This window comes from Lactuca serriola, chromosome 6 (assembly GCF_051521515.1).
Source record: "Lactuca serriola cultivar US96UC23 chromosome 6, Lser_US96UC23_V15, whole genome shotgun sequence".
Classification (NCBI taxonomy): Eukaryota; Viridiplantae; Streptophyta; class Magnoliopsida; order Asterales; family Asteraceae; genus Lactuca; species Lactuca serriola.
Genome location: NC_136413.1, coordinates 180,845,189 through 180,917,277, shown reverse-complemented (window position 1 = coordinate 180,917,277; position 72,089 = coordinate 180,845,189). Strand labels below are relative to the sequence as shown.

The window sequence follows — 72,089 nt, the reverse complement described above, 5'->3', positions numbered from 1 at the left end:
GCGACCAAGAATTTTCTCAAGTTTCTTAACCAAGAAATATCACCAGTTACATGGTGAGTTACTCCTGAGTCGATTATCCACAGTCATTTACGAAACTCACCGTTTAATCGTTGATCTGGAAATTTTGCATTACCCATTAAGCTTGCCCGTGCCTTTTACTGCTCTGCTGTGAACAACATAGGTGTTGGTTCACTACTGTTTCCTTGATTACCAGAAACAACATTAACACGACCTCCCCTGCCACATTCGATGGTCTTTCCTCCGCGGCTTCCACCTTCTTTCTTGCCTCGTTCTTCCCACCATTCGGGATACCCCACAAGTTTGAAGCAACTAGTTGTCTCGTGTCCAATTTTCTTGCAATGACCGCAATCAAGATTTGACTTATTTGGTCGATCTCAGCATCTTCCTTTCCTGAACTTGCACTTGCCCAAACAGAGAAACCAAGCACTTATGAGGGTTTATCTTCGGTCGCACCTTTTGCAAGGCACACTCGCTCATCTTGCACCACAAGTTGAAATGATTTATCCAATGTTGGAAGCGGGTCTTGGGACAAGATACTGGTACGAAGAGCAACGAATAGATCGGAGTTCAACCCCATGAGAAACTTGTGAAGCATATCGTTGTCTCTCCTTGTCTCATGTTTATTTCCGACTGTACAACTGGAGCAGAAAGAACATTTAATAATCGGTTCATGGTTATGCAATTCTTCCCACAAACCAATGAATTTTCCAAAGTATTGGTGATGTCATGTTCGAGGCTCGTTCACATTTGGCAGTGGCGGATTTTAGTTGTTGTATTCTTGGTCCGTTCACCAGAACATAGCGAGATTTCAACGTATTCCACAGCCTCTTCGCATCCCTATATTTGGACAAGTAACATTTTACTTCTGCATCAATCATGTTCTTGATCCAAGAAACCAACATAGCGTTGATTGTATCCTAGTCCTGTGTGCATGGTGATTCGGGTTTGGAGATCGTTCCATCCATAAACACTTTCCGGCGAGCCTTTAATACAGTTCTGATGTCGTCAGCCCAGTCGTCATAGTTATGTCCACGCAGTCTTGTTGGAGTAATGAAATTTTCTGGTCGATCTTGAGGACCAATGAAGAATGGTGAATTTGGCTCTATTTTTTAACCAATGGCGGCATTTACAACCATGTTTTTCTATGGTTTTTAGTCCTTCTCTGATACCATGAAGTAATTTGATTCGGTAAAAGCTTTGTTTCTCATTCAATTAAGAACGGAATAAATAGAGTACAATTGATGTAAACATAGAAACTAAATAAGCATCACAAATAGATAAAATCAAGCTGATAAACACGAATAGATATGAAAGGTAAAGATATGTGTGGATCGTCTAACATATATTCATGTATTTGATAGTTTTGATTCTATGTGTGAGTGGGTTGATTGACATCATATTTCTTTCTTCCAAAAACTGATAACATATATTGTTTGTTTGACGTTGATATGAGTGTTGTAGACTTATTTGAATGTGCATGAATTCGGAAAGAGTTCGTTATTTGATTCTATTGTTTCTTTGTTTTTTAATTGGTTTAGTTGTAGAAACAATAAGTTTAAAATGAACGTCTAAAATGAACCGGATAGAATGAATAAAAAAGCATGATTGTTTTCTTTTCACTGGCTTCTAACTGGCTTTGTCTTTTATATATAAACTACAGCCATTAAAAAAAACATTTTAGTTGGTTTAACAAATATAACCTTAATCAAAGCTACTCTATTTTGTTTAACCCAATTGCTATTTTTTTATTTGAAGAAAACGCAACACTAACACGTGTAGTATTTTATTATCAAATGATATGATTACATCATATGAAACTATAACCCATAAGATTTGGATAGCGTTGTTTACTTTTTCATTTATAAATATTTTATTACTAGTCAATTATTTTGGTGTCCTTCTTAATATGTATAATTATGCTAATAGAGACTAAAATGAAAATATATGTAAAACATAGTCAAAGTCAATTTGCCTTTAAAGTAGTTACAAAAGGCAAAAGGTGTCTGATTTGGTCATTTGACCCTCTATCATGGAGAAGTGAAAAATAGTGTAAATACCACCACATCTTGGCTGAGGTGTTTTTTAATAGGGGTTAAATGCAAATGACTACAATTAACATTTTTTTTCAATTCTAATATGCAAGTTGCATAACCATCTGTTATTAATTATCACTTTTTCAGATATAGTACAAAGTCAATGATATAAATTAATAATCAAATTGAACTGAATACTTAAATCACGCACGACTTATTGTATTGAACCCCTAATTTAGAATTAAGTTTCTTCTTTGATTATAAATTTATAATACATCTATTTTATGTGTAATTTGTTTGAGTTAAGCCGATTATCTAAGATACGTCGAACTCATGAAAGATTTCATACATAATAATATATAAACCAAATAGATTTTTTTTTTTTTTTAATTTTTTAGTTAAGACCAAAATGATAATTAGAAGTCTCGATCATTCAATATTACCATAATTTTTTTTAACGCCAATCTGACCAATCAGATATTAGTGTTAATACTCCAATTTTTGTTAGCACCAAGGATCCATCATTGGCCTCCCCGTCCTCGAAACAAAGGCTATTATGCCTCTACCATAATATAGTTTTCTTTGCAAAAATCCAAGCGTTTTCTTTGTAATATTCGCATCAAATTAAAAATTAATACAAAAATTAAATTGATTTATGAGAGGGTGTGTATATTGAACACACTAATAGTTATATATATATATATATATATATATATATATATATATATATATATATATATATATTTATGGATTTGAACAAACATCTTGGAAGTAAAATCTAAATTATAACATGATAATCCAGAAATTCATTTTTCTCAAGAAGGTAGACGAGCCTTTTGTTTGCAAGAATGTGAGTAAGAATGCATAGTGTTTATATTATTATATGTTGATGACATATTGATCATTGGAAAAATGTATCCAAACCTTTGTAGAGTGTCAAATCTTACATGCAAAAATATTTTAAGATGAAAGATCTAAGAGAAGTTGTCTTTATCTTAAGAGTAAATATCTATACAGATAGATCCTCATAACCTATCGGTCTAAAAAAGTACATATGTAGTCAAACTTAGCATGGACTTAATCTAATGTCACATGTCAAGTCATTAAGCAAAGCTCAATCGTCAGGTTCACAAGGTGAATGAGGTCACATAAGCAGGATTACATACGCCTTATAAAATGGATTTATCATGTATACATGTACCCCATGTGTATATGTGTTATATATGGATCATGAAAAGTAGATATCAAGTAAGTACAAATGAAGCTCGGTGAAGTGTTCTTATAACCATATGCAAGCACTTAAGAAGAATTAAGGATGTGTTCCCGGTATATGGTGGTAATAAGGATAAACTGATAATGATAGGTTACATAGATGAGTGGTCAAGATGATTTCAAGTCTAAGTTATGGTTCATTTTTTCAGGAATGACATACATCTCATCTTAAAAAATTCAAAGAAGGACACCATCGCTAATATGATTACAAAAGTTGGATACATAGTGGCATCTGATGTAGCTACTGAAGCTGATTGGATTAGAAAAATCATTATAAGACCCATAAATCCATAATACTTGCTACTGCTTCAATTTTGGTTGAAATTTTTGTATGGTAACATTAGCACCATGGCTTGTAGAAAGAGTATATTTATTGATTACTAAATTTGACATTATGGACAACACTATGGATCCATTTACCAAGCCTCTCCCATAGATGATCCATAGGTTATAAGACTCAAGTTCATAGACACGTGAAATTAGTAATGATAAATAAAACCTTGATATAATATAGTTTTAATTATAACAATATGTTTTGTTATTGGATAGTTATGCATTGGGTGGTTCAAAAAAACACATCCAAGATCAGGAGTTTCTTGGGATTAGCGGGGTATTATCGGAGATCCATCCATGTTTTCTCCATAATTGTTGTACCTTTGGCCTGTTTGACCAAGAAGAGTGTGAGCTTTCGGTGGGGTCCAGATCAACAGTCGACTTTCAAGACATTGAGGCAGAAATTATGTGAGGCCTTGATTCTAGCTCTACCCGAGGGATTGGATGATTTTGTAGTGTATTGCGATGCTTCTATTTCAGGGTTAGGAGTTGTGTTGATGCAGAGGGGGCATGTGATTGCTTATGTCTCGAGGCAGCTGAAGCCTCATGGGGCGAATTACCATACTCATGATTTGGAATTAGGGAAAGTGGTATTTGTTCTCAAGATTTGGAGGTATTATCTATATGGGGTACGATGTACCATCTTCACCGACCACAAGAGTTTGAAGTATTTGATGGATCAACAGAATTTGAATATGCATCAGAGGAGGTGGTTAGATGTGGTGAAAGATTATAACTGTGAGATCTTGTACCATCCGGGGAAGGCTAATGTGGTAGTCGATGCTTTGAACCGTAAGACGGCAAGTGCTCCGATTCGAGATGTTTACTTGAGGATGACAATGATTTCACCTTTATTGGATATGATGAAAGGAGACATGGGTGGAGGGTTTAAAAAAGGAGAACTGGAAGATCGATCGGATTCGGGGGTAAATTCCATTGTTTGTTCGAGATAGTCGGGGGTAATTGACTCATTGTGGTAGAGTTTGGGTTCCGGCATCCGGGGGTGTGAGGCAAAGAATCTTGGAGGAGGCGCACAAGTCCAAATTTTCTATTCATCCGGGGGCCACCAAGATGTACCGAGACCTGATATTGAGCTATTGGTGGCCCTGCATGAAGCGAGAGGTTGTGTGGTTTGTCGAGCGGTGTTTGACCTACATGAAGGTCAAAGTCGAACATTAGAGGCCTCATGGAAAGATGAAGCCTCTACCTATTCCCATGTGGAAATGGGAAGAGATCACTATGGATTTTATCACGAAGCTATCTAAGAGGGCGCGGGGCATGGATTCCATTTAGGTTATTTTGGACAGGTTGACCAAGAGTATGCATTTTATTCTGATTTCCGAGAGTATCTCCACCGAGAAATTAGTAGACATTTATGTGCGAGAGGTGGTGGTCAGGCACAGGTGTCGATATCTGTTGTCTCGGACAGCGATGTAAGTTTCACCTCCAGAATCTGGAGGAAGTTTCACGAGGAGTTGGGTACTCAGTTGCATTCCAACACTGCTTACCACCCCCAGACCTCTGGACAGAGCGAGCGAACGATCCAGACGCGCGAGGATATGCTTCGGGCATGTACATTGGATTTAGGGGGAGTTGGGATACTTACCTCCCTCTAGTAGAGTTCTCATATAACAACAGTTATCATGCTAGTATTAACCGACACCCATTTGAGATTTTGTATGGTCGGAGGTGTAGGACTCAAGTTTGTTGGGGGGAGGTTAGGAATCGAGTTATGCGAAGCATTGAGGTGGTGCGTAAGACCACCAATTTGATTCAACATGTGCGCGACAGGTTGCAAGTCGTACATAGCTGTCAGAAAAGTTATGCTGACCGGCGTCGTTTGGATCTCGAGTTTCAGGTGGGAGATTTTGTTTTGCTGAAGGTGTCGCCTTGGAAGGTTGTCATTCGGTTCCGGAAAAGGGGAAAGCTGGGAACCCGATTTATTGGTCCGTTTAGGATTGACGCCCGCATCGACAGGGTTGCTTATCGACTGGACCTTCTGAATGAGCTCGGTCATATCCATAACACCTTCCATGTGTCTCAGCTTTGGAAGTGGGTATCGGATGAGTCTGTAGTTATTTCATTGGATGATATTCAGGTAGATGAAAGCCTGAATTATGTTGAGAAACCCATCGAAGTGTTGGATAGGAAGACTAATGCTCTTCGTAAAAAAGAGGTGAAGCTAGTGAAGGTGCAATAGCAGCATCGGAGATGCTCTGAATGGACCTGGGATCCGGAGGACGAGATGAGAAAGAATTATTCGGATCTTTTCACATCAGCAAACTTCAAGGACGAAGTCTACTTCAAGGACTTGATCCGCTTGGCTGCCGGCTGAGACTGAGCCGGCCGCCGGTCTGTCTGCTGAGACTCGGCCTCCTCCCTGGCCTGAGTCTCTAACTCGATCTCACGCTTCCTGGCATTCGCCTGAAGCTCAGTAAAAGTATGGTAAGTGGAGTTTGACACAAACTCCCGGATCTTCCTCCTCAGAACACCCAAGTACCGGCTCATCCGAGCCTGCTCTGTGGCCACCAGCTCGGGGCAAAACATCGCCCTCTCATGAAACTTCTGCGTGATCGCCGCCACCGAGTCAGTACCCTGCTTGAGGGTTAAGAACTCCTGAACCAGTCGTTCCCGCTCCACCGGGGGAACGTACTCATCCCTGAACATGGTAGTGAACCCCTCCCATGTCACTGCCGTAGTTTCTGCCAAAGTGAAGTTCGCCGTCACGAACTTCCACCAGTCCTTCGCTCCCAGACGGAGCTGGTTCAAAGCGAACCGTATCCTCAGGTGCTCCGGGCATGAACAAGTGTAGAAGCACCCCTCTATATCTGCGATCCATCTCATCGCAACAATCGGATCCTGCGTCCCATCGAACTCTGGTGGCTTCGTGTTGCTGAACTCTCGGAACAGCAACGAGTCACCCCCCTGTGGCCTAGCAGCGGCCACAGCTGCGGTAGCTGCAGCGGTTGCAGCCTCAGTCAATGCGGCGTACCGCTCATCGAACGTCTCCATCAGAGTGGTCTTAATAGACCCAAACATCTCCGGGATCTCAGCCCGGATTGCCGCCGCTACCTCCTCGTGAATCATTTGACGAATCTCCTCGTCACTCACACCGCTCGAACTCGCTCCGTGGCGTGGTCTAACCATGATGTCTCTGAAATACAACATAAAACTATCAGAGACTCCAGCGAGTGTAATCGCACTCGATAACGCAACCCTACTCAGTCTCCGATCTCCAGGGATTCTTACTTGGGCCTCCCCCTGACCCGGTGTCCTCGGTAGTACGGGCCCAATACTACCGACCACACTGCATCAGTGTTCATCACAAGTCTTCCTCCCCGAACTCCGGATAGTGAGTACTCTACTTCTGATATGCACTATCTACCCGCATACTAGCAAAGCATCTCATATAGGCAAACCCCCCCCTAGACTAAGGCATCACAAATCAGGCCACTCTAGTCCTATCCTGATTACCTAGTCTTCTAGCATGCATAACAATTCATATTATATAATATTGTAAGGTATTTTGGGGATCTTTACCGTTCGGGCGCTGACTGATCGTACACACTGCTTCTTTCTTGCTTACCACAAAACCATTTACAATGTTTATGCCTTTATTTAAAAAGTTTCCTCAAATCCTCGGTTTGAGTTCAGTTACTCCCGAAGGTGCACCCGAATCCCTCAAACCAAGGCTCTGATACCAATTGTAACAACGCAAATTTTCAAACAAAATTTTCATTTCTAAAATATAATTATTTCCATTTAAAACAAGGCATAAATAGTTTAAGTATTCTGTCAAATACAAATATTCAAAATCCCAAGATCATAGAAGCATTCTTCAGTGTGTATCGATCACGCCGGCGCCTTCCCACGGTCCTCGCTAGTACCTGAAACACATACACAACAACTGTAAGCATAAATGCTTAGTGAGTTCCCCAAAATACAACTTACGTACATACGTCTTTCCAGGCCCTGACCTCCCGGTCATCAACACCACGCCTTCCGGCCCATAACATATTCGCCTTCCGGCCCATAACATATTGCCTTCCGGCCCACATAACATACATAGCACATATAACAAATATCTTACCACATATAGCATACATATCACATATCGTATCTGACCTTCCGGTCACACAGTCAAAACCCTTCCGGGTTCAGTATAGTGAGAAGACTCACCTCGTGAATGCTGAAAGCTAGCAAATCCTGAACTCACTCGTGCACAATCCGACGAGCTACAACCTTCCTATAACATCACATATCTCATTAACACATATATCTTCTAAGTGTGACTATCCCTAAGAAGTCAGAATTAGGTCAACTCTGGTCAACGGTCAACGGTCAGCTCGACCGGACTCGGCGAGTACCATGGCGACTCGGCGAGTCTAGACGTCCTCCAACTCTCTGGGATTCCCTATCTACTCGTCGAGTATCCCCCTTGACTCGACGAGATCCACGTGGAAGAATCGCGGGGCCACCCCGACTCCACTCGCCGAGTCTGAAGAACAACTCGGCGAGTCCTAGTGAATCTTCAAGCTACTCGCCGAGTCTGAAGAACAACTCGGCGAGTCCCAGTAAATCTTCAAGCTACTCGCCGAGTCTGATCATTGGACTCGGCGAGTCCATGCCATGCAGACAAGCAACTGCTTCCTGAAATACGTATGGTCCCGAGATATACAATCATGGGGCTTTCTGGACTTCTAAACATCTTATTACTGGGGTATAAACGTCTGGGTAATAACATAATAACCCACCTAATCACTAAATGGGTTTCATAAACCCTAGATTCGTATACACATCAAAATAACAGAAATGGTCCGAGTATTACCTGAAAACGCACTCTCTGTGTCCCCCCAAACCTCAGGACTCGATCCTCCTTGATATTCCTTTGGCCAAACTCTTCTTCTTCTTGCCTAACAAGTTCCTCCAAGTTCCAATAGCTTTCTCTCCTGCTCTAGACGTCCACAACAATTAGGGTTCTTCTCAATCGACCAAAAGACGGACAATGACGGCCTAAGAGGCGTTATATACGATCCAAAACCAAACGGCTAGGGTTTCTGCTGAACAGCGTCGACTCGCCGAGTCCATATCTGGACTCGTCGAGTCCAGTCGCGAACCTGCGACCAAGTCTGCGGTCCTACTCGGCGAGTCTGGCTCCAACTCGCCGAGTCCCTTCCTAAAATGCCCCCAAAAATAGTTTTAAAGCAATACCTGAAATTCCGGGCTGTTACATGAGCATCTCCAGAGATTAAGATTTCTAGATCCAATCTATTTGAGCATGTTTGATGCATAAAGGTGCCATCTTGGAGGTTGTTTTGATCCCATGCATAAGTTAAAGGTCTTAAATGAGGTCTTAATGAGAAGCATGAAGTATAGGGGTCACTCTCGACATGCAAGGGCTTAAAGTTGTCAACTTTATGCCTTAGAACATCTTAATGGACTCATATCTAAAGTTTAATGTTGAAATCCCAAGTATTAAGTACTTAATGGTCGATTTTGCATGTATGGCTTGGACTCTGGCTCCCAAGTCTACTCGGATCCTTTCCAATGCTGCCATTGGTCTCCCTACATAGTCCATGTGCTCTCTGACCTGAACATCACCCATCGATACAACCACCTACTCATCCAATATACGCCTTTTGCAGCTGCCACACATGAAAAGCAATGTGAATCCAATCGAACCTTTTCAAAAGGTCTAATCTACATGCCACTTTGCCAACCTGACAAAAATCTTGATGATTCAAAGTATCGGAAACCCAACTTTTCCCCCTTCCTGAAGCGGACCCTTTTTTGTGCTGACGGGATAATGCGTCCTTCAGCTCCCAAAATATCATACGTAATCAACCCACTAATAAACATGAACACTCATGCCTGGCCCAATCAGCCTCGGGCTGGAATACCAGGCACGCCTACGATGGGTCTAGTCATCCCTAGGATGGAATACCCTCGTATCCCACACATGTTTGGCCCAATCAACCCTTGGGTTGGAATACCAAACATATCAGGTCCAATCAATCATAGGGTCCGATCATCCTCAGGATGGAATACCCTATATTGGAATACCACTAAATACATAACCCATGTCTAAACCCATAAATTGAGATCCAAGGATATATCCTTGTATCTCCTCCAAAATCCCCTGATTCGACACAACCGAGTACAACTCACCCGAACCCCAACAATACATCCATTCCGAACGCACTCCAACAAGAGGCCTAACATCACAATCTCTATTTCACAGCCTATGACTGGAATACCCTTACATGGTCCTCAGTATAGGTCTGGATTGCCTCTGAGCCCACATCATGAGTCTGGTATGCCCTCTCCAGCCCTCAGCTTATGACTGGAATGCTCTCGATAACCTATCGACACCGCTGTCGTCACTTCAGTTGCCCGAACACTCCATCCTGGAGATTCTCACCTCCTCCATTACCCAAGAAAGCCTAATCAATGTCCTTCATAACACCAACAGGTGTCACAGTACTGAAACCTCACCCTACACTATCTACTTATAGAACAAGTTGCTACCCAATAACATATACTCAGTACCCGATCAAATAACTAAAAAAATCCATACAAAGTCTTTAGCATGACTGGACCGCCTCACCAGGCCTTCAGCTTATCTGGATCGTTCTCCGAGCCTTTGGCCTGACTGGTACGCCCCACTGGCCTTCAGTCTATCTGGACCGCTCTAAACTATTGAGCATCACCCTCTCGAGAAACCGTGGTCTAATCCCTGACCTGTGTATCTACCACATACGCTAAATAATCCGCACACCCATGCTGAATGTACTGACGAGCCCTAACAGCTAACAAAACCCTCAATCTATCAATCCAAAAACCCTCAGAGTCGAGCACACCCTCAACCGAACACTCGAACTAAACTCAACTCATGACTAGAACCCCAACTTGGTTCCCCAAGTTCTGCTATCAAGCACCAAGAATACGTGTTTCTTATGCTGGGGAGTTTTACCGAACCCCCAACCAACACAACCCTCAAACCAAACAGCCATTGGGGCCTCCATTCTCCCTGTCGGGTTGTGAAACTTATCCTCGTTTCAAAACCTCTCCCGCTTCTGCATCCCGGGGTAACTCTCCCCCACTTAGATTCGACTAAGCCTTCACAATACATGAAAGTTGGAGGATTCCCAATCCTTCTCACTTCCCAACGATCGATCCAATGAAAACCGAATCTTTCCAACTAGTGCTCCATTACTAGCCAATACCAATTGATCACACACTTCTAAGAACCAAAAGAACACTTCCTGAATCCCAGTGAAACCGATAGTCACTAATGCTTGAATGATTCCACACTCAAGCCCTGAAGACCAAAAGATAGATGCTCCAACTAATACCTCAACGACGAGCTACTTACCTTGGTGCTTTCGTCCGTCAATCATGAACGGTTTCTAAAACCAATGAATCCTGATAATGCTGAATAACCCTTCTGTGGGACCCTATCCGCAGACCTCCCATATAATACCCCTTTTTCCAAAGGTGCTCTAAACAAGTATCCCACTCTCGGGCTCTAGAAATCATTCCATTTAGGGTTCGCACCCTAACTCACTCATTCGCTCAAACGTCCACAGCTGAACTGCAGTAGCTAAAGCAACCTCTGTCCTAAACCGGGCTACAAACTACTCCCCAGACATAGTCTACAATCCCAAAAGTGCAATAGGTTGCACAATCAATCCTTACCACCCGATACAAGAGATCTAAGGCAAACCGGACCTCACAAAATACTTATGCCACATCGACCCACCTGCGCTCACCAGCGCTGAAATAATGTCGCAATCCCTACAACCAACTGAACCTGAGCTGGAATACAACCTGATCCTGGGGTCACAAGCCTGCTCACTCCTTTGAGTTCGAAAAAACTGAAAGGTCACAATCCTTTCCCTATAAAACGACAATCCAATCCATCAATTAACCATGGAGGTCTTAATAGACCCAAACATCTTCGACACTTGTCCCCGGACAATATCGATCACCTCCTCCCGGATGATCTCACTGACACGATCCTATGACGATACCGGCCTATCCTGGTTACCAACTTCCGATCCTAACCCGGATCCGGTCTCAAAACATCTTCGATAATCCATACAATAAAAGGGACCAACTGCCAACTAAACCCCAGGGGTTGTGACTTCCTTGCTACGCGTATGGGTCCTGTGCTTTCAGTAGTACGGGCCCATACTACCTTCCACACCTACCCATATTTGTCTCAAGTATCACCACAACACCCTAACAATATACATAAACATAGCGAGCGCTCAATCCTCACTCCTAGAGGAATGCTAAATATCTCATAACTGACCTACCGGCCTCACACTACCCACCCATCCACCAACTGCCACACGACCTTCGATTGGTTCCAGTTAACTATTGCATGAATACAATCACATACCGCACGACTTAAACAATCTTAGACTAAAAGATTTAATCCCACAACGGTTGGACTCATACAAGAGTTGCGCAGCAGGACCAAATCCCTTACCCTAAGACTATTTAACCCATGTAGCACGTGACTTGGAGTATTCATCCAATAGTTAATTCACACACGAAAGAGTCACACAACAATCAATGAGGTACTCTACATAAGGTAAGGCATCAAAGATCAGGCGATTCTATCATATGGTTCCCGAGGATCCATATCTTATCACTAGCATGTTGTTCTAACATATCACATAATCAAATAACTGCATGGTATTTTGGGGTCTACTTACTGCCTCCGGCTGATCGTACACTTCGTATCCTCTTTTACTTATTTTGAAAACCATTAAAAAATCATTTTGAAAATCTTTTCTTGATTTGAGACTGGATTCACACGAGTGTTCCTCCAATTCACTCAAAGCAAGGCTCCGATACCAACTTGTAACATCCATAAAAATCAAGCCAATTTAGAACTTTTTAAATATCCAAAATACCATTTATTATTACAAAACAAAATAGTTTAAGCATCAGAGTTCCCAGAAATTATAATCATAAATCCAGGAAGTGTACGGTCACGCCTTCGCCTTCTCGCGGTCATCCGCTACACCTGAAACAATGATTGATAAATGTAAGCTCGAAGGCTTAGTGAGTTACCCCCAAAATACCCATACACACAACGATACACATACAACAACAAAAAACATACTATGGGTCCAATCATCCATCGAGATGGAATGCCCCATGCCCTCAACCATCGGGTTAGAATGCCCACATACTACGAGTCCAATCATCCCCGGGATGGAATACTCTCGGCCCACAACCATCGGGTTGGAATGCCTACACACAATACATATATAACAGATACTATGGGTCCAATCATTCATTGGGATGGAATACCCCATGCCCCTCAACCAGTGGGTTGGAATGCCAACATACTATGGGTCCAATCAACCATCGGGTTGGAATACCCCAGACCCTCAAACATCTGGTTGGAATGCCCACATACTACGAGTCCAATCATCCTCGGGATGGAATACTCTCGGCCCACGACCATCGGGTTGGAATGCCCCCATAACCAATCAAACATGTGCACCTATATCAGATAATCATATAATAGTCTATAAAGACAACATACTAGGTTCCTATCATCCTCGGGATGGAATACCCTCAACTACCAATCAATCATGTGCACATATAACAAGTAATCTCCTACAACATACAGACAGTCAAACCAAACTATAGGTCACTAAGCATAACCACATTCGATCTACCAAATACCAATCTAACAGATCATACTAGCATATAACCATCCAATCTACCAGGATACCGAGCTAACTTATCACAACAGTAACAATCCCAAGTAACAAATCAAAGGGCCGACCTTGGTGCCTTAGACCCTTGAGTTCAGTGAGGATAACTCACCTCGCAAGGAGTGCCGAAGTATCGAAAACCTCTGATATTTGTCTCACCGGAAATCCTGAACTATCACATAATAAATACCAAGTCCTTACACAACATAAAAATCTTGACTAAGGGGTCCACACAATCCATCATGTCCATTCTTTTATTGGGCCAAGGCCCAATGCTAATTCCATAACCTTGAAAGTCCTTATGAAGCCCATTATTGGCCCAATTTACCAAATTGGGCCTAATTCCAAGATCCAATATCAAAACTTGGCCCAAAACATAATATTCATAAAGTCCAGCAAAGGCCCAAATCCAACTAGTCCATAAACAACCCAAAACCCGAAGCCTAATTGCCAAAGGCTCAACAGAGGACGTAGACGGGGAGTACTCCTCTGGTACGCGAGGCGTACTCGTCCTGATGTTGACTACCATCGGGGTGGTTGACCCAGTATGCTGGGCCTACTGGATTTACGTTGGGCGTACGTAGTGGTTTGCCAAAATCTGAATAAGTGCTTAATGACTTAAGCACTTAAGCCCAAACTTTAGATCCAGTGACCAAATGTGCCTAGGACCCATAAAGTCATGAAGTTTATCACTTTGGACGTCCAGAAAGCTCTTAATACTTGGTCATAATCCATTAAGACCTTCCTAATCCATGCATGGGACATCTTAAGCCATTGGGACCTCATTTTTATCACTCAAAACCCCTTCAAGAGTCTGAAAGGACAACTCATTTCGTCCCAATCACATCATGCATCATCTTAGGACTTTCTGGGACAAGAAATGGCTCTTTAAATAAAAAAATAGCAAGATCTATACATATATGCATACAGTTTGAAGCTTTTCACCTTCTGGAGCTTCTAGGGCACAAACCAACTTCAGATCTACAAGCTTGATCTTCTTCTCCAACTCCTTGATGCAACACCTTCTTCTTAAAACACTCAAGAAACAATCAATAAGCTCAAACACTCAAGGAAATGGCTAGGGTTTGGGGAAAACGACTCTAAGCAGTGGAGGCTGGGGTAAGGGAGAGTTTTGTGCTCAGAATGTTGCTCATATAGCCCCCAAACCCTAAATATTAGGGTTTCCTTCTGTCATGAGTACGTCCAGCATACACAAGTGTACGCCCAGCATACTAGGGCACGCCCAGTACGCTTAGCATACCCTTATGTACGTGCAACGTACTCCTCCTGATCCCAAAATTGCAATTTAGCCCTTAGACCTTTCATGGCTCCACCCTTCCACCCCCAGGGACTATAAATCGCAAATCTTGGGATGTTACACTTTATTCCCAAATCTCACTCAAAACTCATTAAATGGACCAAAACACCAAATACACTTAGATCCAAAGATGAAATGCAATAAAGCTTGAAACTATATATAACTCACAAAGGTTTAGATGGTAGATGAAAGTTAGGATCTTTAATTGTCAAGCTTCAAGGATCAATATTGCATGAAAACATTTCTCCAAAACCACCAAAAACTCCAAAAATAGATGAGAGATGAGAGGAGAGGAGAGGCTCAAATCTTGAAAATTGAGGCTAGAGTTTCTCCCAAGAGGTTCTAGATATGCTGGAGGCTAAGAAAATACCCTAAAACATGAGTCCTTACCTTTAAATACCTTGAAACCCCTAAAAATTTTGTGGGCTTTGGGCTGCATAGTTCTCACTTCATGAGAATATATTCTCATGTCGTGAGAATTACTTCTTACCATTTGAGAACGGGTTTTCACCAAATTTCACTCCACCTTCAAACAATCATAACTTCTTCGTTTCAACTTTGTTTTCGACGTTCTTTATATGCACGGAAAGGTACTGACGAGCCCCACAACCCTATCAAATTACTTTTGACTTAATACATGTCGAAATAAAACCATAATCCATGCAAGACACCTGGAATATTACTATTCATATTTTACTCCTTTTTCTTCCAAACACAAATCGAAGGCTTTAATAACTTATCCAACATTATCATCATCCAATAAGGTCTAAACCCCATTCCCTTGAAGCCCAAAGCTTTTTCTTGATCCATTTATTGTCCACAATCCGAAAATAAGAAACTTCTCGAAACAGGATGTTACATGTCATTTCCCACCGGTTTGCTAACAAGTGTTTTCTTGAGATAAAAATTAAAAAAAAAAACCTCGGTAACTAAGGTGTTGTTTGTTTTTTTGAAGCAAAAATCCATAAAGTCTGATGACCACCTTTGCAACCCTCTGCAGTAGAAAATGTGGACCAAACAACTGCAGACTGTAATAAGAAGCGTGTTTATTTTTTAACATATGCATTCTACTGCAGATATTAAAAAATTAAAATAAACTAACTTTATAATCCGAAAATAGTTTTTTAATATCGAAAATTTAATAATGTATGACATTTCGGCAAAAATTTATGATATTTCATCAAAAAAGAATGATATTTTAACAAAAAATAAAGATATTTTAACATAAACTAATGATATTTCATCAACAAATTATTATTATTCAATATAAAAAAAGAATTCAACAAGAATAAACGAAAAAAAAAAATGAAATAAGATTTCAACAATATATAATCAATATTTTAGCAAAAAAAAAAAGAAGAAGAGGTTGGAAGAGTTAGAAAGAGGCAAAACAAGTGTTGTGCCAAGAAGAACACACGCAGAGGTTTTTTAATCCGACGACTTCTGAAAAACAAACAGCTGCAAGATGAAAAGTGTTGTGCGTGTGCTGCGCTGCGCAGCAATAAAAGGTCTGAAGAGGTTTTTTCCAAAAAAACAAACAACACCTAAATGGTTTTCAAAACCATGCTTATACTGCATCAGTTGAACATGGTTAGTAAAACACGTGAATTTCTATTCTATACTTGCCACTAGTTTTTGGCAACAAATTGTCAATTTTTCCTAATGAAATACCGCAAAAACCATATAAAAATGTATATTTTTATTGCAACCCAATAAATTAACTATTATAAGTTATTAATCTATTATAAACCAGATCTAGATATACATGCATTGATATTAATAATAAAAGTATTATACTTAACTAGTTGCAAATTTCAACAATACAAATGGTGTTTAGTATGTATACCAGTAAGAAATTCAAGTTATTTCTACATAAATTGATGTATACCAATAACCTCCAAAATCATTATAGAAGTTAACAAAAAAATTTATTATGTTAAATATTTTATTTAAGTATACAAATTTATTACATGAGCCTAGAGGGATACTCATTGAGGCTCATATGGACATAGTTTAACGTCATAGTAACAGCATGAACACCATCTCTTATAACGCCGAGTTATCTCTTGTGGTTGCAACGCATTGTAAAGGAGGTGGAATACACACTTAAAGAAAAGAAAGGATGGCCTATTGGCCTGCTCTTGGGCTTATATTCATTTTAATTCGTCAGATTCTTCATTATTATAAAGTAGGATTTTTGTTTAAAAAAGCATTTATTCATAAAAGTTTATTTAAACATGATACTTCAATAAAAGAAAAAAGCGAAAAAATATATTTCGAGGTGATATTTTTGAACAATAAAAAATCTCAGGCATAAAAAAATCATAGATTTATTCTTTGAAAATTTTGTTAATTTTTTCTTTTTGTATTGTAATGTTTTTCCTTTTCAATTTAAATGTTATAATGTTTTATTTATATAATTTGTTTTATAAAATTATATTTATTCTAAAATTATTCAAAAAAGAAACTCGAAAAAGATGATGACATAAAAATTTAATGGATGTTATAACATGCTGTCAATTTCTTTAATTAGTGTTATAATATTATGGATGACATGACATGTGAGATGATAATTTTTATGTGATAATATTTACTATAATAAATGAAGATTAATTTTGACATATGTCAATCTTTCATAAATTTTGACACTTGTCATTTTCTAATATTTTTAAAATAAAATAATATCTACATGTTAATTTTTAGATTTTTTCAATTTTTAAAATTAACGCCACATAAGACATATATTTATATATGTAAAGTATTAAATTTAATAAATATGATAATAAATTGCAATTAATATATTTTTCATTCATTATTTTAAAATTTATTTTAATAAACATTTATTGTTTACACTTTGATATATAATTTTTTAAGGGATTTTCTAATATGTGTCCTAAGGGCACATATAAAAAGTATTAATTAAACACAATTATTACCATAATTAAATGTTAAACACATTAATTATAAAAAATATTATCATAATTAAATATAAAATTCATTAATAATCTCCATAATTAATGCATTTCAAATTTAATTATGGTAATAATTGTGTTTAATTAATACTTTTTATATGTGCTCTTAGACATATGTTAGAAAATCCCATTTTTTAATCAACCCATATATTACACAGGTTTTACGTCTTAAAATATTAACATAGATTATAAATAATTAAACTTAACAACAATAAAAAGCCACGTCATTATTATATGTTTTCCTTGCCATGTGACTATAACCAAAAAAAACACACATTTGACTTTTGGTGGTGGTTGACTTTTAATCTTTATTTTGAATTTCATTTTCTATTACAAAACATAAATAAATAAACATAAACTACTGTTTGTAAGTTGTAACTTTTATAGAGTTTGTTGCTCATTCACAAGGAATACATTATACATCTGGACAATAAGCTTGCTTAGAAGTTATATCGATGATCAGAATCTGGGAAATCTCTGCATGATGGTGAAACTAGCTTTTAAATAAATAATAATTTATTAGAAACAAATTTTATATAACAATATGTATGAATCTTGTATTGAAATTTCAAACATGTTGATCCACGACAAATTTCAAACATGCTAACTCTTACTTGACTTTATCAAGGTCGACTATGTGTTTTCTTCCAAGTTTGCATTGTTAAACTCAGATTTATCGGTTTGGTTATGATCTCTTTATAATAACCTAAATAAATTTAAATCTTATTTTTAAGGGAAACTGAGTAATCTGACCACTCCATTTATGTTGGTTCATCGTAAAATTTTGCACACCCTCGTGTGCAAACGTGTAATTAGTAAATCTTATTATTTGAATAAGAAATTGATTTTCTATCTTTGTGTCCAAATTACGTATTTTACTAAAGTGGAACATATTTCTGTATTTTATTCCAATATTGCGTCCGAACCAAGTCAAATTCAACGAAGGAGAATTCTCTTTCGCCCAGAAACAACCTGTCTCAGACAAAATTAGGGCTCCAGTTGGTTCGCTTTTTTTCGCCAATCTCCTCCCACAAACGCGTATTCACCTTCTTCCACCCACTCGCCTAAACCCACCTATAAATTTCACTCCCCAACCCCACAATTTTCATCCAACTCAATCGCACTTTTATGTCTCACAGGTCTATCGTTCCTCATTCTTCCTCCATAGCTTTTCAGCTTCATTCCCATCTCCTTGTTTCCAGTGATTTGAAACCCAATTGGTGTTGTTAGTTTCTCGTACCCAGATCCTAACTCGATTCTTTGATTCAGATTTGTATTGTTAGTAGTTAACTTTTAGATTTGTTGAAATGGGTGCTAAGGGTTTTGTTGAAGGCGGGATTGCTTCCATTGTTGCAGGGTGTTCTACTCACCCTTTGGATCTGATTAAAGTTCGCATGCAGTTACAGGGGGAATCGGCTCCTGCTCCTGTTAGTAACCCTAATCTTCGCCCTGCTTTTGCTTATAACGGTGGCGGCGTCACCACTGTTGAAATGCCGCATCCGCCGCCGCCGGTTGTTAGATCTGGACCGGTTTCGGTGGGTGTGAAGATTTTTCAAACAGAAGGTGTTGCCGCGTTGTTTTCCGGCATTTCTGCTACTGTTCTCCGGCAGACGTTGTACTCGACCACCAGGATGGGGCTTTACGAGATTTTCCGAGAAAAATGGACTGACCAGAATACGGGTACGTTTTCTCTGACTCGGAAAATCACTGCCGGTTTGTTGGCTGGTGGGATCGGCGCCGCCGTCGGTAACCCAGCTGATGTTGCGATGGTGAGAATGCAAGCCGATGGGAGGCTTCCGTTGGCTCAGCGGAGGAACTACAAAGGTGTTGTCGATGCAATCTCGACGATGGTGAAGCAGGAAGGAGTTACCAGTCTGTGGAGGGGATCCTCCCTGACGGTGAACCGTGCGATGATCGTCACGGCCTCGCAGCTGGCGTCGTATGATCAAATTAAGGAAACGATAATCAAACAAGGGGTTATGGCTGACGGACTGGGCACTCATGTGACGGCGAGTTTTGCAGCGGGGTTTGTGGCGTCGGTGGCTTCGAATCCGGTGGATGTGATCAAAACCCGGGTGATGAACATGAAGGTGGAGGAAGGGGTGGCGCCGCCGTATAAGGGGGCGGTTGATTGTGCCCTGAAAACGGTAAAGGCGGAGGGGCCTATGGCCCTTTACAAGGGGTTCATACCCACAATTTCAAGGCAGGGGCCTTTCACGGTGGTCCTTTTTGTGACACTTGAACAAGTGCGAAAGGTCCTCAAGGATTTTTAAAGATATTTATAAATTTAATTTTTGGAAAAATATAATTTCCCAAAGTTAAATCAATTTAAATACTTGATGATGATGAAAAATGTTGGTGATGTCATTATATTTAGTTAAATAATTATATATCATATATTAAATTGCTTAGTATTGTATGGAATCTGTTTTATTACTTTCTTAGATGAGAAATACTATTAGTCTTATTTATTAAAATAAATTTGTGTGATATGTATTTATTTGTTTTTTTGTTCTTTCAAAATCACTATCAAATACGTAAGAGCAGACGGTATGGGCATTGTGGCTGCTAGTTGTGCTGAGGTGGCACCCTCAACGGCGTCGTCATGGGGGAGAACACCGCCCTCCTTGTTGCATTTTGTTGTGGTGCTTCTTGTTGTCTCCATGACAAGAAGAAGCGAGCTTTTCTATTGGCTGCCAAATTATCTTTCTCTATCTTTCTCCTCTTAACATGGTGATATAATACCATGAACACCACCCTCTTTTTTTGTTACTTCTTGTTATAACACCACCACAACGAACCCATACCTAATGGTCCAAAAGAGTCTATATCATTGGAATTATTTTTTCTGATACGTAAAGATTTACTTTATTTAAAAAAAATACTTGAAATTTAGTAATGAATTTATTCATTTCCAAGTAAACCCGAATGTACCAAAAAAATCATGAGTTTACATAGTTATTATAAATTTTTTAAGTTCCTGACAAAAGTTACAAAAATTAGAAAAAAGGTTTTGCAAAAAATCTTTTGGGTGAGTATTTGTATCGATGGACTGGACCGGACTGGTGAATTGGACCGGACCATTTTTTGGATTTCCGGGCTGGTTCTCAGTTCTAGGAATCCATCAAAACGGTCCGGTTTTTTTCCAGTCCGATCCGGTTTTTACAGGTTTTAGAACCGGTTGGACCCGATTTAAAAAAAAATTGTAATATATGGACGGATGTGTACAGTCTAACAAGTTGAAGGGATAAATATAAACGAAAAAAAAGTTTTGTGACTAAATGTATACAAATTGAAAAATATATTATCTATTTGAGTTATAAAAATTGGGTGTAGGACTTTGTCAGCAAGATCTGATTGTGATGGCTGAATGCGAAAAAGGACTTTAAAATGATACCCATAAAAATTCAATGCCTAGCAAAGGAAAATGAAGTAATAGGAATCAAACGACATGACCTCATACTCATATCGCAACATCATTATCATTATATCATTACCAGTATGTTAGAAGTTTTTCTGTGTTTTATTTCATTACTACTATATCATTACCACTATGTTAGAAGTTTTTTTGTGTTTTATTTGCTCAAACGTTTATTATAATGATAACTCTGTTTATTATTATTATTATTATTATTATTATTATTAAAACCTCCTGCCTATGAATAGTAAAGTTTACATTTTAACCACACTAACTTATGATCAGTAAAGTTTGCATTTTTACCACACTAATTTGTACCAATTGATTCCTTTCATCATTCCACAATAATTTGTACTAAGTAACTCCTCTCGTCCTTTAGATTTCCAACACCCGTCTTCCCTAATCGTAAACTCTCACCGCTAACAGTTTCCATATGATTCTCCAAAACGTTTGAACTCCATCCTTCTTCCTTTCCGACTGCCTGCGTTTGACGCTTACGATTTCTTTTCCTCCGAGAATTTAGGGCTTCAATTCCATCTCCTCTGGTTATTATTATTTTGCATTTAAACGTAGAGATCATTAGGGTAAAATGATCATTTTTCATCGGTCAACATATTCAGTCAGATGTGTAATCACACATCATGGTTTCTTATTCAGTCATAATTTCTTACTCAGACATTTCTCAGTCAACACTTTCTCAGTCACCAACTATCAAACGGTGCCTTAGTTTATAAAGCTTTTGAATATATTTGAAAGTTGGTGACTAAAAATTAGCCAATTATTTTGTAGGGAAAACAACTTTGTGATTTAGTGGGTTCTTTTAACGACTTAAGTGTTAATTAAAAAACATGCAACCGTTGAGATATAGATTTCTATTACTCCCTCCGTCCCAAATTAATTGTCCATTTGACTTTTGAAGTCTTTTTTTTCAACTTTGATATTAAATATTTTTGTTTGTGTTATATATTACTAGATGAGACTTATAACAATGAAAATACATTCCATTTATATATTTTGCATTAAGTATTATCTATCAAAAACAAAAATATTTAAAGTCAAAGTTAAAGAAAAAAGACTTCAAAAGTCAAATGTGGACAATTAATTTGGAACGGATGTAATATATCTTTGTACGATAAGAAATAGTTAGTCGGAATCAAAATGTGAGTATTATCTAATTATATTTTTACTTTAATCTTATTATATTTTCTTTTTCTATGTAAAATAATGTTGTTATATTATTTATGTGTTATCTTATTCAAATATAAGAGTATTATCTTACTTATTCAAAATAGTTTTTAGGATAAAAATTATTTTTTTTGGTCATAAAAACTATTGAAAACTCATTTTATTTATGCTAAAGCCATTGAAAAGTCTCTCTCTCTCTCTCTCTATATATATATATATATATATATATATATATATATATATATATATATATATATGTAATTTTATGATTTGGATGCTATTAGTAACTTTCGGTTGATAGAAAACGTAATTATATTATTGTGATAGATAAAAAGATAGTAATTTTCAATAAAATTCGACCAACATAGTGCAAAATTGAACAAATTTTCCGAATGTTAGGACTGTTTGGTGTGGGGAACTAAGTGGAACATAACATAACTATTATTTTTCACAAGGTGTTTGGCGCAAGTAGAACTGGAACACATTTTTTTTTGACTAAGTCCAATGTGACTATTCATATAAAAAATAGTCCCACCCAAATAGGTGGAACACGTTTTATTTTCCATTCCTTGGACGGAAATACCCTTATTAGAACGCTTCTGCACCCTCATCTCCATCTTTCTCGTAGCCTCGTCTCGTCTTTCTCACTATACATCTGGTAGTCGATTATCTTCTCCGCATAATCAACCAAGTAATTCCGAGTCCAATCAACTTCACGATATCTCATCTGCAAGGACTTTGATTTCAAAGGTGTGATGTTTCTTTCTCTACTTACCTGTTTCTTTCTCTACTTACCTGATTGATTTCAAGTTTATTTCTTTTTTTATTCACCTGCATCGATATGTTATTATTTATCATTTGCTTTGTATATTTTTTTTTATCTAGTTTTACATACTTGTATCAACTGATTTCAAGATTTTATAGTTGTCGTTATACATACATGCGTATGATCTTTCTAAATCCAAATTTGCCTCTATTCTTTCTAAACCCAATTTTCCTGTAATGGAACGTTCCTTTTAGTCAATATATAACCTCCCGTACGTAGAATCATTTTCGTCCTAATTAACTTCATCGACCCTAAATCTTATAATCAAGGGATTTTTTGATCTTGATATACCCTTAAATCCAGTAAAGTGTTAATCGACATCCCTTTTAAAAGTTATGGATTCTGAGAAGCATCGGAATTCAGAAACTTCGAGCGATCAGAAAACTAGTGGTTGCTCGTTGTCACCTGATAGAGCCAAAGATGGTTTGGGCCGTTCTTATGAGTGTACCTATTGCAAAAGAGTGTTCACAAATGCTCAAGACTTAGGAGGTCACATAAACGTCCATAAGAAAGACTTTATTTTAATGTTATAGTGACTATTGACCATTATACCCTGTCACACCCCAAAACCAAGAATGGCGGAAACGTTCAGGGGTGGAGGACGTCATGTACAGTATCATAACAGTGTAAAGTACTAAACAAGCAACAACATCATCCATTGCATTAAAGGTAAAGTTTTAATACATGAGTGTTCTTTCATTATAATAAGACACCAAAATATGTAATCAAAATAAAAGACAAGTCCTATCTGTGCTCCGTCTTCTCAAAAACCTAGTCATCGTACCTGTCTACTGGTGACCTGAGAATACAAGTTATTTTGAAAGAGAGTAGATCAGCATAAAGTTGGTGAATTCATAAGTATTTTAGTGTCATTGATTTGGAAAGTTGTCATGAAAGTCATGCAATTATTGATGAAACATTTGATATAAGTGTGAAAACCCTAGAAAATCCCATATTTCCTACTAATATAAAAGGTAGTCTTCTAAGTTCTACCAAGACCATGATGTTTTGATGTTTGCATTTCTGTGTAAATGAATGTTTTTCCCATGTGTGACTATTATTATAAATATATAGTCTACCTCATCGTTTATGTGAATGTGTCACAAAATAAAAGTAAAAGGGAAGTTATATAAGTATTATCCTTTGGTACTAGGATAAACACACAGTCTACCTCATCGTTTATGTGAATGTGTCACAAAATAAAGGTAATGACCTAATAACTTAAGTATTATCCTTGGGTACTAGGATAAACACGGCATAGTAATTACCGAATAGTATTAACCGTAGACATCCGTAGATGTGCATTTTCCTCTGTTGCTAACAGCTGGGTGTAGGAATGGTTAGTCCCGTAAAGTATATATATAATAGTATCTATACATATAATATGTAATAGTATCTCATCATATAGTATCTATGTAATAGTATCCATGTAAAGGTATCCATGTAAAAGTATCCATGTAAGGGTATCTCTTCATATAGCATTTAGTATTGGCTCATGAATGAACTGACTCTGGTGTAATTCCTTGAAATAGGAATAATGTTTTGTATCCCCTAAACTATACCTATAATAGTTTACTGGAATGTAATTTGAGTGCTCAAGTAGGTTTATACAACCTTGCTACTCAAGAGTGTTGGAACTGAATGAAGAATGAAAGCTCTCATATCAATACATATATTTATGAAAGATAAGTGTATAGATATGGTTTTTAACAATGAGATGAAAGAGGTTTTGTAAACATTTAAGAGTTTTGAACAATAAATAACAATGACTTGGTGTCATTTCTTAAAACATTTCAAAAGCAAATCATTTGATAACAAAGTATAACAGTCAAAACCATTGTTTTTATCACATTTTGAAGTATGTGAAATCAGTTGGTGGAAAACACAGTTATAAATCACATGTGATTGATTCTATAACATGCTGTTTCTACTTGTACCCCCCCCCAATTAAAGCATTTAAACTCATTTAAAGGATTGATTAAAGGGTATGAACTCACCTGTAGTTGGTGGTTTGGATGAACGGATGATGTAGGATCCTAAGTGTCAAGTGGAGACTTGTACAAACACAATGATCCTAGTTAACATATAATAACATATGTGAATCCAATTAGTCATAAAAAAAATAATTAACCAAGTTTAAGACATCCTAAGACATGTAAAACACCTGTTTTAAGTGCTATAAGTCATAAGGATTGCATCTAAGGGTGGTAGGACCTTGCTATTGAGTTTGGGGTTCAAGGGTAAACTCCTTTGGAGTTTACGGTTTTGTGACCATAACTCCTTGAGTTTACGGTCGTAAACACATGAGTTTACGGCCATAAACTCATGTTTCTTTGACCATTTGTTGTTTTGAAGCTCTACAAGCCATTAGAAGCATTCCCACTTCAAGTATAAGACTATGGAAGTGATTAGGGCACCATTTCACTCCTAAAGGGAGTTTACGGTCCCTGGACCATTTCCTTTTGGGTTTACGACCGTAAACCCCTATGGTTAATGGTATTTTGATTTTTTTTTGAGTCCTAAGCACAATAGGGAAGGGGTCTAGACTAGTTTCCAAGGCTTGTGAAGTGACTAGGGACATTTTGGCACCCTTTATAGGGTTTACAGTCCAAGAACACCTTAGACCGTAAACACCTTGATCTTGTGTTTTCTTGGTCATTTCTTGATATATGGAAGTGTAACAAGCCTTAAGATACTCTAGGATAGAAGTACTTACAAGATAGAGGCTTGAAAAGGTACCAAAAGGCCAAGAACACTAGTGTGTGTTCTTGGTGTTCTTGGTGAAACTTGAAGATCTAACCTTTTGGAATGATTTCACGGATGGAAGTGTGTTAGATCACTAGATTAAGTAGTATATCAACTTATTAAGGCTAGAAACACTTACAAGTTGAAGATCTAGAAGGAAAAGTCGAAGATACTTGAGAGAGAATTGAGCTTTGTTCTTGAAAGGTGGAAAAAGTGGTAAAAATGACTAAGTGTCACTTATATACCCCCCTCACTTAGGGTTTACGGCCGTAAACACATTTGTTTAGGCCATAAACTCCAAATTCTTGGAGTTTTGGAAATGTTATTGTTGCACAATAAACCCTAATGCATCCTCTCTCCTGATATCTCTTGAAGTACAAATCTATAAACCCTCGAACGTATTCCTAAAAACTTGAAAGTTAGCAGAAACAGTTTCGACTTTTATTGAAGTGTAAGGTTGTACATAATAGAAATTTCGGGTTGTCACATACCCCTTGAATGAACACAATTTCAGGCGTCATTTGGTTGTAATACTTGACTCATTTTTGATAAATGACCAATACACCCATGTATATCCATGATATTGCTTGAACCCATACAAATAGTTTTTAATCTCCAAACTACAAAATGATTCATGAATAAAAAATATAGTGCCATAATATCATTTCCATCATCGTTTTTCAATGATTTAAAATAAAAATTACCTTAAATTGACAATTATATCCCTTGAGTTTACATTGATCATTATACCTCTGCATGAACACATTTGTAGGCATCATTTTTTTCATCCTCAACTCATTTATGATAAATGACCGATATACCCGTGTAGATTTATCACAATCAATGCTCAGCCTAATACATCTTGATAGCCTGTAAGCCTAATATAGTTTTGTTGCTTCCTGGCGTACATATTTACACAATAATTTTGAAATTCTTTTTTTTTATTAATAGTTATTAAATTTAGAAACATTTTGTTCTAGAAGTTTGTTCATATCGAGTTTATATTGTTTATGTCAGATGCATGTTTTAGATACTCAATTATGGACGAAAATGCCCATGAGTGATTGTAGTTGTCACTAAGTTTTTAATACCTGTTAATTGATTGTACCAACCCCCTTAAGTGTATGCTTCTCATTATAGTCAAGCATATGCTGTTTTTTTACTTGTTTTTTTTTTTTATAAACTTTGTAGATATGGATCGTAATCATTTGCTCCTATCTGTGAAATTATTGGAGAGTTATATTCAGTTGTTGATGTGCCTAGCTACAATTAGACTTTGGTTAATTGAATATGAGGAAAAAGAAGCTCAAAGGAGAGATCTAAGTGAAAGTACATTAGAAAGTAGATTAGACACAATTTCGAAAAGGTCAACAGAAATACACCGTATCACACATGAAAGTGATGAAAATTGTATAAATGAGTTGTGTATGGACAGAAATGCATTTGCACGTTTATGTGAATTACTAGAAACTCGTGGTGGATTATTAAACGACGGTTTAGTGACCATCGAGGAGCAAGTTGCTATATTCTTAAACATATTAGCACACCACAAAAAACAGATGTATTCAAGTTAGATTCTATCGGTTAGGGGAAACAGTAAGTCGTTATGTTCATCGAGTTTTAGGTGCTTTGATGCATTTGCAAGAGATATTGTTTGTTAACCCAACGCCTGTTGCAAATGATTGTATAGACAACCGATGGAAATGGTTCCAGGTAATCATTATAATATTATTATGATATATTACAAAATAATAAAAGGTTTGAACTAAGAACAAGTTAGTATTTTATTTATAGGGTTGCCTAGGAGCAATTGATGGAACGTATATTGAAGTTAATGTCCATGACTCAGATAAACCAAGGTACCGAACAAGAAAGGGTAATATAGCAATGAATGTGTTAGGTGTCTATAATCGTGACATGAATTTTGTCTACGTCTTAGCTGGTTGGGAAGGTTCGGCTACTGATTCAAGGGTTTTGCGGGATGCAATTACTAGACATAATGGGTTGAAGATTCCAATTGGTAAGCTAAAACAATAATTACTAAATATTTGAAGTAAACATAATTACATATTCATATAGATTTTTTTTATTTATTATAGGTAACTACTATTTGGCTGATGGAGGATATATCAATGGTGAAGATTTTTTGGCACCATATAGAGGTATTAGGTATCATTTACGGGAATGGGAATGTAGTACACGTGCACGTACAAATAAGGAGGAATACTTTAACATGAAACACTCTCAAGCAAGGAATGTTATTGAGAGGTGTTTTGATCTACTAAAGAGACGTTGGGCTATATTAAGAAGTCCTTCATTTTATCCGATAAGAATTCAAGGGAGAATAGTCATGGCACGTGCTTTGTTGCATAATTTTATTAGGACACACATGGATCTTGATCCGGAGGAAAACACGTCTAGCACTTTTGAAGATATGCCTATCGAGGAAGAACAACCAAATCATTTTCAAATTGTGGATGTTGTTGAATCAAGTAATGAATGGACTCAATGGAGAGATGATTTAGCACAAGAAATGTTTGAGTCTTGGATGTCAACTAGATCTTAGTAGATTGTTTATTTAATTTTAGAAAATTTATAATTGTTATTGATGTGAACAACTTTGATTTTTGTGTATGTTTTTATTAATTTTAACTTGCATAGTGGATGATTTGTGTTTATATTTTCCATTTTTATATATTTACCTGTGTTATGTATAATATGACAAAAGCATATAACAAATCATGGTAGACAGACGTCAATGGACTCAAGAAGAAGAGGATGCATTGATTACCATCCTTCAAGACATTGTTGTCATCGGTGGCAGAGGTGATAATGGAAGCTTTAGGCCTGGTACCTATGATCAAGTTGTTCTAAAGTTGCGGGAAAAAGTCGGTATTAATATAACAGCAAAGCACGTGCAAAACAAAATCAAACGCTTACAAGATAAATTTTCTGCTGCATATGATATGCAAAATACACGTGGGTTTGGTTGGGATGACGCTCGTAAATGTGTTGTAGTTGATTCTGCTGAGATATTAGAGGAATATCTAAAGGTTAGTGATTATATATATATATATATATATATATATATATATATATATATATATATATATATGGTTTTACATGTAACTTTGTTTGTTTCACTAGAAACATCCAAACAAAAAGTATGTCGCAAACAATCCATTCCTTGCATACGAGCAACTAGCAAATGTTTTTGGTAAAGATCGAGCTACACGCGCTATGGCTGAATCGACGGCTGATGTGACAGAAAATCAAAATGTTGATAACGAATAAGGAGAAAATTTTCCATCATCTAATAATAATCCTCAAAACAATGCAACTTCCTCCAATCCAAATCCCAAAGACTCGGCGCAAAATAGAAAAAGAAAAGCGGCATCTGAAGAAGTAACACATGTGATTCAAATGGGGTTAGCTACCGTATCCGAGGAAATCCAGAAAATGACTAGGGCTATTACGTCTTCAACAAATGACCTCGCAGAGTTAAAAACTATACATGAAGAGTTGAAGACCATGGAGTTGTCTTCTTCAGAAATCATGTGAGTTTGTTTGAAGTTTACAAAAAACCTGAATTTGTTACCGATGTGGAATAGCTTGGACGTAGCTACGAAACCACTTTTGCGAAGACTATATTGGAAGATGACAATTGAAGGTTTTTATTTATTTATTTTTTTTATTTTTTATTTTTTTAATTTAAAAATAAGGATTTTGGAAACCATTTTGGTTTAGAAGTTTGTTAATTTTGAAGCAAATTTGATTTATTTGGTATTAGATCTTGTTTTAATGAGAATTTTAAATAATTTTTTTACGAAAAATGTTTATTCTGAAGTTATGTATGTTAAATAGAGTTATTATTAATATTTTTTGCATAAGGGTAGTATGGTCATTTTTGCATCTTGTTCTGTCCAGTTCTATTGTTACCAAACAGTTTCAGACAACTTGTTCAGTTTTGTGTAGTCTTACCAAACGCTATACAAATTATTTGTCCTGTCCAGTTCAATCCTGTTCAGTCCAGTCCAATTCAGTTCTGTTCCTCCCACTTCCTCTGCCACACGGTACCTAAAAGATGATAATTAATATTTTCTCCTAATCTATGCAACTAAGTGGTTTCTTATAAGAAAATATAATGTTTAAAATTGGTAAAGATACAACAATGAAAAATGCAACGTTATTATACAATTATATATTTAATCTTCTATAAACAAAAAAAAGTTATTATATAAATAGAATCTAGACAACATTTGAGAAGGATGTTTTTGGATGTGGTCCCCTAAACCTAACTTGATCTTTGGTTTTTGTCATATTATATATATTCGGTTTGTATAGACGCATATGCATTTGTCCACACTAGTAACTAGACAAGCATATAGGGTTGTGATTTATGTGGATGCTATGTTGTTAAAAGTTAACTTGATAAGGGTTATGGCTATAAAAACTCCCAAATTTACATCAAATGCTTGGTTATGTATAAGTCTGTTTGTGTGTGTTAACAAATGAGAGAGGTAGTTCGAGGAAAAACATAAAAAATTGTCCTTTTTTTACAATTTGGCTGATTTAAATACCTCAAAGCATGATAAATGTATGTTTAATAAGTATGATCAGTTCCAATATTTTACTTTATCCATCAACTTACAATTTTGTTTTACTAGAACCATGTCATAAAAAAAAAAAATAAAGATACAATATGAAAGAAAAAAACAAAACACTTTTTGATTCGAAAATATAAAATATCTTTGAAGGTAAAATGACCGATTCACCCTTGCAAGATTCAAAATTTAAACATGAAAATAATAGAACTAGAAGGAAAATAAAAATGGTAAAAATTATGTGTTGCAATTGCAATTACAAAAAAGAAAATGAAAAAAATAACTAATAATTACAAGAATAGTCCTGACACCATAACTACCGAAACAAATTATAAACTTTGACCAACCATCTCTAGATGTTGGTAGTTTCTTCAAGGTAGCAGCCATAGCTTTAGGTTGAATCATGGGTTCCTTACACGAGCTATGGCGTAAACAAGTAATAGCAAAGTATAACCCAAGCATAAGCATATGGTGTAAAACTTTTTTTTTTTTTTTTTTTTTTATCTGTGTTGTTGGGCTTTCTTTCTTTAATCTTTCATCTGGTTCTAAAATAAATTCTTCCCTAATTATTATTGGTTATTATCTAGTGATGACTCGTCGTCAGATTCTTTATCTTTATCTGTAGTAGTCTCCAGCTCATTTGTTATTTGGCTGCGTTTTTCTTTCAAAAAGCTGAGCCTGTTTGTTATTTTTGACAGTGCTGAGTTTGTATTATTAGCTGCCTGCCAACCATAACCAATAATAAATACACAAGTCAATCTACTTTCTTTCATTTCTTCTTCTTTTTTTTTTTTTATTAATTTAAAAAAACAAAAAAAAAGTATATGTGTACCTCACCCCTTGATTCAGATCTTTTGACAGTGATTGAGTTTGACTTGGTCATATTGGGTTCCCGTTTGCGTGTCGATTCGTTTGGATTAAATTTACTTGAAAAAGAGTGGAAAGGAGGTTTCTCATGGCGTTCTTTGCTCGACTGTTTATCCTGTTTAATTTGTTACATTTTACAAAATGTAATTTCTCATGGTATCAACCATAATTCTAGTATTATAATTTATACCTTAATCTTACGTGAACTACTGGAAATGTCACGACCCTTTTCTTTATCTTTTCTGCACCCAAAAACACAAAACAATTCTAAAAATCGTTAATGAAAAAAGGCGTCAAGTGAAGAGAGAGAAAAAAAGGAAGTTTACGTTTTTCCTTGTCCACGATGTAACTGCATTTCAAGATCATCAAGTTTTTGTTGTAAACTGATGACTTCTGCTTCTGCTTGGGTTATATCCACAAGATCTGCCTTGGTCTTTATTAGTAAATCTACAAGTTAATACTTTACTCTCTAAAAAAAAAGATCAAAGAAAAAAAAATAAAAAGTTAATAACATGCCTTTTCATCAATGGAGCCTGGTAAGGGTAAGATCTTCTTTGACATTGTGACTCCTGCCTCAAGCACTTTCCTCAACTCTCTTTCCCTCTGCAACTGTTCCTTTAATGTTGCCACCTTCAAATTTCAAAACCACATTTTTTTTTCAATTCAATGTCAGAAGGGCATTAGTGTCTTTTTCACAGACTATCTATCATCTACATACCTCCTGTTCAAGAGCTTGATGACGATCCCCTAAAGCATCCTTTTTGCTCAACAATTCCTCTTTCAGAATTGAATTGTGTTTTGTCTGTAGTCAAAGCGGATCTATGTTTTAATGTTCAAATAATGATTTGGAAAAAGACCTACATGAATTTATTACCTCCGCTTCAACTTTATTTATCAAATCAGTTTTAAGTGCCTCAAGCCTGAAGATTTCATCCCTAACAACAAACAATTAAAGATTCATAAATGAAGTGTTTGAATTTTGAAAGATGAAGGGATCCTGGCTTTACCTTTCTTCAACTATCACATCTATGTTATCAATGGCTGTTTTCTTCTTTCCCTTTCTGTCACGTTGACAGGTGTCAGCCTCTCCAGACTCGCTACAACTACTTGATGCATGTTCAGAATCTTCATCTGTACGAGAACCTTCAGATGAATAATCACCATCACCATCACCATCATCATCTTCATCACTAAGTTCTTCACTTTCACTTCCACTCTCATCTGAGTCAGAGTATAGATCAGATAGCATGTCTCCTTCCTGCAAATACACATTAGGGTCTATTTTCTTTCTTTCTTTTTTTTTTTTTAAATAAAAATGATGGATTTTGTACCCCGAATATATTGTCATATTCTTCTAGAAGGGTGATAATGATGGCTTGAGCATGATTAGCTGCTGCAGCTGCTTGCATAAGTTGAGCAGATCCATCACCACCCATATTGAACTCATTTTCAAGCTCCACTTCACCAGCTAAAAGGGGTCTAAGAAGAAGTGGTGACATACAAGCAGCGACAGCTGGCACACTCATTCGGTTCACTTCTTTGTTTTCAGCAACAGCTTCCATTGTTATCAAGATTCTGTACAAAAAAAAAAAACATATTAAAGAACCTCCATAGAAGAAGAGTGGTGTACATAAGACTAGAGTATACATAAGGTTTGTTTCTTTTCTAGACTAAATGACCAGTTTACCCTTACAGCCCCATAGTTACCTTTGCAACAGACGGCGATTTGGTTCTGGAAAAGTGTCGCATATAGCTGCACGCATGCTAGAGACTCTTGTGGAACGATCAGTTCCTAAACAAAAGTTTGTCTCATTATTATAGAATTTTACATATTAATAAGTTATCTTTCAGATAGTGATATCATAAGTGTATTCAGTGTTGTAAAAATGCTATAAATCAAACTTACTATATGCTTGTAGCAAAGCTTTGCAGCAAGATGCTGGAACTGGAGATGATGGTAACTCCCGAAGAACATACTGAAACAGTATATTGTAAAGGAACAAGAATCAAAGTCAAGAAAAGAAGAGAAACTAAATAAAGAAAATGAATTAACAAATATAGTCAACATGACACTTTTAATGGTGGAGTGTATACCTTGATACAGTCTCCTATAACATGTCCATCCTCCTCTGCAGTGAACTCTGTTTTTCCTGTACAAAATCATATATATATATATATATATATATATATTCTCCCTTTTATAAAAACTAAAATTAGCAAAAGTATAATATGATCATAAACCAAAAAAAGTGGTAGAACTAATTGGTCACCCTGTTCATATTCTTGAATGCGGCGTTCAACAAGTTCTACATCTGCAGCCTGTCGCAAGATTCCTTCTACTTCAATTCCTGGAACATTTGATCAGTCATTAAAAATAAAAATTAAAGTGCATAAATATTATAAGCTTGTTAAAAATAAAGACTTTTTGAGAATCTTACCATGCTCTTCTACATATCTAAGGGCTTTCTCCAAGAAAGATGGAGTCCCATCTATATCTTCCAATGCAAGCAAAACTGGCCTACCAAGGACAACAGATTTTGCAGGCGAACGATCTTTTGCTGTTGGAAAACAAAAACAAGAAAAAGAAGTTGACCTGTGTTATTGAAAAAAAGAAAAAGAAAAAAAAGCATACACACACAAGAAAGGAAAGAAGGTATCTTGAATTTTAGACTTACATTGTTCATGAGAGCCATCAGCATTCTCACCCTTGTCATTTTTTGTTATCCCATTTTGTCCAATCCCTGTTCCAGCAGTAGGTGCATTTGCTAAAGCTTCCTCCAATGCAGTCTTCCACTCATGTAAATCCTCTAAAGTTTCAGCCTATAATAGCAGAAACCAGTAAGCAGGAGTAGTGTGAAACAAGGGGTAAGATGGTAAATAGAGAAAAGTACCTTAAGAGTAAATGATCTCCCATCACGGCCATCTGGGAATAGCACTGTTAAGAGTTTCTTATCTGCTTTCACAACCACACTGAAATATACAAAAAAAAAGGATCACTATTAAGGAGCGAAATATCAAATATCAAATACCAAATATGAGTATGATAAGTATCAAAGACAGATAATGTAGGATAGGATAGGACATAGAAAGCAAAAGCCAACCTGCCTGAACTGTTGAGGTCTATGCCACCAAGGGTCAGATTTGACTCACCTCCCTTTTCAGAACTAGCATTCTGTATCAAAAAGAAAACTATGAATCAATGAACCCATCAACATTTTGGAAATGCAACGATAAATAATACAAAGCCACTTACTGGATCGCTTCGGAAGAACACCAATGAGGTTTCTGTCAGAATAAACCACCTTTTCTTCCATGAGGTCCAGCCAATCCCTACATAAATCTATATTAGAGACTTAAGAGATTGCAGAAAAATGATCCATACCTTGCTATATAGTCATATAGATGCTAAATGCTCTATGATTAAAGAGTTCTTTGTGATAAAGAAGTGCCAGATTGAAGGATGTGGAAAAAACATATAGTCTCTTAAAATATTCAACGCTGAATGATTTAACAATTCTTTGTGATAAGCACTCTTGAGTGCTTCCCAAGTTTATAAGTATGCAATGATTCTCCATAGGAGAAAGAAAGACACCAGTGTAACATTTTTAAAGACCGAATGACGAAGAGAATTCACCTTTTGATGATAGAAACAGTGGTCCGCTCTTGTAAACCTGCAAATCATAGATAGTCACAACAAAACTCAAACTCAAACCAAAATAACATACCCTGGTTTTGTAACAACAAGCCCTCATTTGGGTAGTCGGCATTGTATTTTCTTCAGTTAAATTAATCTCAACAAGTTCATTTTCAATTCAAGAAATCATGATAAAGTCAACTATTCACGCACTATCTTCAGAAGGGAGACAGGTAGAGCAAAGCAAAATGCATAAATAACAAACATTAGCCTGTGGCATACTAAATTGTGAGCATCAATGCATAATAGAGTACACAACATTTCCTAATTTCCAGAGAAGAAAGAGTGGGAAGCTGCTTGCCTGCTTCATTTTTAAGATCAACCAGACGCACATTTAACTTCATAGTTATCATAAACTCCTTAGAAACATCTAGTAAGTAACATACACGTTTACAATTTGAAAAATAATTGGGCAATGTTTGTTTAAAGAATAGAATCAGATTTGAGTAAAAGAACGATGGAAGTAAATAATCAAATTACAAGAGCTTTAGAAGAAAAGGGGGGGAAAACCTTGTTGCCACTACGAGGACTTTGGTTCTCCAATGATTGAGTTGCCCCTGACGGAGGGGGGAAGTTACCACCACCACCATCTCCCTACAACAAAAAGTTCACCATATCCCCACAAACATCAATGTAAAATACAATGCCCACTGCCACTTTTTAACAAAACAGCGGCCGGGTAACTGAATCACAATCGATAATTGGATGTATGATGATGAAGAACACTTGGAATTCACCTGAAGAGGAGGGGCATCAGCGTTATTTATGGAATCGATCCTGTTTTTCCACTCGATATTATCTTTCCTGCAAGTAGAACTGCTTTTCGTCAGATCAGCGTGGTTTTTGGAAGCAGAAGTGTGATTTTTCTGATCAGCATGGTTGTTTTTCGAATCAGCGGCGTGGTTCTTCGAAGCAGAGTCGTTGCTTTTCGAATCCGCGCTGTTTTTGGGGTCAGAACTGTTGTTTTTGGAATTAGGCATCATTCAATCCGGAATTACATACGATGGAATTAACTTTGCGTCGTTTAAACAAAATCAGTAACCTGCAATCAAAACAATAATCCAATCCACATTCATCACAAGAACATATAAATGCTAACATGAAATCAGAACAATAACTCAATACACGTTCATCCTAAACTTTGAAAAATACTACAACAATCATAGCCAATAATTAACCAAAATAAAACAAACACATGCATTTAGCTTTTCATAACAATAATTCACGACCACATTGATGCGAACAACACCAAAAACAAAGTAAATCACTTACATTTGTTGACGAAATCGAAATTCTGATACATAAGAAACAGGGCGAGACAACTGAAGAAAATCGGGGAGGAGGGAAAAAAGATGTGGAATTTTTTGGGTATTTTATTTTTTGGTTTATGTTTTTTTCTAACGGAAACCCGAAGATCAAGCAAAAACGTTACCTTCTATTCGTGTGTTGCCTATTTTTTGGGTTCATTGTTCTTTTTCCATAATGGTCGCAAAAGTATTCGTTATTTGTGTATTTGTGTGGTTTTATTGCATTTAAAAATGTAATTTGTTCTTATTTTGTTTTAAGTTAGAATTGCAAATAGTTAATATTGTAAAAATCAACTAATTATATAAAAAAATTTACTTTACTTCATAACATACTATTTTAATTTTAATTAATTTTTTTTAAACTTATCTTTCAATTTTGTATATTAAAATCATACTTCCAACATGTTCCTGTGACATGATTACAGTGACAAGCATACATAGAAAACCATGTGGTTTTATAGATTCAACCGGGTATGTACAAACATGATTTTGAAAATTAGTAGGTTAATTATCGGTTTTATGAAAATTACCACATTTAGCCAATTTATAATAAAAAGACAAGACTAAAAAAATCTTACTTTATCAACGATTCATTGACAAAAATCGTTGCTACAATTGCCAAGATTTTTGCTTCTAAAGTTCTATTAAATAAGAACGTGTTTATCAAAGGACTAGTCGTTGCTAAATTAAAATAAAAACTATTCACGATAATTTAGTAACCACTTGCATATAGTTGTTAAATTTTGTTGCTATTGGTCGGTCTTTTTTAATAGTGGTTTCCGTAATTCGTTTTGTGTTAAAAGCTACACAAAATAGGTATAGATGTAGTACTTGTTTTAAGTATCGATATAAAACCTTGATCTTAGACATGTAATAATATATTGCGTATTAAATAAATTCCAATTCAGATCATTTTTTAGAATTTTAATATTGCATCTCTTTATAAAAATCCAAAAAGCTTCTTACAACTGAGAATCCTATGTCCAAATGTTTTTTTCAGGTTCATCACCCCTAACATGGACATCTTTTATTAATTAAATACCTGGAATATTTTGATACAATATATGATGGTTTTCCATAATTCCAAAACCTTATAGTAAAACAAACGTATAAATAAACACTTATTTCACCGCTAATTGATATAGTACAATCTATGTCTTAAGTGTGTAATTACTATTCTACCCTTTGTGTTTTACTTTTTTCATATATATTTTTATGCTGATATCAATATATCATTATAAACTACTATACATTTTTCATACAAATAAAAAACATTTAACTTAAATATAGTCCATAATTTTGATTGATATCCTTCGATAAATACAAAATAACTAGATCTTGTTGACCCAAAAAAATGAAACATCACAATCACTTTACTTGTAATGACAATATGGGCAAAATGTGTTTTTATATTGAAAAGTTTTTATAAAAGAAAATCTTGTAATTTCATTAAATTTTTTTAATTTATTATACTTATTTTGGCATGTTCTTATAACTATAACGTTTTTTTTTTCTTCTATATTTTAGAAACACTGTAACTATCATGTCTTCTTCAATTTTACTGTCACAAATCTAATGATTTTTTAAAACATATCCAAAAGTAGGATGATTCATTCATTATTACTTTGAATAAAGAAATAACTTTACTTTTACTTATACTTTTTTGTGTTGGTCATGTGAATGGTTTGCCTTGGTCTCTAAGTCAAAAAGCCTAGAACATGTCAAATAATTGGGATATTAATCTAATGGTTGCATGTGACATTCCCTCAAATGTATGGTTGTCTTTGAAATTTTTTCCATAACTGTACTATTTTAATTCAAGCCCCTTCAACTTAGAAAAAATGACAATTAGATGCATGTAAAACAAAATATATGAAATCATGGTGGTTAATTAAAAAGATAACTCAATCCGATAGAAACCACGAAAAAATTAAATAAAAAAGACATGAAAATGTAATGACATCTTTGTTGTATTTGACATGTTATACGTATTGTCTTTTCATGTTTGCTATAACAGCTATGAAAATAAAGATGTGAAAATTCATATCTAATCTTCAAGCTTCAACGTCACTTTCGTTAAACATTTTGAATACTTCATCCATGTTGAACGTGAGATTGGTTGTGAGAGGCGTGTTACTCTTTATCACATGTTGTTCGTATTTAAACCATCTTTAGTTCCTTTTGCAATTAACTTCTATATCCATAGATAAATATGCATAAATAATCCATCTAAATCATATTTAAAAGCATAAATAAATTCTTGTTTGTCTTACACGTAATATACACATACCAAAATATTTGAGAGCCCATTGATTTACCAATTTTTATAGAGTTGTTTGCTCTACCATGTAACACTAATGCTATGGTACAACCGATTTAACGAAGATGTTTTGGCACATATTGATTGTAGCACGGTCGATTTACATAAAAGAATAACTATCCTATGGGATAAATGAACGTAACATCATAGTTAAGGGGTGTTTATGTAAATAATGCCTTCCTATTTTAAATCAAACGGAGAAAAAATAGTTTTCACACCGATTTATATATTTAATAAATTTTATTTCTGTTTTAAGTTAACCAAATATATTTGAACATTAGACTAATAAAAAACACAAGGAAGAATTAAAAACACTTTTCTCCCATCTCACTCGCAATCATCTATTATAAATATTACAATCTTGCTCCATTCATAACATCAACAAGAACTATCACACAAAACTAAAACCATACATTCTAAATTTTTCCCATTTGGTTTTTGTAGATATTTGCTTACTTTCAGAATACTCGACTTGTATCGAATCATATATTGTGTTCATTCATTCTTCGGGATTACTTGAAAGATGGCGAAAAAAGAACAGAAGATTCAACCGAAGACACAGAAGACAATGTCATCCTTACCAGTACTGTCACCGACACTGTCACCATCACCATTGATTACCAGAGAGAGATACAAAGGAGTGCGAATGAGGAGTTGGGGTTCATGGGTTTCTGAAATAAGAGCACCAAATCAGAAATCAAGAATATGGTTAGGATCTTACTCAACTCCTGAAGCAGCAGCAAGAGCCTATGATGCAGCCCTTTTATGCGTTAAGGGCCCAACTGCAAATCTAAACTTTTCTCCCGACCAATATTATGATCATGACTCTTTCACCACCACCACCACCATCATGTCTCCAAAATCCATTAAAAAGGTGGCGGCACTAGCGGCGGCTGCCGCCAATACCGGTCCATCTCCATCTCCACCACCATCTCCATCTTATTCATCACCATTATCACCGGTTTCACCATCTCAATCAACAACTTCATCTAATGAGAAAAGCCAAAGATTGTCTTTTGAAAACGATCCACTTGATGGCACCTTGATGTCGATGGTTGCACCATGGTGCAACGTCTTTGATTCACCAAGGTACAATGATGTGATGCACAGCGAGTCTTCGTTTGATCCATCCGATGAAGAAGCTGGTGAAATTCGTCTCTGGAGCTTCTACTGAATCCATGTGCTCTTTCTTTTTCTAAATTATTTTCTGGAGTTTTCTTGACTAACATTTAACAAACAGTTTATTCTATTTTTGGAGAAATACATTTTTTATTTTTTTTATATTATTAAATTTACTTATTTTTGTCTATGTAATTAAAGGGTGTTGGTCTCTTGGAGAGTTTCCCATGTGAGCTCCTCCCCGACATTCAAATTTAATTTTCTTCATTTCTTTCTAGTAGAAAGATCTAGAGTTCATATATATATATATATATATATATATATATATATATATATATATATATATATATATATATATATATATATATATATATAGAGAGAGAGAGAGAGAGAGAGAGAGAGAGAGAGAGAGAGAGAGAGAGAACCCTTATACCATACATTAATCATCAGAAAAATATATATTTATGTTTGTGCGATTTGTTTGATATTGTTTATCTTCGCTTATTGTAGTGCTCTTTTTTTTTTTTTTTTTTGAATTTCACAAAAGAAAACAATTATAGTACTAAATAAGGAACAAATAGGATTGATCCAAAAACTTGAAAAGTCAATTGTAAACTAGCCGGATGGATGGGTTGTAAGTATGCTACATTTACCATGGAATAGAAATACCCTTTTGGCATATATATATAAGGCTATAGGGCATGGTTTGCACACACCGCATACCACCGTGATCTCCACCTCATCACCCCACACCATCATCCAATTTGGAGGCATGATGTGATCAAACATCCCCAAGCGACATAGAGAGAAAGAATAAAAGAGAGAAATCATGAGAAAAATGATAGGACTCGACCACTCTACTTTCTCTAGCTTGGGGCCTGAGCTACTGCTGGCATTGTGTGTCCGAGCTACCCTTAAGCTCCACATTAGCAGAGGAAGTTTAGTCGGATGCATTCTAGATTTCCAAAAACAATAAGAGGGTAATGTTACACTCAATTTTCATTACCAATATGTATTAGTTCAAGATGTATAAGTTCAAGATCCGTTCGGTTGCTCAAATTGAATCACACCAACTTTATGGAAGTTCATGGATCGTGTAAAATAAAAGTAGTAACAAAGGCAACACCTTTGATTTCATAATTAGAAATAGAAAATTGGATATGTAGATTCTAAGGTTGTTAAAATCACAACCCTGATCGTAAGATCTCATCTAGATAAATTGATCCTAATTTTATTTGCATCGTTTTTCGATAGGATCGCAGGAAGATTGTAGGATCGGAACGTAGGATCGTTAATATATATATTAAAAATCAAATATTTTTTGGACTTAATACGTAGAATACCATTTTGAATTGTTTATGGTTAAATAATGTATTATTTATGTTTTAAAGTATTTATTGTTAACTGAATGATTAACTAATGGATGGATATGTATTTTTTATTTTTTAGAATATTTTTGGTAGGATCTTATTCGATTCGATTTTATGATCACAATCTTTCAAAGCGGAAAACGATCTCACAATGTTGCAAAGCGGAAAACGATCTAATATAAGATACCAATCTTAACAACCTTAGTAGATTCTATGCTATTAGAAATTAATACATACACAAAGAGTGCTTCAACAGAAAATGAGTATGTTCCTAGTTTGGATATAAAAACAACAATTCTACTCGTACAAAAACACACACAAAGTCACAAACACATAAAATAAGAATTGTGTAAACATTTTACTTTTCTAATTAAAAAAGAAAAAAAAAAGAAAAAGAGTGATTATTTTAACATAGAGCGAAAAATTCATGGTTAAAATAAAGAACACAAGCACATACTGTGATGTTTTGTTAACACTATAACAACTGTTTCGTAACGACAAGATTGATAGAGTGGTTGAAGGGTACCAGATTGATCATTGGAGAAAGTTAAAAAAGAAACCTGATGGGCTTACTAAGAAAGAAAAGATAAGTACATGGGTTCAAGTTGTCGATTAATAAAAGGATTATGAAGAAAAACATTTCGTCGCCTGAGAGATTCGAACTCTCGCGGGGAAACCCCATGTACTTAGCAGGCACACGCCTTAACCACTCGGCCAAAGCGACTTTGATGTCTATAGAAGGTTTGAGAGTTTAAAATACATTTGTATTTGCGCTAATTTTTAGCTGACGCCGATAATGGTTCGACTTTTTACAAATTGCAGCAATTATTAAATAGTACGATGAAATTACTTGTTACCTCCTTTTAAACCGAATATATTTCTCCCCACAAAATTGTTTTGTTTGCCATTTTATGTATTGCTTTATCAAATAATCAGGTTTCTCAAGTAATTGTTGATGTCATTATTACATTTTGAACAGCAAAATAAGACCCACACGTATCTCCTACAACTTGTACTATTTATTACAATGATTATATCCAAAGTACACCATGTTTCGGTAAATAATTTTAAATGACTATATTTCTATAAAAAAAATTAGTCTTCGTTAATAGTGGGACGTCCTTAATAGTGGTCAAAAGTCAACCGTTTTCAAACAGTAACAAAACTTGCGTCTTCCCTTTGAAAAAATGGTGAGATTTTTCCTCCATACCATTGTTTCATCTTACCAAACTTTCCGATTTCTATTTCATTTTGTGCACAAACATCACAAACACGAAAAAAAAATGAAACTTTATTTCGCCTGAAAATCACAAACAAGATTTTGTAAGATTCTTTGCTCTCTCTTTCCTCTATCCTCCATGCTTATAAGATCGATGGTTTCAACGTCGATCGGGGGGAAACGACATAGAAGATGGAGGTGCAAAGGATAATACAATTGTGGTCAATGTTTCATAGTAACTTTATACCCCATGCAGTGTTGGATCCAGAATTTACAGTATCATAAAGAAAAACTTTTCACAGCTTGTATGGCAATGAATCGGTTTCATCATGGTTTACAAATAACATATCATGACTTTTTACATATTAATCTCCAGAAACGTCGAGTTAAGGCTTTTCTATTTGTGTTATTTGTAGTTTCCATTCCATGGCTTGGATCTAGGGTTAGGAAAAACTTCATTCTTCATAATCAAGGAGATGATATTGAATTTGGAAATGATAATTCACGTGAGCTTGAGATATTCGAATTGACCATTCAAAATTTGACAAGTGAAGGGTTGGTACGAATGCAAGATAGAGGTTTAATTGTTAACAATAATGATACTAATGAAAAGTTGGTAGATTGCGATTCTTCGCATATTGTTCATGGTAACAAGACGGATATGATGTCATACTCGGATCTAGAGATAAAACAATCAAGCATTGAAAATAAATACGACTTTGTGTTCATGCATGAAGGCGAAGAAGAATTGATAGATAAGTTTCTTAAAGTTGATGGCATTATGGTTGTCTTTAAAATGGACAACCACAAGGCAAAGGCTTCTGAATCATTTCAGAAGCCCTCAAACTACGAAATTATTTACCATAGACAATTTCCTGTCGCGATCATAGCCATGAAGAAAATTAGACTGATTCACGATAAGAATGGTGCTAGCAATACAATTCCACACAGACGACTCATGTTCGCTCAAAAGAAAGCAGAAGCTCTAAAGAATCTTGAAAACGTCCTTCTAGAACCTCCACGAACGGTGTCAGGGAAATCCAACATGTACTCAAAGAAGACACGTTATCTCCCGGACTTGATGCATGATTCTCTTGAAGACTACCCACGAAGAGTGTTCATAGATATTAATGGAGATGGAGGATGGTTCACGAAAAACTACCCTACAAGGAACATGAACTTTGAGATCTATCAAATCGAAACAACAGTACCTGAAATTACTGATACTGATACTAATACCGATGATGAGGCCATGGGCGAGTTGGTGGAGATTGAGATAACAGATTGGTTGAGGGAAAATGTGAGGAACGATGAGTATGTAGTGATGAAAGCAGAGGCGGATGTTGTTGAACAATTGGTGAATAATAAAGCAATAGAGTTGGTAGATGAGTTGTTTTTGGAATGTAAGTATAATTGTGTGAAATGTAAGAAGTGTAAGAGACCATATTGGAAGTGTTTGGCTTTGTATGGTTTGTTGAAAGATGTAGGTGTTGCAGTTCATCAATGGTGGGGATGATTTAAAAGTGAAGGAAGATGGTGAGATTTGTTTTGATTTGAAATTATGGTTTTTGTTATATAAATCTTCAAGCAGTGTTCAATGTGATGATAACTTGGGAGTTTTTTGTTTGGTTATGGATGTGTAATTAATATAGTAGTTAGAAGAGAAAACTAGTTTGTGGTTTGGTTTGATGATATTCTGTTAATTATTTTTAACACCGGATTACATAAAATGTTTGTTTGTTTATATAAAAATATAAAATACAGATTTGTACAACTCGAGAATCATAGCTTAAACAATAATGTACAATAGATAAAACATATAACAAAGAACAGTGTACTCACCAAATTTTGGCACCCGATACTATAGCTTTTGCCAAAAATGGAAGATTATTAGAAGAGCATTGACTTGTGTTGACCAGGATCCTTCAATGAAGCTGAACAAAAGCAGACATTTCAAGTAGTGCCTTTAACTATCATTACAGGGCATGACACATGGTTGGAGCAGTAGTTGCTTACACTTCCCAAAAACATCCTGCATATACATATACAGGAATGAATATGATGAGCTACATTTAATGAAATGCCCAAAGTGCCCCTCAAGATCAAGGAACCTTGTCAATGTCACTAATACTTTGTTGTAATGGGGAAAAAACTAACTCAAAAGCTTATATGAACATGGCTGAAGGTATGAATATAAATAACGTTACCTCTTGATAGGACCAAAAGAGCGGCATCCCATTACAAGCAAATCAACATGCAACTCCTCAACGGCTTCACATATTTTTTCCTTAGGATCCCCAATCACTATATGTGTCTTCACTTCCATCTGGTAGATAATATCAAATATAGATATGTATAAGTATATTAGAATTATAATTTATACCCCATACTCCATAAAGAACAAGTAGTTTATGTGCACCACAAAAACAAATCATCTCTCACTCTCTCCCTAATTTGGGAACTTTTCTCATCACTGATGTAAGAAAAATTAGCTACCTGACAGAAGCTTACTTACTACACAGTTAAGATATCAATCATATCATATGTGAGCAAATTGGCTACTTAGCATCCTGCAAATTAGCATAACATTAACCTATAATAACATCTAGCGCCTAAACTAATAGATTAGATATGCAGTTAATGAAGATCTTGAAAGAACAGCAGTTTCAGATATCAATAATGAAGAACTTAGAAGAAAGTTATTACTCCTTGTTCAGAAACATGCCAAAGTGAATCACTTGTAAAGAATCTTAATGTTTGTAGATAATTCCCAAGCATACGCACACACACCCAAAAAAAAATACGACTAAGACTGAGAAATCTAACATTCTTATCGGTGCAAATCTTCATAGCATGATTTATGATAGCATCGGTAATCCGCCGCTGGTGCGCCTCAATAGCTTCAGTAAACGCCGGCACCTCCACACTACCTGAATTTTAAAATCACTGTTAATTTCTAACATCGATTATAAAAGATCTCGATCTTACAAAAAGATCAATCGTGTAGAGTAAAATCAAGCAAGCAAAAAAATTAACAAAAATGAAAGTAAGGATAGCACCGGCAGTAAAGCTTCATCGTCTACAGTAAAATCAAGCAAGCAGATAATAAAAAAAAAGGAATTAAGACGGCATCTGCGTAACAAAACTCAGCCGTGCAGAGTAAAATCTCGATCTAGCAGTTTAGACACTTAACTAGGGCCACCGAAGGGGATAGCACCGGGATTGAGACCGACGGCGATTGATGGCGGTGATTGAACATGAATAATTACTATAGATCCCTCGGGACGAAGCTTGACGTTATCGATTGCCCAATTTAAAGCGTTCATGCTCTCTTCGCTGCCATCGACGGCCACCAGCACACATCCTAGGTTCTCAGGCATGGTTTTCACTCACTCTATCACTTCCACGTGCTACCCTCAAGAGTAGAGCTACAGATATTCGAGCAAGGTCGGTGATTAATGGCGGATGACGTGAGTGAGTGGGATCATGAATAAACTGTCGGGATGATTCTGTTTTACAACTTTTCTCTCAGTAACTTATTAGTCAGCCAGTCAAACTCATTTCATGGTTTCATCTAAAAAACCAAACGTCACCCAATCAATCATTGTGCACCAAGGAAAAATTCGTGTCTACTTTGTTTGGTTAATAGACAATTTTTTTTCACGTTAAAACATGTCTATATATAGCTTAATGGGATAGAAAACTATTTAAGGGTAATTTGCATAAAAAATGTCTTTCCAGACATGTATTTCCCATAAGCCTCAAAATAATATATTTCTAGTTGAATAGGTCGGAAAGACAATTGTTTCTAAAACCTCGCATCTTTCCTTTTTTCTTTTCTTCGACACTCTTCATCAGACATCACCGCCTCCTCACCAAGCTTCCTACTTCGTCGTCGGCCAACCACCCCCATCGGAGTGCCGCTATAGCCACCAGCTCCGCCCCACACCGCCCCACAGGTAACCATCTCCTCTCTTATTATTATTATTATTATTTTTCTGATTTGTTTCTCCTTATTGAAAAATACCAAACGTGAACCTTTATCTGTTTCATCTTATTTTCTTTCTTTTCATTTTGGAGCATAAAATTTAGGAAGACCATTTCATATATAAAGTTTCAATCTAAAATTCTGATTTTAACAGACATTTTGTATAATTTTGATTTGGTATGACAATTCGTATTTGAATTTTTTTAATGATTATTATGTAATTTTGATTTTATATGACAATTTATATGTTTTATAACTGTTCAACAACTTCATCCATCACAATATATAACAATATGATAATATGGTCATTTTTCAACATTTAATACAGTGTCAGATGTACAGTCAAACAACATGATTTTTTTTAGTCAGTAAACTTTCTCATATACTACTTTCCTAGACTACAACTATCAAACAGGCCCTTAGATTGTGGATGTGGGCAACATGTTAACGTTAGATATCGAGACTTATCATTAGATTTGGAATTTTAAAGATTGAAAAGTTGTTTGGGCGGGCCAATTTCTTTTCTAGGGCTTTTTTGTGTTTTTCAGTTGGGCTTGGCCTTTTACATGTTTAGGACAAATCTTGTCGTTTATATACTTATGAACTGTCGTATTTGTAACATTGTAGCAGAAAAACAGGTGTAGAATAAATTTTTTCTCTCTCTCTGGTTCGACAGTGGATGTAGCCTATGACAAGATAATGTGAACCACTTAAATTGTAACATCTGATTATCAGGTATATCCAGGTATATCCACAATTCAGTCGTACATTGGACGTAAGAAGGGAGTATGTGCAGCGTACTCGTGAGAAGTCCAGATTGGGGAGTCCATGCTAGTACGCTAGGCATACATGTGGTACACCGGGCATACTAGCCTAGTCACTAAACCCTTATTTTAAGGGTTGCTCCCTATTTAAACAACCTTATATCCCCTTTGGACTATCCTTATCATCCATCATTCCCTCCTCAAATCCTAATTTCGAGTCTAAGTTGTTTGTGTGAGTTTTGGGAGCTTATTAAGTGATTTTGGTGCATATTGTTGAAGAAAGAGGCTAGAGAAGAATGAGTTGTTGCTTCCAAGCTTATAGATCCACAACTTTTCCTCATTGTGCATATTTTTCAGGTATAAAGTTTGTACCTTGATAAGTCCCCTTGTTGATCTCCATGGATGAGTTTTATGAGCTTCTTGTCCCCAAGTTTGGACCTTTATGAGTTTGGAGAACTACAGAGAATATTAGTTATCCTTTCATGTATTTTAGGACTTGTAAATTCATAAAAATGGTTGCTTGATCATTCCCTATGGCCCATTCATGAGTAAAGTAACATAGAGTGTGATGGAAGCTAAAGTTTGTTGTATTGGGTCCTTCCTAGCCATGCAAAGTCTTAAAGTCGACGACTTTATGGATTAAGACACCCTATGATGGTCAGATATGAGGTTGGGTTAGAAGTATTAGTGGATTAAGACACAAAAGTTGGTAAAAGTTGAATCAGACGGAGTACGCCGGGTGTACTCCTAGCTACGCCCCGTGTAGCCGGTTCCGTCCCCGATTGGTTGTTGACCGCATAGTATGCCCCGCGTAAGGAAGAGTACACCCAGCGTACGCGCTAGGCAGTTGACTTCCATTGACTTTTGACTTTTGGTCAAGATTTTGGGTTTTGGACCATGAGAAGGGCAAAATGGTCTTTTTTACCCCTAAAGGACTTAGTTGTGGGATTTGGTCTCATGAGTTGAGTTTTGGACCTTAATTATTAAGTAGAGTTAATTATTTCGTTGACTAGGTGGAGTCTAGTTCTGGCAGTTCGGGTGTGAGATTTACTTGTCGTCAGTATCAAGCGAGTCTCCTCACTTATTCTTACCTGTGTGGTAGAATAATTGTATGTGTGATGACCAGCTGGGTCTAAAATATTATTTTGTATTATATTGTTTATGTGTGACTAAGACTGCAAATAGTCTCCAGGGTTGCTGATAACCCATAGGACATGTTGTTGCCCATTGGGACTACTGATAGTCCCTAGGGTTGCTGATAACCAATAAGTGTTTATTTATGTTGTGTTGTATGTGGTATCTTGGGAAACTCACTAAGCTTCGTGCTTACAGTTGTTGATTTATATGTTTTAGGTACTTATGAGGATCACGGGAAGGTGAAGGTCTGATTGTACACACTCGTTGGGAGATTTGTTACTGGGACAGTTTGAGAACTCTGATATTTTGTGATAATGGTTGTTTTGGATAATTATGTGTTTGATAACTTGGTTTGTGAAACTTTATTTTTGGTAAATTAAAAATGAAAATTTTGGTTTAAAATTTGAGTTGTTACAATTTGGAATCAGAGCTTGGTTTAAGGGATTTGGATGAATCTCAAGGTGATTCCAAACTCAAACTAAGGATCTAATTTTTTTTTATAAAAACTTAACAGAGAAATGAAGATTTTTACAGGAGAAAAACCCAGTGAAGTTGTGTGTACAATTAACCAGAGCTCGAGCGGTAGTTTCCCAAAATACCCCAATTCATAATATGAGTAGTGTAGAGCTGATATTTTATGAGCTGGTAGAATTACTAAACAACCCTCAACCTTCAAAATACTTTACAAACTAATACATAAATTACATTTTAACCTCAAAACTCTTAATTATAACTTTTAACCCCCAAACTATCTCCTTGCTACACTATTATGCATTTATAGCTATTAATCATTTATTAATTTGTCTATTTATTTATTAAATAAACGGGGTGTTATAGATAGACTGCAATTAACACATATACAAATAACAACATGTACTTAGTCCACAACTTTATAGAATGGATTACCCCTGGCCCACAGTGTGAGTTGGATTGCCTTCTGGGCCCACAACTCACATCTGGATTGCCTCCGAGCCCATAATAAGAGTCTGGTATGCCCTACCCGACCCTCAGCTCGTATCTGGAATGCTCCTGAGCCCACAATACGAGTCTGGCATGCCCTACCCGACCCTCAGCTCGTATCTAGAATGCTCCTGAGTCCTCAGTATAAGTCTGGCATGCCCCGCTCGACCCTCAACTCATATCTGGAATACTCCCGAGACCTCAGTATGAATCTGGCATGCCCCGTCCGGCCCTCAGCTCATATGTGGAATATTCTAGGGTTTGTTGGCTACCGCAAAAAGTAGTACAGCCTCAACCCAACCCACATAATATATCAACATATAACATAACTAATGCATATACATATAATCACATAATAATACAGGTAGTCCTGTAGATCTACCAAACTGGCATAGCAACTAGCATGAAAAAACTAACTCATACTCTACATAATACCAACTGCTAGGATAACATATCCAATAGGCCGACATTAGTGCCTTCGACCCCTTAGTATAGTGAGGATAGCTCACATAGAAATGCTGAAGTCTCACGGATGAAACTCCAGTTGTTGGTTGACAAATTCCCGAACTGCCAACATCAAACAATACCCAATTAATACTTGGGTTCCAATGCATAACCACAACTCCATACTTGGGGTAAAAGACTACTTTACCCCTAACTTAGCTTTATTCAGTTCAAGGTCCAATCCAAAGGCCTAAAAGTCAAACCATGGACCAAAGCCCAACATATGGCCCAATTTTCCAAATTGGGCCAGACCTCTACATGGTATTTCCTTAAGGCCCATCTAATTATTCTAGTCAAACCTCTTGGTATTCCTATGGCCCAATATCACATAATCATCAAGGCCCAATTATGGTTCACCTATGGCCTAATTTTCCAAATTGGGCCTAAGTCCTTCCCATGGGCCTTATCCTAAATCTCATCCAATTATTTTGGTCCATTTAATTGTCCTTGGATAGCCCATGAATAACCCAAATCACCAAAGCCTGAAAGAAAGGCTCAACTTAAGGCCCAAGTGAAATTAGGGTTTTCACATGAAATGACGATTTATGGTTAAGTGTTTCTTACTTAACCCATTAAGGACATAATCCATTAAGTCTAGTATTGCTTTAGGTTAATTTGCAAATGATTATTAATTAACATTTTCTGTTTATTAAATAATTCACGTGTGTGTCCTAATCAATCCTCAAAATTAGGGTTTCATGACATTAGGGTTTTCCAAACCCTAATTAGGGTTTCCAACCCAAATACTAGCCCATTTATTAAGTGGTTGGGCTTTTAGGTCAATTAGGGCTTCATTGGGCCCATTAGAGTTTCATTAGTCGGGCACCATCCACTACCACCTCGGGTAGTGGTGGTCAACGGCAGCTCACGGCGGCGACCACCACCTAACGGTGGTGGTAAAGGATTTTCTTTACTATTATGATTGATTACAAATTACAATACAATCCAAATAACACAAACACACACTAATAAAAACACACACACACAACCACAGAACCACCTTGTGGTGGCCGGTGGTGGTATATGTGGCAACCACCACCTCACGGTGGTGGTGGTGGCCCTCCAACGATTTCCGGGTAGCTAGCTACACATACACACGCATGACACGTCTTTTGTTCACAAAAGAGTCCAGCCACCCACCTGGTGTCGTACGATGGCGTTGTAGAGGGTGACAATAGTAGCAACAGCTAACGGCAGCGTCGTCGGCGGCAACATCACGGGAAGACGGTAGAAGCGGCAGCTTGAACGAAAAGAAGAAGGAGAAGGATGGTGGCGGATGAAATAGTGGAACGATGGTGCGTCGTCCACAGATAGTAGCGGCTCCTCACATGGTTTGCTTCTCCGGCAAAGAGAGTCGTGGTGGCAGAGGATTGGAGAAGGGAGGGTACGCACAACCCAACCACGAACTACCATAAGGTCCATGGTCGTTAGCCTCCGACTCCCGCGACTGGATCAATGATGGCGGCGATCCATCGTCTGCGTCGGCAACAAAGGTCCATCGACGACCTTGGTTGATCGGAGCAGCATGAAGAGAAAGGGATATGGCGGCTGGACGAGGGAGAAGAAGATGACGGCTGGTTGAAGAGGTTAGGGTTAGGGTTACGGGAGGAACAGACGACTATATACCCGACCCTTCAAACTTCGACCCATAATGACATAAATGATCCTTCTTTATTTATTTATTTATTTTTTTAACTTAGGTCCCTAATTTACCATCTAAACCCCTCCTTCTGAAAACATTTACAAATTAAGTCCGAAATCTTACCAATTAGCCCCTCCTTCCACAAATCCTTTTCAACATAGGTCCATAATTTACTCTTTAGCCCCTGACTTCTAAAATCCTTTACAAAATAAATCCCATAATTACACTTTAACCCCCGGAGATTCAAATATCATCATTTGGCTTCCCAAAACCAACACCTCGCTAATTATTATTTGATTTTGGCTATCAAATAATAATGAAACTACATCTCGGGGTTCCAGATTTATTATTTAATTATTCTATTTTAAACGGGATGTTACAACTCTCTCTCACTTAAATTTTATTTCATCCTTGAAATCGTTTCTCATCATTCCTTACATGCCAGAGAACTTGAACTACATGGCCATAATCCTGAACATAACCCCAGTCTTCCCAAAGCAAACAAAGCTAACCCTAACAGGGTTCTGAAATATGAAAATAAACAAGTTCCTTGTAATATGATCACATTTACTCAATCCAAAATATGTAGTCTCGAGGTGGTCTAGTTCCCTGACAGACTGCCCACACTGAATCATTGTCAGATTCATTACACTTATCTCCCAACTGACTACTCAACTTCTGATAATCTGGGGTTTCTACTAGAATGCAGAGTCACACACCAAATTTCCCTGCAGCACACTTATACTTGGCAAAAAGCTCATTCGGAGTACTGGATTCCTGCCCAGTTGCTGAACCAAGAGCAATCTCATAGTCGCTCCACGCGATTCCTGAAGGATACTTCGACCAACAGTAGCTGTCCAAGCTATATCACCACTCATAGCTCCATCAATCCTCTGGTCATCCGATCATAACAGTCTGACAACCTGTCGCCACCGAATCCAATGCAAAAATTGAATGCTACCAAAATAATTGTAGTCTTACATCATGACCGGTCTCCATTGACCTACTGTTTCCTGATTCCAATCATGTCGTGGTCTACCCACAATCTTACGAACTAGTCCACCTGGCCTAATCATCTGAAAGGATCTGTGAGTGCTATGAATCATCTCGTAGTCTCACAACACTTCCCACACCATTTGACCGCTAGTGAATGCTACGAATACCCCCATACTCTTACAATACTTTCCATACTATCTGATTGCTTGTGAATGCTACGGCTACCCCCGCAGTCTTATAACACTTTCGCTCTAACACAACCGCAACCTAATGCCTTACCCTCAATCTATCAATCCAATTACCCTTAGAGTCTAACACACACTCGACCGAATACCCGATCTGAATTCAATTCATGACCGGAACCCCAAACTGATTCCCCAAATTCTTCTATCAAGTACCAAGAAGACGCGTTTCTCATGCTGGGGAGTTTTACCGAACCCCTAACTCACCCAACCCTCAAACCAAACAACCACTTGGGCTGCCTTCCTCCCTGACGGAGGTGGGAAGCTTATCCCAATTCCAAAACCGCTCCTACTTCTGAATCTCGGGATAATTCTCCCCTACTTAGATTCGACTAAGTCTTCACAATACATGAAAGTTGGAGAATTCCCAATCGTTCTCACTTTCCAACGATTGATCTGATGACAACCAACTCTTTCCAACTAGTGCTCCATTACCAGCCAATCCCAAATGATCACAAACTTCTAAGAACTAGTTGAACACTTCCTGAATCCTAGTGAAACCAACAGTCCCTAATACTTGAATGATCCCACACTCAAACCTTGAAGACCTAAAGATAAGTGCTCCAACTAATATCTCAACAACGAGCTACTTCCCTTGGCACTCTCATCCGCCAATCAATAACGGTTACTAAAACCACTGAATCCTGACAATGTTGAATAACCATCCTATGGGACCCTATCCACAGACCTCCCACATAATACCCCTTTTCCCAAGGTGCTCCAAACAAATCTCCCGCTCTCGGACTTTAGAAATCATATCATTTAGGGTCTCGCACCCTGACTCACTCACCAGATTAGTCGTCCACAACTGAGATGCAGTAGCTGAAGCAACCTCTGCCCTATACCGGGCTACAAACTACTCCCAATACATAGTTTCCGATCCCAAAAGTGCAATAAATCGCACAATCCATCATTACTGCCCGATATAAGATATCCAACGTGAATCGGATCTTAACTCCTATGGGTAGGGATGGTAATCGCGTATGCCTCACAAGATACTTATTTCATATCGACCCACCTGCCCTCACCAACACTGAAATAATGTCGTCAACCCCGGCGACTAACTGACCCCGAGCTAGAATACAACCTGATCCTGGGGTCCCAAGTCTGCTCACTCCTTCGAGCTCAAAAATTGAAAGGGCACAATCCTTGCCCTATAAAATGACATTCCAATCCATCAATTAACCTTTCTATTTCCAACTGCAAAACCCCAGCTGAACATAATCATCTCTCCTTCCCGGAGTCCCCGCGAGTCACATTTCGGCCTCGAGCAAAACCCCCGAAGCCTCAAATCTGGAAACTCATGTGCTAGCCTCTCCCGCTCAACCCGCGGAATGTAACGAGTACAAAACATCTTTCTAATTCTAAGTAACTGCAACCCTCTGCTCATTAGAATATATCCCAGTAACAAGTCCTGATACTGGAAAGCTCGACCAACTCCTTCCCCTGCTGTCGTTACAGCTTTTGTAGCTACTGCGACAGCTGTCTCAGCAAGGGCTGCATAGCGCTTGAAGAAATACTCAACCATGGCGGTCTTAATAGACCCAAACATCTTCGAAAATTGTCCCCGGGACATCTCGATCACCTCCTCCCGGATGATCTCACTGACACGGTCCTCTGACAATACTAGTCTATCCTATCTGCTAGCTTCCGATCCTAACCCGGATTCGGTCTCAAGACGTCTCGTAACCACCATTCTGATAATACACCAGAGAGATCTCTGATAATCCATAAAATAACAGGGAACCAACTCCCAACTAAACCCTAGGGGTTGTAACTTCCTTGCTACGCGTATGGGTTGTAAGAATTGGGGTATAGAAAAAGCTTGGAAATTCTGATAATTGTGGTTTTTACTTTCAGATTAAAGTATTTGGGTGGTACTCCCAATCTTTAATCGGATAAGACTCAGAATTGAGAGAAAACAAAAGAGAGAATGTTTTCATGTTATGAAGAAGAAGTATACCAACCACAGATTCGGATATAATCATATAACAGAAAAAACTTTCTATCTTAAAACTGCCACATGACAGTTTTATGTCCTAAAATTGTCCACAAATGGTCATAAACAACCTTAAATCCAGTTCTAGAATATGGATCACAAAACCGGGTACATTTATCAAAAATCCGGATTTCTGATGCAATTTCCAACCCAAATACTAGCCCATTTATCAAGTGGTTGGGCTTTTAGGTCAATTAGGTATTCATTAGGCCCATTAGGGTTTCACTAGTCGGGCACCACCCACTAACACCTCGGGTAGTAGTGGTCAACGGTGGTGGTGACGAATTTTCTTTACTATTCCGATTGATTACAACTTACAATACAATCCAAATAACACACACTAATAAAAACACACCCACACAACCACCTTATGGTCGCCGGTGGTGGTATATGTGGCAGCCACCACCTCATGGTGGTGGTGGTGACCCTCCAACGATTTTTGGCCAGCTAGTTACACATACACACGCATGACATGTCTTCTGTTCACAAAAGAGTCCAGCTACCCACCAGGTGGTGTACAATGATGGTGTAGAGGCTGACAACAGCAGCAGCGGCTAATGACAACGTCGTCGGCAGCAACATCATGGGAAGATGGCAGAAGCTGCGGCTAGAACGAAAAGAAAAAGGAAAAGGATGGTGGATGATGAAACAGTGGAACAATGATGCATCGTCCATCGATGGCAGCGGCTCCTCACATGGTTCGCTTCTTCGGCAAAGAGAGTCATGGCGGCAGAAGATTAGAGAAGGGAGGGTGCGCGCAACCCAACCACGAACCACCACAAGGTCCATGGTCGTTAGCCTCCGATTCCCTCGAATGGATCAATGATGGCGGCGATCCATCGTCTTTGTTGGCAGCAAAGGTCTGTCGACGACCTTGGTTGATCGGAGCAGCATGAAGAGAAAGGGATATGGCGGCTGGACGAGGGAGAAGAAGATGACGGCTAGTTGAAGAGGTTAGGGTTAGGGTTACGGGAGGAATGGACGACTATATACCTGTCCCTTCAAACTTCGACGCATAATGACATAAATGATCCCTCTTTCTTTCTTTTCTTTCAGCTTAGGTCCCTAATTTACCATCTAAACCCCTCCTTCTGAAACCACTTACAAATTAAATCCGAAATCTTACCAATCAGCCCCTCCCTCCACAAATCCTTTTCAACATAGGTCCAAAATTTACTCTATAGCCCCTAACTTCTAAAATCCTTTGCAAAATAAATCCCATAATTACACTTTAACCCCCAAAGATTCAAATATCGTCATTTGGCTTCCCAAAACCAACACCACGCTAATTATTATTTAATTTTGGCTATAAAATAATAATGAAATTACATCTTGGGGTTCCAGATTTATTATTTATTTATTCTATTTTAAACGGGATGTTACACAAAGTATTAAGCCTACAAATAGCATGTAATTGACATAAACAACATAAAATACTAGTTAAGAGTTTATCTCTTTATGTATCTTGTAGAACTTATTGTATTTGGCCTTTAGGAACTAATGTCACACCCCCAAACCAGAACGTCGGAATTGTTTGAGGGCGGATGACTTCATGTAGTATCATAACAGTTGAGTAAATAGTAAAGAAAGCAAACACATCCATCATAAATATAATTTTAAAAGTTACATTGTTCATTGTAATACATGTTTCAAAAGAAATTACATTATGATGATATAATAAGTTTGAAATTGACGCCTTAGCGTCCCTTCCCCAAAAGCTGTTGTTTACCTGTATTACTGAATCACTGAAAAATACAAGTAGTTTTGAAAAAGTGTCAACAATTAAGTTGGTGAGTTCATAAGTATTTTTGTATAAGAATTGTATGCCTTTTTGTATAAAGTAACTGAGTTTGTTTCTAGAAAATCCAATATTTTCCATAAATGAATAGTAGTTTTAAAAGTTCCAAAAACTGGAATGCATAAGTATTTTCCATACTTAAAATAGTGTAAGTAGATTTATATATGTATATATAACCTCTAAGGCGTTTAATAGCCCCGTAAATCAAATGTTTTAATTCTTCAGGTGAGTTTTATAACCATACTATTGACCCAGACTTCCTGTCACAGTGCTCTTCAGGCGTTGGAATGATATGACGTTTGTCACCCCAGACCTGCCGGTGCAACTGTAGCTAACAGTTTAAGTGCGGGATTGTCAATCCCGTATAGATCTATACACAAGTATCACGCTCTCCTTACTGGAGATTATGGTTTATAACACATGACTTGAAATGCGTACTTGAAAGTACATGAAGTTAAATGTCTCACAAAATTTAGATTTACGTATGAAAAGTCCATTTTCTTGTAAATGTAAGTATTTCCTTTTTATAGTGTTTATAGAGTGTAAAATATCATGAATATCTCGTAAACTATACCTATTATAGTTTTTCAAAAGTGTGTTTCATTTGAATGATAAACCTTGGTGTATTACCAACTTTGCATGTAAAGTATAACATTTGTAATAACGTTATTTTACTTATTTAATATTTATACACAAAATGTAGATAAAGCATTAGAAACTGTATGTAACGATTTGCATTTTAACATAAGTTTTTCTTGTGTTTCACTTGTATTTTCCCCCCTAAAATATAGTAAAACGTGAAAATATAGGGGTATGAACTCACCTGGTAGAAGTGACGATTTGATGAAAACGATGTTTAACTCGGGCAACACTTCGACCGGAAAGTGGAAAATTTCTCGAGAGTTTCGGACCTTTGTCGGAGCTTGGATACGTAACCCGGGCGTCGGGATAGTTTCGGGAGGCTCGAGAGTGAGAAAATATGGGAGAGATGTTGTAAATTGGCAAAAAGTTCGGAAGCCTCGCACCCTTTATATTGGGGTGGAACCGACCCTCGTACGTTGGGCGTACTCGCGTATGCTGGGTGTACGTCATGCATGACACCTTCGTCGGATACCGGGCTTCGGATGGGACGGGCTTGAAGGTAGTAGGGAGACGTGGTCGATCCGAGGCCTCGTATTGAGTACGCTGGGCGTACCCTCGTACACCATATCATACTCCCTTTGGTTTGTGTGCCCTAATCTTCTAAAATACGTAACTTTTGCATACGAGCTCCGTTTTTGATGTTCTTTATATCCATGCGTAGGTGAGAATATAGTCTAAAACTTTCATTTAGACTTCTTTGGGAAATTTTGACTTTGTTTTTAATTATATATTTTTAATAGGTCAGGACAGGAAAAGACCGTTAAAAATTCATAACTTCTTCATCCGATGTCCGTTTTCGTCTGTCTTTTTACCTTTATACTACTATTGTCGAGATCTTCAATTCTCGTTTAGGTTGTGTTGGCTAAATATCGCTTGATCTTTATTTCGAGTTTTTTGCTGTCTACTGCTATTCTGAAACTTAGCAAAATCATAACTTCCTCATACGAAGTCAAATTTGGACGTTCTTTTTTATGCACGATCATGGTTTAACCTAATCTAAGATTTTTGTTTAGATTCCTAGGGCTAAAAAGTATTTTATTGAAATTTCACTTTTCACACTTAACAGTGTTTTATCGGCAGATCTCTGATTGGTCATAACTTCTTCGTTATAACTCAGATTTGAGTGTTCTTTATATTTCTGAAAACCTTGACACGATATCCATCATTTTATGTATCTCAATTGAGACTTTTGAACATTTCATTTCTGATGCTATTTTTATTTATTTATTTATTAATTCAAAAATAGATTACAATACTTGACTTAGGTCATTAAATTGACTTGAAATATCGGGTTGTCACAATTCATAAATATTATAGTACATGTAATCGATCCTATACCCGAAGCATATTGGACATGATTCATAAAGACATGATACTTGACCAATCTTTTGCTACAATATTTCTATTTGCCATGTTCTCATAATTCGAATTATGAAGAGGGATCATAATCAAATTTTAAGAACGCAATTAACATTTCCATATATTGAATTTCCTTATGTTGAACCATTCCAACATAACATTCATATATATATATATATATATATATATATATATATATATATATATATATATATATATATATATATTTGACTAAATTTGATTAAAAACTCAATCTAAGCTTTTAGATTTTGAAATGAAGTATAATTTCCTCTCCCTTAAATATAGCAAAACAACTTTTCAAACCCTACAACTTTGCGATTTGAAACCTTTTGTTTTTCTATAATTAATATTGCTAACTTGCAACACTTTCCATAATAATTATGCTCCCAGTAGCATAATAATTATTATCTTACTAACATAACACTTATGTTCCCACTAGCTTTGACATGTATTCAGAAATCAGTTGGACTTCTACAAATCAATACTTATTGACTTCCTTTCCAAAGTTTAGATTTCTGATACGAGATGCTTCAATAAGACTTTATCTAGGCTTCTCAAACTCATACACCTTTCCTTATATAGCTCATATGTGTGTCTAAACAATTTTAGAACTTATAGCAATAAGTCTCAAATGTTTAGACCTTTGCCATTTCTCACAATTCGAACTATGAAGAGGGATGCCGTAGTTATAATCGAATTTGAGAATGCAAATATCACAATTGCTAACTATTAAAATCTACTTAGTGAAAACATTTCCTCACAATCATTTTAATGAATTTGAGACAAACCTTACGACACTTAGATTTTATAGTGTATGTGTTCCTATCCATGTGAATTTGTCAAACCATAATTTTAAGACAAGGTTAGTGACAAATCCAAACTCATATGGAATGAACTTGTTCAATCTTAATTTCTTGCCACCTGGTAGCACAAGGGCCTACCATGTCTTCCAAGTTGTTAAGCAGCTCACCCATACTGATCAATGAAACTTTCATTGATCCAGGTGATTTGCTTTATGCAAACAACTGAGAACTCATAGAACTCACATGCATAGTCAACTTTTAACTGGAATGAGCACAAAAATAAGAATATTTCATCACGATAGGTTAGAACCTTAAGTCGTGTGCTAGTGATTAACAATATGTTTATTCTTGATTAGTTCTTGAAACTTGTCAAGATCTTTAAGACTCCTACTAACCTCTTGACAAATAAGATTCTCTTGTCATGACCCATTACTTGACAAACAAATATTCAAGAGTTAGTGTGGATTCTTATCAAGATGAACACTTCCCACAATTGGTCTTAGTTGGTCTTTGTCTTATCCAAGACATCACAACTTACCAATTTCTAATGTACAATAGTAAGAAACATTTTACTCTACATATTACAAGTGTTATAAACCTTCTTAAGATTATGTCACTCAAGGGAAAAAACTCGAAGTATGACTCTAAGACTTGATTTTGGAACGAAGTATGACTCATCTTCTTGATTTAACCATTTCAACAATTCACGATTCCATCTTCTTGATTTAACCATTTCAACAATTCACGATTCCTCTTCTTAGCCATAGAAATGCACTAAGATGACCTTAGAGGATCAATTGTGATAGGGTTTTCCATAATCATTAAGATGATCATAAAACATGATACTAAAGTACTCTAGCATCTTTTCAGATTGGAGAAACTTTTATCTTTTTGCCTAATTTGATTCTTCTTATTCGTTCTGCTACACATTGAAATCTTTTCAATGATTCAGAATTGTACTTAATCTTGTAAGTATAACCATATTTACTTACTTTCAGTAAATCATGACGAATAGTTTTCTCGATCTTTGTGGTGGACCTGACCAACGCACAACCAAGTGTACCCAATCTCCTAGTCCTTCACTTGACTCACATATACATGTGAACAAGGAATTAGTCTTAATTTCCCAAACATGAAGGTTCTCATTCATCACACAATGCAAGTTGCATGATTCCAAGTTTCTATCCAATTGAAACTTGGGCGATGAGAATCTTTCCTTATTTGGTAAATTTTCAACACTACCACAAACGAAAGAATCAAATCCATATTGCTATCGATGGAAACATATAAGCAACAATTTTATCAAATGTCATTGTAAGGAAACTTAAAATAAAATTAATTTCAAAAGTTTCTTTATTTATAAAAATTGTAGAAAACTTATCCTTACAATGCAAATACATATGAAAACTATGTTGTTATCTATTCCTAAGCAGTCTATCATTACTCTTAAGCAGCAGCTCAAAATTCTGATCATCGAACCATGCGATCGAAATCCATCTCTTCACGATCAGAATTGGCTTACTATTCCTTTAAGTTTACTTTCATTTCTTCAATTCTACAAAACATCAAAATGTAATTACATTGCATCATGTATTAAGAATCTCCAAATAGGAACTTAATAGAGTTAGATAATGGACTTACCTGGAGCAGAGTCAAACTTTTTGTCTTTTCCATCCTTGCAATCTTTCAGGTAAATATGGCAACTTCGCAACCAGTACCCCTTCTCTTGGCAATAGAAACAAACAAACTCTTTTGAAATGGTACACATGACTATCTCAGTCTTAGCCTTTCTTTTTACCATTTAGTCAATTAACTTGACCATGGCCAATCCCTTTCCATTGGGAAGAGAAAGCTTTTCTGTACTTCCAATGTTACCATTGTCAATGTCCATGGAAGTTTGGGGGGTACATCTTCCAATCAAATTTGCTTTAACAATGCACTAAATCATTGTTGATTCAGTAGCAACAAGCAAATATGTTAGATCAATAAGGGTCATGTCGTGATCTCCCATATAGTAGTCCTTAAAGAACCCACATATGACTTAGGAAGTGATTGAAGAACCCAGTCAATAGCCAACTTCCTTGAGACTTCGACACCCAACTCTCCCAGCTTGTCAATATGTAACTTCATCTCGAAGATGTGAGTACATACATACTTTCCTTCTTGCCAATAGGGCTTATAGTGACCTTGAACTTGTGGGTTAGGGAGAATTATTGTAAGAGGTGGAGGAAGTGAAATTCCACTACAGCACGAAGAAGGGATTAATCTTTCACCTTGATCGTTTTGTGGAATATCATCTTTATGAAGAAATCTTTTTTCAAAAGGATAAGGAAGACCATAGTTGTCAGAACTAGACATCTATAATAGGAGAAATTCAAGTTAGTTGATTTAAGTCCTTAATATAACACCCAAATGAAATATTAAGGCTAGGACCCAACACAATATTTTACAATTCGGAAGAGGGATGTCGTAATCCAATTGCAAAATATTTGAAGGTAGGTACCAATTTCCCCCATGAAAAACGAAATTGATTATTAAGTTTTAAATGGATTGAAATCCCTAGATCCTTTGAGATTCATTGAATTTTTCAATGACATGTTTAAATCTCGATTTTGTCCTTCAAGTTTGTGACTGGGATGGCGAGGATTATAAACAAGGTGTGAATAACCATGCAAATTAGCTTGGTACACCCAGTGTTAGAAACCACCTAATCAATGTACCGGTTAACCACACACACTCCATTGATCTATGATTAACATCAAGCTACCCTTTGCCACACACTGTTAGTCCCAGATTAGTGTGTCGATTAACTACCCACACTCTACTAATGACTTAACAAAGTGCAAAGTGCAATTTTATGGGGTAGCACCATAATCACATTTTCCTAAAGTAACTAAGATTAGGAATTTAATAAAAGTTTAGTTACTTTATAATTATCGTTGTGCTTATAATGAGAATTAATGGCCTATTCTGCCCGTTCGGCTAACGACCCTCCACCAGTCAAGGAAGCGATGGGTGAGAGTGGACACCCATTAGCCATTTTATAGGCAAAAACCTTATACCCCCCTTATAGACCGGCTTCGTGAATGAGGCCTACTAACGGTAAGGCTGACTTATTCTTATATATATATATATATATATAATTATAAAATTATAATAATATAATAATATAAGGGTTGAATTTTAACTTTTAAATTTAAATGTATTCATAAGTGAAACTTTACAAATTCCAAAACTTGAGGGCAAGTTTTGAAACTTGTCAAAACTTTTGGGTTTCCATAACTTATGAGTTTAATATGGTTTTTATGAAAAAAATTTCAAGTTCCATAACTTGAGGACAAGTTATGGAAGACATCAAAACCATTTAAAATGACTCTTAAAAATGAGACCTTTGATTTTCCATAACCTATGAGCTTTAATGACATTTTAAACGAAAAACTTTTCATTTTCCATAACTTGAGGACATGTTATAGATTTCATTAAACTCATTTAGATCATTATTTTAATTAACACAATAATCAAATAATACATACATGATCTAGTTAAACTCATAAGTCAAGATAATTCATATAAACCATTTGCAAGAAATTAGCCTATCATATAAACTAATACAAATCTTGAAACTATGACAATTATCTTTTATTTGGATGAGGATAATCATTTCCATAGCAACAAAAATCAAATTTTATGAACAAAAACATTTTGTGGTAATGATTCTAATCCAAAACAGGCCAAAAAAACTGAAAATTTTGCCCACTGAACAGTCTCCAACTCTTGGTAAATTTTACCACCTCGTGGTGATCAAGCAGATTCCAAAAAAATTGAATTTTCTTGCTTTAAAAAACAATAAGCATCAAGTATAATAGAAACCAACCCTAGGCTCTGATACCACTAAAGGGTTTTAGTATACTACAACATCCTATGGTGCACATACAACCCTAAATGCTTTGGATCTATGTTTTCTCTAATTATACATGCAATATTGTTTCCAAAGCATTAAGCCTACAACTAGCATGCAATTGACATAAACAACATAAAATACTATCTAGGAGTTTACCTCTTTATGTAGCTTGTAGAACTTGTTGTATTCGGCCTTTAAAAACTTAGTGCCCCAAGTGTGACACCTCAAATGGTTCACAACACACCTTAGACAAAGGATAACTTTTGAGAGAGTTTATATACACTAAAAAGGGTTATGGTCTTCTAAAGATCACTAGCTCCGATTTTAGTTAGCCTAGGGTCTTCTTATATAGTGTGGCTAGGATTAGGATTACATCCATGTAAACCCTAATGTGAATGACTTTTCATCTTACTTAGGATCCATGGGTTGAAACCTCCACAAACTATCCATGGATTACGATATTGGTTTAGCCCATCCTAAATAACCATAATCCCACACCATAAAAATGATTGATTTACCAAATCAATCCCCTTACATTTAATTAGTCTCTTTTGATCACTAAATTAATTCTTGATCAATACTAATTAAATAATATGATTTCATATTAATATATTAGAACTTATAATATATTAAGAAATCATAAATAACCTATTCTCAAAAGTCCATCCTATCAAATTGCCGTGGTGATATGCAACCCAAATGAACCATGCTACTCTCGGGTCAAGTACATAGCAATTATAGTTATGGGCTTAGACACCTAATCCAACAGTTTTGAGTAAAATGGCTTTGTAAATTTCTAGAAAATCCGATATTTTCTTTAAAACGAGTTGTAGGTCTTATCCTCAGAAACCTAAATGTAAGTATATTTGTATATTTTCCTTGTAATGTGAGAGTGTATGTTTCCAGAAAATCCAATATTTTCTTAAATATGAATTGTAGTCTTAAACCCTAAAACCAATTTGTGAGTAATGTTGTGCTGAAAATAGTATGTAGCTTTATCTTTTTATAAAACCATTGAAGTGTAAGTTACCCCGTAAACCAAGTCGTTTTGTTAATCCCTATGTGAGTTATTATAACCATGCTTAATATGACTGATATACTTGATTGAAGTTCTTCAAGCGTTGGAATCGATAGACTTTTGTCACCCTAGATTTGCCGGTCTAACTGTAGCGAACAGTTGAGGTGTGGGGTTGTCAATCCCATATAGATCTATACACAACTATATCGCTCTCTGTTAGTCGTGTCAAACCCAACAAATAATAGGGGTAGGATATACTCCTAAGAACACTACTATATTGCACTAAAAGGTAGTACAAGGCAAGTAGGGTCGATCCACAGAGACACGGGACAATCGGTCTAATACCCTTTTCCGCAAGGTACTTGTTCACAAAAGATTAAAGAGGGTGGTTTTGAATGCAATGATTAAACAAACAAATTAAAAACACAAGTAATCAGCTAAATGAGTGAATTAAATTCAGAATTTGTAAGGGCTCCAACTTCATGTATGAAAACTTAGAAATGTGATTCAAAGATGACACAATATTCGTTCAGTTCTATCTAAGTTAGTACTTGAAAGTGTTAACAAGCTCTAACACTTCCCATCCACCACATTAATTAACCAAAACAAGCTCTTTGATTAACCCTAACCTTACTAACCTAATCTAATCAAGCTCTTAGAATTAGATTAAAAGACTGCAAGAAGCTTTATGTGAATGTTCCTAACAACACCCAATACTCCTCACAAACTCGGGAGTGTAAAAGTGTATGAATAAGATTTGCACTAAATTCATTCTATAGAGATAAATTTAATGTTTGTTACTTGTTCAATTTCACAAAACAATTACGAATTTTGTAAAAGAGATAACTTGAATGACCTAACCTTAATTTAATAAGAATTACAATTAGAATCAAACATTCGATAAAGCTAAATCAAATTCACTAGATAGGAATTAAGAACAAACATCATGTCATATGATTGAAGTCACTACCAAGAAGTCAAAACATGAAATTGGAGAAACTAGGGTTCTAGCAACACATGACTAGAACAAGATCACAAGTTTAAAGAGATGGAAATAATGTGCAATACAACTTACAAATACTAGAAATAATGTTTCCAAATGATTACCGATCAAACCCTTGCAAAAACCTTCGAAACCCATTCTCAAAATGTGCTCTGATATGTTCTGTGTTTGTCCAAATGACCTTAATCCCGATATATGAAAAATAGGAAAAACTGCCAAAAGGCAGTTTTTTGGTCGAACACGGCCCGTGTGAAAATAGAAAAAATCAACACGGGTCGTGTTGAGTGAAATTTGGTCTTCAATCCTCGATTCCAACCCCTAAGTTTGATGCTTAAATTTGCTCAGCTGGGCCAACATGGCCCGTGTCAAAATAGACTAAGCTGAGACGGGTCGTGTTTAGTGAAGTCAATAGCTCCCATTTTGGTCAACATGGCCCATGCCCATTCTGCAGTGTAAATCCAACACCGGCTGTGTACTCCTCTGACTCCGAATCCAAACTTGATTTTTCCAACTTTTTCGTTCTTCGCCCGATCATCCCGAAATCTTCACCTATGCTTCCCGACACCTCCCAAAGCGCATTCCAACCTCTAAAATATGCAAATAAGGTTGTTCTAGAGACTAACATGAATATGATGAAATGCAAGATAAATGACGAACAATTGTGCTAAATAGATGCATAAAAGGGGTTAAAAATGTGCAAAAAGATGCACAAAATGCACCTAACAAATCTCCCCAAGCTTAGACCTTTCTTGTCCTCAAGAAAGAACAAGAATCAGACGAATAGGACGATTTCTAGATAACAAAAAGAAACACAGAGCAAAAGGGACAAAAAGATCCTAAAGTCTAGGAATGAATGCATGCAATGAAAACCATGAAAAAGAAAGATATGTACAAAGCACTAAAGAAACAAAATGAACCAAAGAGAAATTTAAGATCACAAGTAATTTATCTATATAAGTACGATCAGACTTTACATCAATGTGGCTTCAATCATTAATACCTAGGCAACCATCATGTTTTTTTTCCACATATAACAGACTCCCAAAGTGAGGAAGACCCTAAATTGTGTAACCCAATAATCCAACCATAGTTTTATTTAAACTTCATTCATTAATTAGCTTTATTTGAGAAAATAACACAGTCCGAATCTCATGTCCTTAAGACTAGATGACCAAGAATCAGAATCGACGCATGCTTAAGAACCCGTCACGGCGAATCAGCTTTTGCTGAAACAACGAGCCCACCCGAAGGGGCCCGGCTCCTATGCTTTCACTTTTTCGAGAGCCACAAGTATCATATCACACAGTTCTTCATTCGCCAGATTTGACTTTGAGGCAGCTTTTGATTTTGATTAAACTTGGATTTGTATCTTCATTTTGAGATTTGAATTCTTCAATCAACTTTTGAATTTCTGAAAGTTTCTTTGATTAAGTGCTTGATTTTTTTTGATTTGGGTATTGGATATGACAGTTGTACCTATTCTTCCTTCTTGACTGTATGGATCTGATACTTAAGCTCTCTATTACCGCAAGGGTAACGTGTATCAACAAATAGGTCCGCGTTCTGTGGGTCTAGAGTTGCCGATAAAGATTCTTTTTAAACATTCAGAAGCAAATCATCCTGAAGCTGTTTTTACCGCCCACAAAACGTTTCAGTATGCATTTTTTTTTATTTTCTAAGGTTGGGGTCTTGAATTACGGTGTTTGGGCCCCCTAGTTATGACAACTGATTCTACACTTCTGGTAACTATCCGGTCGCCTTGGTATTTTTTTGAAAAAGATAATGACGATGCATGAAAATGATGGAATGCAAAAACTTGAAATAAAAAAAAATATTTTTGGGTTTTATAAATGCAGAATGCGATGAAAATGAAAATAAGAAAGGTAATTTTTTTTGAAAATGCATGCATGAATATGAATATGAACATGAAAATGCACCTAATGTACAACTCTACCCTTCCCCAAGCTTAAAGATAAGCATCGTCCCCGATGCTTGGAGAGGACGGAACAACCTATTATGGAGGAGGAGGAGGAGGAGGATAGTATCTGGGATTTCGGGTCCAAGCCCAAAAGTCCTCCTCATGTTTGCGTTGACGCTCTTGATCCCGAGCGTATTGAGTGGTGAAAGCGGAAAAAATTTGGGTTAGGTTCATGACGTCTTGATGGTAAGTGTCGAAGCGGGTATGGATTGATTTGAATTGATCCATATATTGTTGGTGATATGATGGGTGCCAGCATGATGGGATGAGCTGGCACCATCCATAGGGGGAGAGTTTTGTGGTGCCGCCCCGTCCCTCTTGGCAGCCTCGTCACTTTATCCACCTTCCTTATCTTCCTCCTCGGAGAAGGAGACAGGGTAAAGATAAGGCGTGATTTGCCAGTCGGTGAAGTTAGTAGGCCTCCTGAGAGCAAGGATGTTTCGGTTTTCGGGGGTAATGAGGAGTCTTGGGTTGTGGTTTTGGCCTACGGTCCAATTGTGGTTCCCGTCCTCCGTCCGAAACATCCTCATGCTCTCGAGTACTGTCGTGGTGAGGTAGGGGTCACCGGGCAGAGGTTGGTGAATTCCAGGATATGGGGCCCGGACTGGAGCACTTTTAGTAAACAAACTGACAATTCCGCCAGAATAAATTTTTCCGGACTGTGATGTGCTAAGGCGGGTGAGCTTGTTGCAAAGGAATGAGCCATAGTGAGGAATAAGGTTATCTTCTGGGTGGGCCATCGCATAGAGTATTTTGAGTTGAAGGGCGCTAATGGTGCTTCTTTCTTCTCTAGGGATGAAAAGTGAAGCAATAATCATGTGGGCCACTTTCATCACAGGGTGGATGAGAGATGAGGCCTTAGCAGAACTTGAGACATAGGGAAGCTGACGCGTAAGGTTAGTCCACCATGTAAGATCACTGTAACCTGGGATTGGGTCATTAGGGCCAAAGGTGTGTTTTGTGGGGGCCCTAACTATGGCATTGATTTGGTCTAGGGACAAGGCATGATCTTGGTTCATAATCCGGAAACGTAGGACACCGTGGTCCAAATCAAGTGAAGATAAGAACTCGGCTGTCGGGACTTTGTAGCTGAACTTGTGGACCTGCAAGAACCCTTTTCCATGCAATGTTCCAAAACAAGGTGTGAACTTGATTATAGATGTGCAAATCACGAAGAGATGGCACATGCGCAAATTGTTGGGTAGTATGCGCGCGCTGGAGAAAGGCCTTAAGTTTGGTGACTTGAATTGGGCCACGACAAACCACACCACCATGTGCTGGATTGGGTGGAGATGGAGGCGGGGGTGACGGGAACCTAGGCGGAGGCAATGGGGACCTACGATGGTGGGCCGATGACTTGGTGTGCTTAGGTCGTTTAGAACGCTCACCTTCCATATGCAAAACTTGGGGCAAAGTCAAAAAGTCAACCGGTCAATAGGTCAAAAAGTCAACTATTAACGGGTCCAGTCAACACGAATATAACCACCAAAATTTCGTGGGAAACTCGGTTCTTAGTGATTTCCAAGTGATTGTCAAGTCCAATATGACCACAAACGCATGCGATTGACCTTACAAACACAAAATCCACAAGTGAAGAGTTGGAAAGATTTTACCGAATTGTTAGTGGAAATGCATTGTTGTTGGTGAGAAAGACCTTCTTCAACCTCCCTAAGCTTGCCTACATAAAGATTTAAGCACAAAAACACCAAAATTCTTAGAAATTTTCGGACCTCGGGTTTGTCAAAACCCCCAAATCCACCATGAAAGTGTAAGAAAATGGGGTATTAGATATAGGAGATGAAGTGGGGAAGATGAAAATCAAACCTTTTTGAAGATTTAAGCCAAAATCATGAAGAATCAAGGGATTTTTGATGAAAATTGGACCTTAGGGTTTTCTTGGGGGAGAGGGGCTGTTTTGGAATGAGTGTGTGGAAGAATGGGGAAAAACCTGATTTTTAGCATTAAAAACCACCAGGTCTGCTGTGCGAACACGACCCGTGTTCCCACAGGCCAAATCGACATGGCCCGTATTGGGGTCAAAGTTCCTGAGAAATGCTGAACACGACCCATGCTCAATATAAGGCAAAAATGAACACAGGCCGTGTACCCCTCTGATTGCCAAAAAAAAATTCATCGATTGAACATGACCCGTGTCCAATATAAAGCAAAACTGAACACAGGCCGTGTACGGCTCTGCTTGCCACTCCTCATTTTTTGAACCCAAAAATCCCCTCTCATTCAAACAGAATGTTTTTGCATCTCGAGGTCCGTTTGGTGATTTTAAATTATGTTTAAATGCATTTGGAACATTGAAAACCAAAAAATCAAAGAAATGGAAATAGTTTTTAAAGAAAAAGACAAAAATACCCGGGTTGCCTCCCGGTTAGCCACCCTTGTTTTAAGTCGTTGGCTCAACGTGGCCCCCGAATATGCTTCATTCTAAGTATGTGGGCCTTTCCAACGCATCAACCTTCTCACCACCTCCTTCAATGGAACCTTCAACTTTCCTTTGGATTTCTTTTTGTGCACAAACCAAAAGGACTTAAACCCTTAATATCAGAGATTGTCTACTCAGTCCTTTTTTGTATTTATTCAATAGGGTTATCAACTCCTTCTTTTCCTTCTTCTATAGTTTATTTGAGTTGATGACTGGTTGGGTGCTCTCCTTCTCGACATGTATATTCTTTAAAGGGTCCGGTGGAGTTTTTGGCTTTTTGCTCCAAATCTTGTGTTTGTTCCACCGGTGGAAGAAATTTGGCTTTGGTAGTAGGTGGCCTGGGTTCCATATCATCAATCCTCATATGCTTCTTGTCATCAATAAACTCCAAAATCTCCAACACCTCATTATTCATATCGAACTCCTTTGCAATCTCTTTGGCTTTGTTCCTGTCTAATTTTCATGACAAAACGAACTCTAGAAATTCATTGTTAGACAAGTTTAAACCTTTTCTTGTTGAGGGCTGGATCAAATTCACAAGATTGACAGATTGAACATCAGAAGGATCCTTTTTTGCTTCATGAACATTGAAGTTGATAACTTCACCATCAAATTCCGTACTTAAAGTTCCATTGTAGATATCAATTTTTGTTTTAGAAGTTTTAAGAAAAGGTTTACCCAAAAGTATGGAACTTGAACTTGGAGAGTCATCATCTCCCATATCTAAGACATAAATATAACAACATAAATTTTAAAAACAAAATTTTCATTTAAAATCATTTAATGCTCGTAACACATTTCATATAAATCTCATTAATTTAATTTACACTTTGCAACTCCACAATTATTCAGTTAAAAATTCAAGATCCTCAAAAACATAACTCTTCCACTGGTGTGTACAATCAAGCCAATACCTTCCCACGATCCTAAGAAAAACCTGAAACACATAACACATAACACGGTAAGGACAAAGATTAGTGAGTTCCCCACAATACCACATACAACAAATTAGCCACTCGAGGCTATAACTCTGTATGACCCTCTGGTCAATGTGTCTCAGTGGGACCCTCCAGTCCCAAACTCTGGTGGACCCTCCAATCCTAACTCTTTGGACCTTCCGGTCCTAACTCTGTGGATCTTCCGGCCCTAACTCTGTAAACTCTGAATAATACATAGCATAAATCACATAAAAATAATGCTGTATATCACAACACACAAATAACATATAAGATACTCTGTCACACAACTCTGATTACCACTCTAGGTATGTATAGTGAGAAGACTCACCTGACAAGCAGCAAGTAAATAACCTCGCACCCGAATCTCGAGCTAGCCTCCGCCTAACATAAGGGATGAATATCTCTAATTAATACTCTTTTACATAACCCTAATAATTGAGGGCTATTCTTTCTCTCTCTAACTCTTGAATTGGGTAAAAGACCATTTTACCCATCCATGGTCTCCATTACTCATGTTGACCAACCCCAAAGTCAACAGAAGTCAAACTCGAGTCAACAATCCATGTTTGACCCGACTCGTCGAGTGCACTAATGCAACTCGTCTAGTCTGCTCACATCATCAGAAGTCTCGTGAAGGTCCAACTCTGCTCGCCGAGTTGACCTCCAACTCACCGAACCATCACACGATTCATCTCTTCAGGACAAACCCTAACCAACTCGTCGATTCGGTTCACCGTCTCGACGATTTCATTCTGACCTAAAGCTCAGTCAGACGATTTAAAATAGATCTATCACTCCAATCACTAGATGTGTCATCTCAAGGCTCAATAGTCACGTAAAGCTTCGATCTTTACGTTCATGCATGATGTTATTGCTCCAAAAATGCTAATACATGCCCTTCATGAGTGATTGAGCCCAAAACTCTCATATGGGTGAATAAAGCTGGGACACGTAGACTCTAAGGACCTCACAAGGTCCAGATCTAAGATCTAGACTCTTTGATAACTCATGCTACTAAAAAACGCAAACAAAAGATGGCAAAAAACCCTAAAACTCCATAGATATGATATCTATCCGAAATAAGAAGAAAGGTGAAGACTTCATACCTTCCTTAGGAGCTCTTGACAAGAGATCACAGGATCCAACAGCCTTACCTCCGGTTCCTTGCTTGATAACCTCATCCTCTTCCTCAAATGATGCACAAGAACCACAATATAAGCTTTTCTCTCACTCTCTAGCTCAAATAGCAATTAGGGTTTACTCTCAGGGGTGTTGGGTAACTGATGAGGCAGAAATGGGGGCATAAGTTCCATTATATAGGCCCCAACCCCGGGAAATTAGGGTTTCTCTGCTCATCACAAACTCGGAGAGTCCGCCTCCCGACTCGTCGAGCCCATTCATTAAATCCCACACGACAACTCGACCCTACTCGGCAAGTTGGACTCTCAACTCGTCAAGTCACTCCATAAACCTAAAGAATTCAACCATACGATAACATACCTGAAATTCTGAATTTTACAATTCTTCCCCACTTGAATGAGATTTCGCCCTCGAAATCGCTCCCCAACCACA

General features: G+C 36.9%; 5 protein-coding genes, 1 non-coding gene and 2 pseudogenes across 7 annotated transcripts; 5 read left to right on the top strand and 3 right to left on the bottom strand.

Annotated features, from left to right (window-relative positions):
* The first annotated feature begins 18,768 nt into the window (after positions 1-18,768).
* On the top strand, positions 18,769-20,111 carry LOC145057485 (mitochondrial uncoupling protein 5 pseudogene; annotated as a pseudogene).
* A 6,805-nt stretch (positions 20,112-26,916) lies between these two features.
* LOC145060457 (protein ANTAGONIST OF LIKE HETEROCHROMATIN PROTEIN 1-like) lies at positions 26,917-28,432 on the top strand. The gene is made up of 5 exons (XM_079008116.1): positions 26,917-26,932; positions 27,058-27,435; positions 27,491-27,579; positions 27,661-27,886; positions 27,966-28,432. Exons 1-5 carry the CDS (start codon positions 26,917-26,919, stop codon positions 28,430-28,432), a joined length of 1,176 nt encoding a protein of 391 aa, XP_078864242.1.
* A 175-nt stretch (positions 28,433-28,607) lies between these two features.
* On the top strand, positions 28,608-29,160 carry LOC145060455 (uncharacterized). Its single transcript, XM_079008115.1, has 2 exons — positions 28,608-28,919; positions 29,014-29,160. Exons 1-2 carry the CDS (start codon positions 28,608-28,610, stop codon positions 29,158-29,160), a joined length of 459 nt encoding a protein of 152 aa, XP_078864241.1.
* Positions 29,161-30,672: 1,512 nt separating this feature from the next.
* LOC145057484 (rho GTPase-activating protein REN1-like) lies at positions 30,673-36,421 on the bottom strand. Of its 2 annotated transcripts, none has more exons than XM_079005337.1 (22): positions 36,304-36,421; positions 35,769-36,073; positions 35,542-35,625; positions 34,972-35,008; positions 34,591-34,667; positions 34,439-34,509; positions 34,229-34,307; positions 34,013-34,157; positions 33,776-33,895; positions 33,608-33,685; positions 33,432-33,487; positions 33,244-33,313; positions 33,045-33,129; positions 32,669-32,912; positions 32,345-32,595; positions 32,212-32,272; positions 32,056-32,139; positions 31,854-31,967; positions 31,664-31,770; positions 31,528-31,579; positions 31,303-31,452; positions 30,673-31,192 (listed from the first exon to the last, which is right to left on the bottom strand). In XM_079005337.1, the coding sequence occupies exons 2-22, from the start codon at positions 36,012-36,014 to the stop codon at positions 31,040-31,042; spliced, it is 2,364 nt and encodes a 787-aa protein (XP_078861463.1). In that variant the 5' UTR covers positions 36,015-36,073; positions 36,304-36,421; the 3' UTR covers positions 30,673-31,039. The 2 variants fall into 2 exon arrangements, with proteins under 2 accessions (XP_078861463.1, XP_078861464.1); XM_079005338.1 differs by having other exon boundaries at positions 31,055-31,192; positions 31,308-31,452.
* A 2,550-nt stretch (positions 36,422-38,971) lies between these two features.
* Positions 38,972-40,044, top strand: LOC145059178 (ethylene-responsive transcription factor ERF014 pseudogene; annotated as a pseudogene).
* Positions 40,045-41,789: 1,745 nt separating this feature from the next.
* TRNAS-GCU (transfer RNA serine (anticodon GCU)) lies at positions 41,790-41,871 on the bottom strand. Its single transcript has one exon. It is a non-coding gene; the product is annotated as a tRNA-Ser (tRNA).
* A 309-nt stretch (positions 41,872-42,180) lies between these two features.
* On the top strand, positions 42,181-43,960 carry LOC145057482 (uncharacterized). The gene has a single exon (XM_079005335.1). The coding sequence runs from the start codon at positions 42,617-42,619 to the stop codon at positions 43,880-43,882; it is 1,266 nt and encodes a 421-aa protein (XP_078861461.1). The 5' UTR covers positions 42,181-42,616; the 3' UTR covers positions 43,883-43,960.
* Positions 43,961-44,086: 126 nt separating this feature from the next.
* Positions 44,087-45,905, bottom strand: LOC145057483 (Adenine nucleotide alpha hydrolases-like superfamily protein). Its single transcript, XM_079005336.1, has 4 exons — positions 45,560-45,905; positions 45,193-45,296; positions 44,574-44,692; positions 44,087-44,398 (listed from the first exon to the last, which is right to left on the bottom strand). Exons 1-4 carry the CDS (start codon positions 45,744-45,746, stop codon positions 44,320-44,322), a joined length of 489 nt encoding a protein of 162 aa, XP_078861462.1. The 5' UTR covers positions 45,747-45,905; the 3' UTR covers positions 44,087-44,319.
* Positions 45,906-72,089: the final 26,184 nt, after the last annotated feature.

Excerpts from the sequence above, each read along its gene's own strand:
- LOC145060457 (XM_079008116.1), top strand. Across the intron at positions 27,436-27,490 it reads CAAAAAACAGATGTATTCAA|GTGCTTTGATGCATTTGCAA; the intron begins GTTAGATTCTAT and ends ATCGAGTTTTAG. Across the intron at positions 27,580-27,660 it reads ACCGATGGAAATGGTTCCAG|GGTTGCCTAGGAGCAATTGA; the intron begins GTAATCATTATA and ends TTTTATTTATAG.
- LOC145060455 (XM_079008115.1), top strand. The coding sequence starts at position 28,608 with ATGGTAGACAGACGTCAATGGACTCAAGAAGAAGAGGATGCATTGATT. Across the intron at positions 28,920-29,013 it reads TATTAGAGGAATATCTAAAG|AAACATCCAAACAAAAAGTA; the intron begins GTTAGTGATTAT and ends TTGTTTCACTAG.
- LOC145057484 (XM_079005337.1), bottom strand. The coding sequence starts at position 36,014 with ATGATGCCTAATTCCAAAAACAACAGTTCTGACCCCAAAAACAGCGCG. Across the intron at positions 33,488-33,607 it reads CATTCAAGAATATGAACAGG|GAAAAACAGAGTTCACTGCA; the intron begins GTGACCAATTAG and ends GATTTTGTACAG. Across the intron at positions 31,968-32,055 it reads ATCAAGCTCTTGAACAGGAG|GTGGCAACATTAAAGGAACA; the intron begins GTATGTAGATGA and ends TGAAATTTGAAG.
- LOC145057482 (XM_079005335.1), top strand. The coding sequence starts at position 42,617 with ATGCAGTGTTGGATCCAGAATTTACAGTATCATAAAGAAAAACTTTTC.
- LOC145057483 (XM_079005336.1), bottom strand. The coding sequence starts at position 45,746 with ATGCCTGAGAACCTAGGATGTGTGCTGGTGGCCGTCGATGGCAGCGAA. Across the intron at positions 45,297-45,559 it reads TATCCCCTTCGGTGGCCCTA|GTAGTGTGGAGGTGCCGGCG; the intron begins GTTAAGTGTCTA and ends TTTAAAATTCAG. Across the intron at positions 44,399-44,573 it reads TCTTTTGGTCCTATCAAGAG|GATGTTTTTGGGAAGTGTAA; the intron begins GTAACGTTATTT and ends ATGTATATGCAG.